Below are 70784 nucleotides of genomic sequence, written 5' to 3' on the forward strand. Positions count from 1 at the left end.
GGGTGTGTTTTAGCGAATTTCCCATATAGGGAAAGAGCTATTACCGTAGTACTCATGGTAAGACCTGGACGCGGGACCGATTTTTTTTTCGTTTTGAGGTCCCTAGAGGCCAAAAACACCATCCGTTCAAATTCATATATATATATATATATATATATATATATATATATATGTGTCCGTCAGCACGATAACTCGAGCAAAAATGATCCGATTTGGATGAAATTTGGTACAAACGTGTAAACGTACGTTTATTCGAACGAGTTCGCGATCCAGCATGATCGGACCATGGGAACGGGGGTTTACGGGGGGTTTTATGGGGTAAAAATAGGTTTTTCCTATTTTTGACCCAAAAAACATAAAATTTAGCAATTTCTTTCCAAACCATTTTGTAGAGCTTAAAAAAACAAATAATTTAGCCCTTCCAGGTAAATAATGATGCAGCAAAAAATTAAAAACTAAAGTGGTTGTGTTTTGTATTTATTTCACTTGAAATAATTCATGGATCATAAAAAGATTTTCCTTAGGGCTGAACTAATTTTTGTACAAAAGTTATGAAGAAAATAAAATTTGATTTGACGGATATATCCGTCTTTGGCCCACAAAAAACATAAGGTGGACGGATATATCCGTCTGCCGCCCTCAGTGATAATCACAAAATATAAACACTGCCAATAATCTTGAGTATTCTTGTGGGCGGTAGACGGATATATCCGTCAACCTTAGGCTATTCCTTCCCTTGTTTTATTTTTTATCCATAAAAATGTATCTATCATTCTAAAGTAAATCTAAACCACTCAGTTTTGCTCCCATGTCCTCAATCCCATTCCCCGCCAATACTTCCACTACGTAAAGACTGTTCTTCAGGTTCATCATATCCATCACATTCCACACTATTATTTTCCCTGCCAAGTATAAAACCCCTCTCAAAAAAACCTTTATTAAGCATCTCAATAACATCTTCAATTTTCAGATCGTTTGCATTAGTAAATTCAGCTCAATAACATAAAAATAAAGTACAAAATACAAAATGTAAACATCACTCACTTACAACCATGTGTGAAGTGACAGCAATATTTACTTAGGCACACTCTATGGTGCAAAATAGCCGAAACAGCTGCAGCAATTATTATTGCCAACCACAAAAACAAAATCACCCATTTGTAATGCAGTGTAATGTTAATTACCGTATTATAAACATTGTGTATCAATTCGCTTTTTGGACGGATATATCCGTCTTTATCCCAGAAAAGAAATTTCTCGGGACGGATATATCCGTTTTCAGCCCGGAAAGTAAACAGAGATTGACGGATATATCCGTCCATAGCCCTGGAAGGGTTAGTATATTGAAGCGTTATTATGCGCCTAATAGTTACGGAGAAAATTCCAAAAAATTGTAAATTTAAAATTCCCATGTTATTCTTATGGAGAATAAGTAAACTGTTGTAGTTTGCTTGTTTGTGAACATATTTTGATCAAATTTGGAAAATGTTTTTATTTCTCACTACCTATTCACATTTTACAAAAAAAAAAGTTTTACCCTCCCTGATGCAGCAAACCTAAGTATTTGTTAAATTAATTCTATTTAAATCAAGAATAAATGTTATATTTTTAAGTAGACATTTCAGTGTAAATCCAATCAGTCAAATGGAAATTCGCTTAGTCTGCAGGTTTGCTGCGGCGGGGGTATTTTTTATATGTTGCAGTACAATGCTCATTCAATTGTGTATACATAGTATGTTTCCTTAATAACATTGATATTGTGTGAACAGTCCTTTTAAACGGAATATTGAGTAATAAGTTCGATAAAATCTATGTTTTAAGTAGCCTATCATGTATCGTTACCAATTAAACAATTTAATAAACCATTGTAACGCTTTAATGATTGTGTATTATTTGATTTATAAGTACCTATTACATTCTAATTGGTAGGATAATTGCCTTGTACATTCGGTCATATATAAATGAAGGTGAACAAAATTTCCTAAAAGTATGTATATTTTTACGTTAAAAAAAACTTTGCACAAAAAACCACAAAGGATTTCCGAATTTCAAACTACATCTTCTGGATTAAGTTATTAATGTATTTTCACGGGTACATAGATCATACTTTTTGGCAATATATTATTTCTTGATTAGGTATGCATTTTCTGTATGAAGTTTTCATTCAACCCCAATCCACAGTCACAGTGGCACATTAGGTGGGTATTGTTTTGTAGCGTAAGAACTCCTTATACAAATGTTTACGTCGACGTCATATTAAATACCAATCCATACCAGTAATAATAGTAATAATCAATACTATTCTATATGAAATGGTTAAAAAATATATTAAACGTTCCGGAATCTTGCTACCACCCTGTATGAACTTATTTATTTAAAAACGTAATATTTATTTAGTAGAATTAGGTTACACTTAAAAATGACATTATGAACAAAAACGTGTTCTGATTTTATTAAATAAAATTATGAAAAAGAGAGCTTGTATTTATATACATATTAATTAGTATAAAAACAAATTAAAAATTAAATTTTTCCCGGGTCGAAGTCATACACGAGACTTACGGTAATACCTTCATGGAAGATTCGCTTAAAAAACTTAATTTATACAATTATCTAAATTAATCGATTCTATAACGGTACATTTTATTGACTCAACAGCAACACGTTACCTGGAAGTCGTCATCAACAGGAACTAGAAACGAGAAGTTCTCATTATACAGATACTTCCCTCTTCCAACCTTGGTTATTTTGGTTCCAACAATAATTTTACGGGACCCTTGGTCTTTACAGTCTGCGAATTTTTCAATCTCGATGTTATAAGGCCCCTGAAAGTAGTAATAGAGATTAGTTAAACCTAAAACTTTAGTAGAACTGAGAGTGTCTTTGTTAAAATAATAATTATTAAAATTCGAAAAAAAGGTTTGGATCATACCCACGAACACTAAGAAGTAATGTAAAGGGTCGTAAGCTTAAGTGCATTTAATACATTTGTGATTTTATTCTTGATAGTTGTTTCGCACTGATGAACCAACATGCCAAATGTTCGTAGACACCAGCCTTATTTAAAAGCATTAGTTAAATACAATGAATGCTTCTTTGGTTAATATAATTTTAATTTAATCTAGAAAATATTTATAATGCGTACCGCATGTTGAATGTGTTATCGGTTAGCCCTGGCGTTGCATTAAAGATAATGTTTAAATGACATGCTAACAGAATTTCTGCGATAAATGTAGGTTGAAGATAAATAGCCCCACTGTAAAAAATTAAGAATACCAATAGTTTCATTGTATTATTTTGAAAACGAGTTCTTGAAAATAACTGCAGAGTTTTACCGTAACACCACGTTTTCGTACAGTTCACTTGGACTATGTACGAGAATTTAGAACAAGACTATGTTAAAATTTAGAACGAGTTAACAGTAGAATGCTAAATATCAATCGCAGAATGATGCCTTTACACGAACTCTTTATTTTAACCCACTCACCACCTTAGGTCCAAATAAGTCGACCACACATACAACCGACAACAGGCCTACCACCACCAGTGACAGTGTGTAGACCGCCATAGTGCGATAGATAGAGGTGCGATAATTTGTGGACAATAACCGCACGACCATGTTAGTTGTGTAATAACAACTAGTTGACAAATTTTATCTGATTACGTGAAGCCCAATCAGATAAACCAGGTGTCCATAGTAAATGTTAAGTTATAAATGTTATGTTTTATAATAGCAGTTGCTGTCCAGAGTTCAATGTGTGCGGACCTGTTATCAGTTGGCTCGCCGCATATCTAGTCAACGTCTATTCCTGTCTGCATAACCTATAAACTGTGCCGGTTTATTCCCCAGTTATTACTTTTTTGTTAATTTAATTGCGTGTGACAGACTAAAAATGCCTGCAAAGTGTGTGAAGTGTAGTGTAGACTTCAAACAGAGTGATTTAATCGCTAAATGTTCTGACTGTGGTTCGGAATTCCACCCCACGTGCACTGCGTTAGGCTCTCAAAATCATACTAAAACTAAGCTTAAGTCATATAAGTGTGAAAACTGTGTGATGGAGAGCGAATCTTCTAATTCTCAGCGAAGTAACGACTCATCTGCCGCCGTCGACAAGAGAACCTTGGTTGAGGCCCTGAGCAGTTTCAAGATGGATTTGAACAACCACACGGACGCCGCAGTTGGTAATGTAATATCACGTCTAGATTCCTTAAAAGAAGATATGGAAAAACTTAATATCAAATTTAACACCTTAGATCAAAGCCAGCAGTCTTTGAACGTGCGCTGTGATGAGTTAGAAAAAGTCAATGATGCACTAGATAATGAGGTACGGACGCTACAGGTTCGGCTCAACGACGCCGAGCAACACTCTCGCTGTGCGAATATTGAGATTGTAGGCATACCTGAGACAACCGGTGAGAACATCTATGATGTCCTGCGGAGACTTGCCGCTGTTTTGGATCTAACCTATAGAAGAGAGGACGTGTCGATCGCTCACCGCCTACGACTATACTCCAAGAAACAAGCGCACCCTCCTATCATAGCGCAATTTATCTCAAGAACTGTCAAGGATCAATGGTTAACAGCTGCGAGGAAGAAGAGGAATCTGAAGTCGACCGACTTGTCACCCATCCTACACCCGAGCGATGTTTACGTCAATGACCATCTAACAGCCTCCAACAAACAACTCCTAGGACGTGCGAGAGGGATGCAGCGCGACGGCCTCATCCACTTCGCTGGGTACTTCAATGGCAAGATCCTGATTAAGCCGAGAGAGAAGGATGCTGCGATTAGGATCTGTCATCAGGAGGAGTTAGACAAATATCAAGTTGGCAAGGTCCTGGTCAAGCCAAGAGAGAAGAATGCTGCGATCTGTCATCAGGAGGAGTTGGACACACATCAAGTTCAATCTAAATAGGAACGCATTTCATGTATGTAGGCCTTCTATATAATTTTAGTAAAGTATTTCTAATAAGTTTATCTTTAATTTAAACAACAATCATAAGAAATTCAATTTTAATTTTTTTCAATCGATGAAAATATGTATTATTATTCTTTGTTCTGTTTTAATTGTTGTCTAACTCATCTTGGTACATAAATGAATAAATTCTTAATTATAAACGATTTAATCAACCTTTTTATTAAGTACAGATGTTTTACAAAGCAGTTATTTGATATTGTGTTATAGTTTAGATAAGATATTCGTAATTGAGATGCTAGCTGCCTTATACCTTACAAATTCATTATCCAACCATTAATTTTAAAACATACGTTAACCAATTTTATGCAATTAAAATCAAATATTTTTCACCATCTTATTGTTAAATAATAAAAAGCAAAATGCTAATTTTTTTGGTTTTTTAAGGGGAGGATATAGCTTAATTGTCATTCATAATCTTATAGTATAATTTGATTTATAATCTTAGTAAATCATTATCGGATTTTCCAATCATTTTACCCAGTTAAAAAATGTTCTCCCGCTGAAAGCTTCAATCTCTTTTGGTTATTACAATCCTAAAAATAAGGTTCATTAGCTTATAACATTATGATATTGATATTATCAAATCAAGGACACCATATATCATTCATTATCATTCATTATAATTCATTCCAATCTCTTTATCTTAATACTGTAGTTTAGTTTTTAAGTGATTTAATTGTTTACATTTGATAAAAGTTTTGAATTGTTTACATTATTTGACATTATTTTTCTTACTGTTATGGCACAATAGTTAATAGTTTAATAATACACATTTGCAGACAGGAGACAAGGCAATGACCTATGCTGTGTGACACTGCTGATGATAATTTAGATAAACCATTTCACTGCTTAGAGTTAAGTTCCATTTCACAATATTCTGTTTTTTATGATCACGGTGCTGGTGGGGATGGTTTGTGTATTTTTCAAACCAATATTAGAAGTTTCAATAAAAACTCAGATGAGTTGCTAGTTTATTTAAATGATTTTATTTCTTCTCTAGATGTCATAGTGTTAACAGAGTGTTGGTTGGGGGAGGGAGGGGAGGGAACCGGTTTGGACGGATTTGACATGCACCAGACTGATACACACAAAAACAAAAATGACGGAGTCATTGTTTACACTAACAAAAGACTTTCTGCTACTGCAACACAGGTCACTTTGGGAGATGTTTACGGGTTGAGTATAGCCTTCTTGTTTGATAAAAAACAAATGTTAATACTTGCTGTTTATCGTACCTTTGATAGTAACCCAGACAGTTTTGTGAATGAAATTGAAAATTATTTTAATAGAATCAATAAAAATGTAAACTGCGTTTTCATGGGAGACATTAATTTTGACCTTATTAGACCCTACAATCCACTCATCACTCTCTTCACTACCACCATTACACACGAAACTCACTCACACACATACACACACACACACTCTCTCTCTCTCTCTCTCTCTCTCTCTCTCTCTCTCCTGGCCACCACGGAAATCTATAAAGCGCTATCTTACCAGCACTGTGTTCATGGAAATACATTCACTTATTTAACTAATAATAATAACGACCTATTGTCTTTTTTTAATTGCTATTCCAAAATTCAACAATTTTCTTTTTTCTATTTGACAGCAACTTAGCAGACGCACAGGTAGCACTGCCTATGTCTGCTAGTTCCTTTATTTTATTGTTATAATTTTTGGCTTTTTAAAACTCGTATAAAATATTTTAGTGACAAAAGTCTCTGTCTATTATACTTTATTTAGTTATAATCACAGCTTGTATGTAGCCTATGTTTTTTTGGAATAAACTATATTCATTCATTCATTCATTCATTTAAGGACCAGTAATTAAAAAAATGTTATAATTGTATCCCTTTTCTTTCACAAAATAATTGTTGCGGGCTTAACGGGTTCTTTACAATAAAAACTTGACGATTTTATAATAGCTATTTATTTACACTAATTATTCTCTAATTACAAATAATTAAAATTAACTAACACCTAACTAACCCTATCTAAACCTAGCTAAAGCCTATTCTAATTTACAATGTTTCTACTTACAGCTAGCCTCTACAGGATTTATCACTACTTCTGACAGCACTGTCACTACACTGTCACTAGAGTCACTACACTGTCTCTACACCGTCACTACACTGTCACTGCCACTAGCACTAGCACTGGTCACTAACACCGACGGGCGCTTGCCGCGACAATTCTCGGAAGGCTCAACTCAACTCAACTGCCGTGTCGGAAGACAAGTTTGCCGTGGAACATTCTGGATACCCCTAGTAGCCTAGACAAAGGTGTTTACAAATCGCCGTGGAAGCTTCTGGTGGATGTCAAAGACCCTATTTACGTAGTCCGTTGACATGGGTCTATTGTCTATCACTGGTGCGTTCCGAGAATCCCGTGTTTGACAAACAAACCTTTTGAGACGGTGCCTGGCTATTGTTGCGCGGGACTCCTGACTTGTAACATAATGTACGGGAGGAGATATTTTCGATACCTTTTGTTGCTAAATAGAGCGTGTTTGTCCTTCGCGTTACTCCTGTAATGAATATTTTAAGATGACTCATGTTATAATTTATGCGGTAAAGACTGATGCACTAGTTATAAGGGTTTTGCTAGATGTTGTTAAAAAAATAATTCCAAGTTCCTTTAGTTAGATATACATTAAAACCAATGAGATGACTGGATTATTTTGTTATTGTTATATATTTTTTATACATTGTTATATTTTTCTTAAATATTGTTTTCTACTTCTCTGTTAATTATTAAATTTTTATAATATTTTTTGTAACTACTTAATGTAAAAAGGTGTTTGCCGTTGGTGTTTAGTAAATAAATAAATAAATAAATTATAACTGGAGTCACTACCCTCTGGTTGAACTTAAGAGAAACGCGTGCCAATGTTTTTGCTGGTTTTCTTCGATGTTTCGTGTTGTTGGTTGGCCGTATGATCAGTTGGTTGCTGTCAAATTCCATTCATTCCAACCATGCTATTTATCAGGGTTATCTTTTATTTTGATGGACTTATATCAACAACTTATTTAATTATTGCATGTTAAAACCTGTGTATTTTAAGTTATTTTGATACATTATCAATTGTTTTTATGCTAAATAAATACAGACTTATTTTCCACTTTTCAAGCTATGATTAATCGTGAAAAAAGTCAAGTTTCCTGGTTTGAAGATATTGGTTTAGGCTTGGGTTTATCCCATAGAGATGAATAATTTAGCCCTATGGCATTTGATTGAAGAACGAACATCGGTTTATGACATTGCTCGTAAAGTAAATAAATAAACTTATATTGCAATCATAATGTTGAAATATTTTTGATTACTATGATCAAAACAACAGGATGACGCCATCGTGCCTCTAATTTGACAAGTCCCTCCAACCGATCACACGGCCAACCTAACAACACGAAACTCATAAAAACTTAATTGTTTTACGTTGTTAAGATAGGAGGGGAATGTTAATTTCACTGTAGTGCATTGGTATAGTTAAGGCTTATTCAACTGTAGAAAGAGTTTATGTGGTTAAACAACGTGAAATAGATGTTACATACATAGCAGAAGACTTCCTTAGAGTTTGTACAGTCGCATGCAATATTCCAGCATGACATATGTAATACATGTCATATCTACATGTGTCTACATGTGTCGATGTCTATCTCCTTTGATCAATCATTGGTTGTAATGGATACACCAACCATTTCAGGAGTTATAATGGTTGATCCCTTTGTTTGGTAATATCCAACTACTACTTGTGATGATAATAAATCTTGATTAAAAATAGGTATTTACCTTCGTCTACAGCTCAATCTGTTGTAACTTGAGTTACGGCCGTTTCGGCATTATAATGCCATCGTCAGACGTTGAACATTCAGCTGAAGTAGCGTCGTCATAGTTGAAACACAAAACATGAACACGAATAACATTTTACTTTTACAATTAATAACGAAAACACAACGAACAGGCCTGTCGCACACACGGTACCGGTTGACATTGCCACGATCTGAACTGGATGCCGACTAGAGGTTAATCCTGCATCGTTCTTTGCGTTGTTTCAAGTCTTTACATGAATCGTAAAGAAATAAAAGATATATTTATATATTTTTTTTATTATTATCAAAGCTGTTACCTAATGTTATTTTATTACTCGATACTCCAAATAAGTGTCATATAGCCAGTAAATTTGGAGTTTCTTCTTCTTTCGTATTATAGCCTAAATCACATTATTCGTCCTAATAAAGTTAAAAATAAATACAAAAAATGTTGAATGTGTTATCCTAATTTTAACAAAAGGAATAAAATTTAATGGAACATAACTCTACAATTTTTATAAAAATAATTATACAAATCACAATAATAGTAAAATAATAAGAAATAATTACTTGACCTTACTAGACCTTAAAACTTCATAACGCTTTGGATACGGTAGTTTGCCAACCCCACCACATGTTGTTATATTAAACACTTGCTTTCCTTGTATATAATCTCTACTGTAGTGTTAGTGTAACAGTTTTACAAAACGTGTTGTATTTCGAACCAAGATAATTAACGTTTTATGTAAGCAAATTTGTATATTACATTCTGACATTGTAGTATTAATTGTAGTAGTAGTTAAACAAATATTAAATAACATTTCTCATTTAGTATAACATTATTGTTTCCCTAAAAAGGGCAAAACAGTTTTAATTTTTTACTATCAGTAATTTACTAGGTAGGTACTGTATTTGTTTTTAGCATCGATCTCTATACTAATAGAGATCGATGGTTTTTAGTAATGCTTGAAATTAAAAGGTAGTGTTAAAATATTAAGCACATTTTTTTAACATTTATTCATTACTGATATAATATCTACATATGCTAATGCTATGTAACCAAACATATGACATATAACTTACAGATATTACATTCTTTGAATATCTTTTTTACATCATCTTAAATGTAACATAAAAGATGGAAATCTTTGATCTAACAATACAAAACACGTATTTATTCATTTCTTTACAAATAGATATGCATATTTTGTTAAAAGATGACGCTATTTAAGTTTAAGGATAAGGAAAAAGGGAAAAAAATATCTGGGAACACTTGAGTTCACGTATAGGAAATCAAATGCTTAGCTATGGTTTGATTTAAAGTTGAGGAACGATGAACCTAAATAGTTTTATAATAGTTTTAATTGTACTTATTATATTTCCTTCTTTTTACAACCATAGAATATGTTATTTATTAATGGTTTGTTTCAAGCGGATTTCCTATATAGGGAACAAGCTACTACCGTAGTATCATGGTAAGACCAGGACCCGAGACAGATTTACTTTCTCGTTTTGACATCCCCAGAGGCCAAAAACACCCTCCGTTCAAATTCATATTTAGATATAAAATGGCCAGAAAATAAATACAGTACACAAAACAAGGATACTTTTTTAACAGCTGAATCTGGTGACATATTGATCACGTGGTTAGCCACAACAATCCGTGGCTTGTGGTCAACCCTAGTAAAGCTGCGCTGTTTCGTTATTTATTGTTATGCATTTTGTAATAACCTAATATTTTCTTTCCACTAGAAGTGCAGAGCACCACCGATATTTACAAACACCATATGCATATCGCTGAAACTATTTTACTCTAATAGTAACGATAAATGCCTGGGTCGTCAGTTTTTAAACTTGCTGACGATCAAAATGTGTATAGTTACTCTTGATATTTTGGAATATTATTTATGGTTAAGAACTATCTGCCTACATCAATGCGATTTTCCTAAATTACACTACAACTAAAATCACCATAATCTTTTTCTCTAAAGAATATTTATAATCTGATAACTGTTCTTTCGATTAATTTAGTAAACCAATCGGTTTGGCAATTTAATTTTAAAATATCAATAATATTTTTAATTAATTAAAAAGTCAAAATTTGTAAAATAGTCAAAGAAAGTGTATAATAATATAGGGAAATCTCCTGAAACCTAAATTAGGATAATTTAGTTAAACACTACTGAGCCACCTTAGAAAATTATCCAAAAAGAGCAAAAACAATGTCCATAAAAGGTACGTTTATATGATCAGTAAAACTGCATATAGTAACAATCATGTTGTGCAAATAATGAGCAACGGTTGCAAGTTGAAAAATCAAGACTATGAGTTAATAATTTCTAGGAATTAATTATTTACGAGTTCATTCTCTTACGTTAGAATCTGCTAGTCTCCAACTTTCAAAATTAATCTTCCATCCTAAATCACAAAATTTTCATTGCATAATTTTTCGTTCATCATAGTATATTTTCTTTTAATCAACATCTCTTTGGAGTTATTTTATTTACATTATGTAGTCATAAACTAGTTGCTTATTTTAAGAAATGCCAAATTTATTATTTGTATAATATTGTTTGATATGAGGCTAAAGTACATGATTTGAGTGAAAACCCGTTATCAGATGGTACCAGTGGGGCTGGTTTGAAACGTGAAACGTATTATAAAATATTAGATATATGTATAGTTTTAATATACGTAAAGTTTTAATATATATATATATATAGTTTTAAAATATATATATATGATATATATTTATATATATTAATAAAGGCGTGAGTAATTTTTAAAAGGAAATACAAATACAAATGTTATGCAATGCCAAAAGTGTGTGTATGTGTTTTAAAAATCATACCTTTTTTTGCACGGTGTTTTGTTACGGAGTGATGAAAATATGTTTTCATCACTCCTCACCGAAAGTAACTATTTTCGATAACAGCTGACATCAATGAAAGTAGCCGTTTCCCAAGCTCTAATTTAGGGCGAGGGAAAATCCATCAGCTGATTTTCCCTCGCTCTAAATTTACTTTCCCTCGCTCTCAATTAGTTTTCCATTTATTCACTACGCGCGTTAGTGTTTTGTTACGGTTTAATTTAATGATTCAAATCAGCTGTATGTATTGTTCAAAGTAGTAATCTTTTATTTTGATGTTTGAAGTATTGAGAAATATACGAAGGTTTCCTTTAGAATATTTTATTTTATTTTATGTTTTAAAAATCAAACAAAAATTAACATAGGTTTATTTTTAGAAGATTTTATTTTATTTTTATGTTCAAACAAATTGTTTGATAGATAATTATTGTAATATTACTGATGAGGTCCGCTATTCTGTGTTTGTGTATTTTTGCGTCGTGATGAAAAGTATCGTTCATAACTCGTACCGAAAGTTATTATCCGGCACTTGCTCCATTATTCCCGTCCTCGGCTTCGCCTCGTACGTGAAAATAGCTCTCACGTACTCGGCTTCGCCTCGCACGTGAAATTAGTGTTCCCTGTGTTCGGCTTCGCCTCACACAAAAACTTGAGCGCGCGCCGGAAAATGCCACTTTCGGTCCTAGTAATGAAATATACTATATTACAAATGCTATTAGACGTATATATTTTTGCTTTTTTCAGGAACCCTATTGGGAGTTTTGATTCAAGACTTAGTAGCATTGCATTTTATGATTAGATGATGTTGTAGTATTAATAGTCAAAGATGATATTAAATACGTATATTTCTGCTAATGTAACTTGGCTTTACGAAAGAGTTTAATATATAATTATTCTATTATTGGGAAATTCCATGAGTTTATTACTATTTTTTCGCCACACTATGATGTTTTTGGCTGCATTACATACGTTAATTGGTGGATGAAAGTTACGTTTTGCTGGCCATGCCAGCTGTCATCGTAATTTGGGGACCGAGCAGGTTTTTACAGGCCGGGGCCGCAAAATCAGCTGTCCGCTTACTTACTTAAAACATGAATGCATTTTAAATACACAATCAAAATCCATAGCATTGCAATAGAATTGTGTTATTATCACCGTTGCCTAGCAACTATTTATTTTTATTTTTGCTGATTCCTCAAATTATTTATTCACATAATTTTAAAGTTGAAGTTGTGTTGACTATATTATAGTCGTGAATAGTGGTAATAGGGTATAGTGTGGTGAAAAATAGCGTTCGCACCACGCTCAAGTTCTCAAATACTCAAATTCTCATTTTTTAAGATTATTTGACAGATTCTCAAAAATTTTAATTGCAATTGCTTCAAAATCTAACACGCCATTTATGGTAATAATAAATTTAGCAATTTTTAAATAGCTAAATTTATTATTGACATATGTGTTCATATCTTTGAATGAGTAGTTTAATACATTCGGTTCCTACACTATTTAACAGATACGTATTGACCACCATAATATGTATACATGGAAAATCGTTAAAGTGCCTGTATTAATTATTTACAGGGTGTACAGTAATTCCCATTCATTCGTCTCACACATTGTGTGATATATTTGACAGACTCATGTCCTTTGTATTTGGTCAGCCTTATGAAATATTCTGCCACACCTGTCATGTCATCATCGGAGTACAGCATGTATTTTGACAGGGCTTTTGTTGTAACTGCCTGTCGTCTTTGGAACAATATTTTCTCTTTTTCTCTCCAAAAAGATGCTTGATAACTGTCCCGGATCCATTTAGGCACCAAAACATTTTTAGAGTGTAAATCTTTGGATAGTTCGTAATAGGATTATTTTTACCCTCGATTATTGCTTTGTTTAAGAATTCAAATTTATGAGTGACATGATAAAAAATATAAAAACATATTTTACTGTAAATATACAGTTTTTTTACGTAAGTATACAAGGTGAATGTGAGAAAGGGTCAAACGACACGGTTCGGTCTGTTAAGATGAGGGATTTTTAATTTCATGCTATTGCTGCAATTAAGTTGCAAACCATGTTATGAATATTCTTGCCAATAAAGTTCTTATAAAAATATACAGGAAAAATATATCATAGATTTTTAAGTATGAATTGTTCGTCAATTTCCTTTGTTTACAATTTCCTTCTGCGTTACTTAACGGATAACGATGAATATTCCGTGAATTTACTATTCTTAGTTAGTAAACTATAAAAATATCATAAAAACTCTGAATTGTACTGTTTATCCAAATTGAACTTCAACACTAAACACATCATTGATACAATTATATCTTTACGAATAACATTTTGCTAAACAATTAATATTAAACACAGACAATTAGAAACATGACTATACAATTTATGGTCAACAAATAAGGTATTACAATATTTAATATTGCAATCTCTATTACAATTTACCTCAGGTTTATAACAGTTTCAATCATAGAGTATTTAAATCCAATTGCTTCATACACTAACTTTAGTCTGTGCTGTGATTCGGTCAAAGTCAGCTAACTGAGTAGGTTACAAAGTTTCATTTAGGGTTTCGTCAGTTAACTTTGACTGTTTTATTAGTAAATTGTATATTCTCGGCATATTCCACAGATAATGAGCTGGCATATCCGTTTATATTCCAATTTAACATACTATTTTATCTTATATGTTTACAATGACAGTTTAGCATTTCAAAGGAATTGCACCTTACTCGTGTTATTTTTTGTTCTTGTGACATTAGGCTCTAGTAATCATGTTTCACATTACTTCAATCTAGACTTAGGGGTTTTAGCAATATCACTTAGATAAAATCCATTGTCAGTTTGGTGGATTTGAAGCCGGCAACTCAGGGACCGAAGTCCCGCGCTCTACCAATGGACCAGCTCGCTCCCCTGCGTTAAATTTATCAGAACTTGTTTATCAAAATATAATAATATTACTCAATTCACTTACGCTTGTCAATGCAATAAAGTGACAGAGTTCGTAAACATTTCCAGTTCTTTGTTTCCCAAAGGAGACGTCATCTCCTGTGTATCTCTGAAGCCTTTCATCTTCAGCCTGTCTTCAAACATCTTCTACTAATGGATTTACTTTGCTGAAAGCTGCCTCCAACGCTTCGACGTATTTACATATCTTATGAAATAAATTGTACTCAAAGTACTAAGTGTGGAATCAAATCACGTTCACTTTTATATCCTCAGTTTTTTAAATTTTGTTTTCAGACATTTGCACGTTAATAAAATGTCCAATTCGCTATAAGAAAATCATACGTATTTGTGTAGTTTAGAATAATTAGAAATTCTTGTAAAGCTTAAGGGATTATGGTAGATTTGTGTCAAATTTTACAAATATTCTTCAATTGCTATTTTAAAGGAAACCTTTATCGATACATTATGATTATGATGTGTTAACATTGATGACACCGTTATTGAAGCATATTATTCTCTATCATGATTGACAAAGACATATAAAAAATAATGACTTGTGTTTAAATTGTACAAATATGTTTTTTCTTATTCACAATTAATAATTTAATAATAGCCTTGTAACTGATAACACTGACCTTTATTATTAAAATATAATTTGCATGTAATTCATCTTACTTATACTATTGTACAACACTTTTCAATAAGGCATTGATTTGATCTAAATGCGTAGTAAATTCATGCAATTATTATAATCTCAAGCTATATAATAGCTTAACTATGCTACTTTTAGCTAACCTCCTGCCATCATCTTTCTAAATATTAATGATGAATGAACTACTTAATAATTCATGATTATTCATTCATTATCTGGTATCTATAAAATAGGTTATATTATGATGACAGATATTATTAAGAATTTTTTTTAAAGCAACGCAAATTGATAATTTATGAATTTGCTAGAAAAAAACCTTTTCGTAACTATTTTTTTATACCACTCATTAAATCAATTGCTTTACTACACAATGTTTCTTGATTAACAGGGACGTATGTAATTAGGCTTAAACATTCTACCTCCGTATGGTCACCATTTCAAATTATTTCGTATATTTATTTATTAATTAATGATTACATGTCCCTACATCTTACTGTTTAACATAACATAGAAAAGTTTAATGATCTATACAGCTGTTTATGAATACTCAATTAATCTTTTTGCACTCATGAATGAATTCTAGTACAATCTGACCTAAAAAAAATAGGGGGCAGGGCACATAAAAATATATCTAGATTTTAGTGAACACTTGTTTGTAGTACTGTGGCACAAAAACAGTTCAATTTAAAAGATTATTTTACAAAGTTAGATGTTTTATTTCTAAACTAAAGTTAGATGTTTGTGTGGTGACCATAGAATAGAGGAAATAAGGTATTGGTTAAACATAAAGATATTTGAGATTTCCATTTCGGAAATACGAGTTATAATATAAATTCATTACATTAAATGGCAAATGCTGCTTTTGGGGACGATACAAACGTTTTACCTCTAATATCATAAAACGAAACATTTCAAATTTTCTGTGTATTTTTCTAACCATTTTTCATTGTCCCTTCAATATAGCGCGAACAGTCTATCCTTTTTAAACACATATACCGTTTCCCAATCAAAACAGTTCAATGTCAATTGAAATATGACAGTACTGTGCGAGCGTTAAAAAAAACCTACACTCAACTAAATTGTATTTAATTCAATGTAAAAAGAACGAGAGCGTACCTGGAGAGTCACGAAACCCCGTCATCTTTGATAAAACTGGCTTTGGCGGGTTGTCGGGGTGGCACCTTGACGGCAGCCTAGCATTGCAGCGCACGGTCCAGTTATATTAGACTAATAAGAGATATAAACGAAAAACTAACTGTTCCTTTAAAATAGAGATTTTCCTCTGGTTGCATAGTATATACTATAGTTCAGTTCCGTAAAAAAAATATATATAAGAATCGCAAAAAAAATTTAACCCGCTCGATTACGTTTTATATTTGGTCTTTATAAACTATGTTAAGATGGCAATGACATTGAAACATAAAAAGGCAATTTATTAGTTATTTAATGATGGAAAGTGTGGAATTTATATATAAATTACATTTACTCATCCGTTGTATTCTACTAACCAAAATGATCTTGAACAAGCCATTTCGCTAAGAAGTGTTCAATAAGAAGGACGAACAAAACAATTGGAGATAACAAGAGCTTTAGCTGGATATCAGGGAATCGCTCTTTGATTTTCTGTAGTTGATTAGTTCTCATTTTGATAGAAACTGTTAACTACTAATCTTTCCATTTATTGTCTTTATAGATAATTTTTATCAACACGAACTCACAGGAATCCGGTTTATGTATAAAATATGAGCTATGACAATGTTGTTCTAATGATATAATGCTAGGTATATTAATTTGGTTAGTAAGCTTTCAACGTAAGCATCATCATTGTACAATATTTTTTTCGCCTCGTTGGAGTTTTGTGCCAGAAACATAAGTTGTAATATAACAAAGCCTAATGGTACGTCAAAGATTTACACTGAGAATTGCCTTATTGTACTATTTTCAACATATGATATTTAGTTTAGTTCTGGTTAACGATAATGGCAATAGTTAATTCCCTTGGTTATGTTCAATGTGTTGGAATGGAAGTAGTTGGCAGAAGTTACAGTACCTCTGGGGACACATTTTGGATGTAGTATCAAGGTTATCTGGTAAGTTTCTGTTTAAATTAGGACACTATTCAATGTTAAATTGGTTTGATAACTACTTAGGGTTCAAACTTATGGTAAAAAATGTATAAACTTGTAACAATAAACTACTTTAAATAAATAACATATCATATATATGTATAATATAAATTATAATTTTTATTTGTAAGCAAATAAACTCTTAATCCATGCCAGTGTTGTTAAAAAATAGCATATTAATCTTACTAAACTCATCCGTGTTTTATTCTTCTTATAGTATATCTCACTACTCCAACCTTAATATCATTACATTGGCTAGGTTACTACTCTTTAGGTTGATAATGGGTATAAGCATATCGTTTCAGGTTGATAGGTTCTTAGAGCAAACAACTTATATCTAATTATATTAGTATACAGGGTGTCTAGTAAGTAAGTGCCAAGAATCTAGGTATATGTTTTACGGTTCAAATTCGGAGGAAAATATAGCATAACATTTTCTCAATTAATGACGCGTTAGTGATATATGAGCCACTAGATTTTTTTATTTATACAGTACGTCCCAAAAGATTAAAGATAAATTTATGAAATATGTTAATGGATAAGAGCTAGCATTAAGCCGATTGCAAAAAGTCAGTAGAATACTTTTTTTTCAAAATGGTGGTCATTTAAAAGTTTTACTTAAAAAAATAAATAACTGAGTTAATGAAAAAATAAAAAATTCAAGAACACAATTTTTTACTGTACAGGTAGTAAAATAAGGCCAATCTGTCATTGTGTCAAGGGATATGTATTTATCATGTTGTGCCCAAAATGATTCTTCACCAATCATCATTTGATCTTGTTGTTCTTTGGAAAGTTTTAAATGCTAAAAGGTTATCCTTGAACAGTTTTATGAAATCAGCCACTTTTGTAATTTTAGTTATAAAATAAGCACATAATGTTAAGGTTTCCTTGAAAAATATAATTGTTAATCTCATTTATATTCAAAAGTAAAATAACTCGTGGTAGAACAAAAATAATAACAAAGTAAATATAATAAAGAAATGGTTACATTGTTCCAAGTACAATTGTCAACGTTTAGTCCCTAAAAGGTTAATAATATGAATCCTAATAATATCATTTAGTTCGATTAAATAGTTAGTTTAATGCACTATCCAAATCGTCACTCATATTTTTATTGTGGAAAAGTTTTTATTGCTACGAATACGTATTACAAAATTAGTGAAAGAACTAATAACTAACCTAAAATAGAATTTACAATGTATCCCTTAAAAAAAAGAAAGCTATACCATTTTGCACATACTTCCATTCAGAAATAAATGTTATAGTACTACAATGGGTGTGGTTGATACATATTGAAGTTCAATTATATGTCAGTAAAGCATGATGTGTAAACATCCAGACAACAGTTTGCCAACTGTAAACTGCGATAGACAGAAAGTCAGATAACAGTTGGACAGTTATAACAGCGATGATCAGTACAAACTGATACAAATAATCCAGCTGGTTTTATTTGAAATATCACTAAATCAGCTTCACGATGATGCACCATGTTTCACATTAGTTTTCAGTTTTATTTCGTTACTGTTTTACTCACAACACATGTGGAATGACGTCACTCAAGATTGGTTTAATGATCAATATAAATTTAGTTTGAATAAACACTTCTGGAACCAGTTTAAGCGTGTAGTATAGTCTATAATATTATACACAAGTAGATGAAATGTAAACTTAATTTAAATGGGTCGAGTCGAGTTTAGGAAGAATAAAAATCAACAAAATTGAAAATGTGGTCGAATTCTTGTACAAAAGAATACTGTAAATTATTGTATAGAACATTGTTTTTATTGTGTTTTTACCAATATCATGGACACTCTAAGATCTTGTTAACACCACCTTCTTTTGCAAAATAGTCTACATTTTCACAATTTTCCTGTATATTTCTGAAAATTATTTTAACACTTTTTAAGGCCAACTATCTAGTAATATTTTTCAAACTTTTGTTTGAATGTTGTATATTCTGTATTGGGATGAACACTATTATTTTTTCATCTACCTCCTAGACAGTTATTTATTGCAATATTAGTTAATACGTCACACTTCAAATTTTAAGTGTAAGTATACAATGGCATAAACGTGGGAATGCAAACCTATATTGACCAGCTGTTCAGTGTACGGCACAACACATTGTAGTTCATTATAGGATAAAGGTCGTGTAAACAGTGCACCAAACACTACAGGATTGAACTCTGAACGCTTTGTTCAATTAACTCAGGCTGATTGGTAAGTTGCTTATTGTTAGCTCATGTTAGCAGCGGAACCCATCCAAAGACTTTGTTTGGATAATTCATGATGACAATACATTAATTTCCTCTAGCAGCAGTAAACAACATTAGTTTTGGCTGGATGTTAAACATGAATAGTCCAAACTTATTGAACTGTTAAACTGTAAAACCATTTAGTTATATTAACGGGAACTTAACTTTTCACACCGCGTGAGCACAAATTAGGAGTGTATAGTGCTAATAGCTATATAGAAGTTTTCATCAAACATTTCCAAATTTAGATTTTCTAGCTTGAAAGTTTAAGATATGACCAAGCAGTATGAGTACGTTAATAAACATAAGGTTACTTTAAAAACTAACATATACGATAACATGTTCATACTTATTTGGTTATGAAACAGTAAGATTTCTTGTTGAACTGGCCTACTTCAAATAACCAGAGCCATATATTGTGTAATAGTTCAATAAAGAGTCATCAAGTTGCCTATTTTTATGATATTTTATAATACAGTGAACAAGAAAACGCTTGCTTATAGAATGATGCAAAAATACATGTGAAAACTGTATAACAACTATGAATGTAAAATATTTACTGAACCGTATTTTTTTAATACAAAACTATTTTCTCCGTTTCAGACATGAACACTCATGTTCAAAGGATTGAATACAACTCAACAATGATTCCATCGTTCACGATATGATAGCAACGTTAAATGTAAAAGCCCGGCAATTATATTAATAGAAAATAGAACTACGTTGTCAATGGAGAAAATATCCATAATTTGTTTAGCTCGTAATATTTTCACAACAGATGTGTTAGGCTAAGTAGGACTCATCAGGATAAACATCCATACAATGCTTATATGAAGACAAAACCATGTTCACTGATCCGTAAACTGACAACACACAATACACGTATTGCAATACAGGGACTCAGGGATGAACACTTGAGTTCACAGATTGAATACGTCTCAACAATGATGTTGCTGTCTTGGAAGACTGAATCTCAATATTGGGTCAGGTCTCATCCTAGGTTGCTTATAAGTCTATAACAGGAGCACTACTACTATTCAAGGAGGTGTAGAAAATATCCGTTGTATACTTTTGTAGTGTCATTTTAAATAATGCAAGTACAATAAACATAAACATATACTCTTCATTTAAATTATTTATCTTGTGCAAATCGCATAATGTTTGACCAAGGAAGGCTTTCTGTTATTTGAAACCCTTCACAAATTGCTTACAGATTTTTAGACTCAAAATTCAAGCATCATTGGTACCTACATATTTTTAAATAAATTTTACCTTCTCACTAGCGCTTATGTTTACAAGTTATCAAATTATATTGTATTAGAGGCCGTCCAGTGGTCGAAAATTCAACCAAAAATATCTAATGTACAGACTTCTCTATTTTCACCCCACGTTGTAAATAAATCATGTGATTGAAATTTCTTCCATTTGTTTTTATTTTCTCTTTATATTTCGTTGTTATTTCGTCACCAGCATGGCAACCCATAAGGCAAGTGTTAATTTTGTTTTAATTTTAAATCCAATTTTGTGTGTTTTTTTTTAGCCTATTTTAATTTAAAAAGGGATTCTACACATCTACAGGAAAATATCTTTCCAGCAGTATGCGTAGATTTGCATAGATTTAGGTACTCATTAAAATTTAATATAATTTAAATAGGGGAAAATCCGACCATTTTCAGGGAATATTTTTGTAGAAATCCAGCCAGGTAAATGGAAATTCTCTTAGTCTGCAGGTCTGCTGCGGTGGGGGTATTTATGATTGTGTTTATTGTGCTTATTGTTTTAACGTGTCATTCACCCCTTATTTGAAAAGTGACTGTACAAATCAAATTTGTTAGTAACTAGTACTAGTCCAACACATCTAAAATGGGTTACGATTAAAGTTATTGAACCAACACCTAATCATTATTACAGTACATCGTACAGCAATTCATAAAGTAATCGTTCTTTACACAACATACTACTATTACCAACCTCGCTTTTGTCAAAAAAGTAATTTATTTTCATTCTTAGCACGATCCTGTTGGACTGATGTCTATTGTATTTGGACAATTTTCATGAAATATTATGTTACACCTGTCTTTTCTGCATTTGTTTTATACTCCATTGCACTTGTTTGTGATATTTGTGATGCACTTGTAATAGCAAAAGACAATATACCTGTCAACAAACAAATAATTAAAATTATGCTAAATTGTTGGGGAAATGGTATATAGTTTCTAAGAATACTAATAAAATGGAAACGGGAATACAGGGCTAATACAGCTAATAAATTGCCAAAAGGTGAGGAGGTGTTTATACGTAATGATGCCGAAATTCTCTAGGACTAGCAAAAACATTAAAGAAGGGAGAACTGTCCATTAAACAAAAGTCTAGGATGACTGTGGATATCTAATTAAGTTAATTTTAACCACACAACTCCAATTTTTGAACGTGTATTTTTATTTACGATTTGATAATAGCATTCAATGCAAGAGTCCGACAATATACGAATACAATACAGAACAGCATGCATGTCAATGGTGGAAATATCCATTCGATTAGCTCGTAATATTTTTAAAAAGAATCTGTTTAATTAAGTATAACTCATCAGGATAAATAACCCCATTGAACGCTTACATTAAGACAATCCGTTCACTGCACCGTAAACTTGCAATACACAATACACGTATTGTAAAACAGATACTCAGAGAATTATTTTACGTAATTATAAAAGTACTACATAGACAATTTAACAACAAAATTCCAAAAAGACACGTACTATTTGTGTACTGTAAATTTAAAATAAATTATTCTTTTTATTATCTTCCATTGACTGTCGACCCTGATGATCTATTGATGGGTCCGCGGAATTGGCTAACTCTGGAACTCGCTAACCCCATGTTAAATGCCCTATCTTCAAATTTGGTCGATGAGAGGAACTCGCTAACTTGTTCGGTTTCGGAATTGGCTAACTCCGGAACCCGCTAACCCGCTCTAGAGCCGGGTTAGCGAATTCCGTCCTCGTACGGAAGTCGCTAACTCGGTCCCTCGGCGGAACTCGCTAACTCCCAATCAGAAGCCTCGCGGGCCGTCCAATGGGAGCCAAGCACGAATATTTTTGGCCAGTGTTGCCGAAAGTGTAGTACCTATATCGTATCGGCACCATAATGTCGTATCCTACGATTAATTAGGAGTAAGAGCAACGTAGTCGATAAAATAAATATATTTAGAAGTATGTTTAACCACAGAGAAGTTCTTATGATTATTAGGGTGGAAAATGCATTATAGTCTTACCATAGACTAACCAACACAAGTAAACTTTACATCCCATTGTAAACTGAAGCTCGTTTTTCGTTTCTAGTTCATGTCCGGTGACACTGATCGCTAGTGTCGACAAAATTGTGTTTCTATTATCTTATAGTTAACTTCATGATTTGTTCCTTACTGTTTGGTTATATAACTAGGGGACGTGTTATTAGTTGTGATTAGAACGTTTTATTTGGTTAAACGAGGTTTTAAATTACTGAAAACAAGAAACAATTGTAAACAAAACACGACCTCTAAAGACAGTACACCGGACAGAACTAACAATACAACTGTCTTCAGATCATCCATAAGGATGAGAAATGTACTAATATAAGGGAGTATGTTTTTTCTTACTTAAATAGTAGCTTATTGGTATGAAAAAGATAAAAATGCACATTTAATTTGGATCTATTACATGTTATGAAATATCTATTTTCGTAGTCCGCCATTTGTTTATTTTATTCGAATAAATACCATTTTGTGAACTTCTGCAAATAAAATTTTTGAGTTCGTATTTTATATACTGGCCTTGTTGTAACCTTAAATCATAAATCATAATAAAATTTACACGTTAAACGTCATTACAGAATTACATTGTAGTGGTTATGTATTTTTAAATAGAGCTATTGAATTTAAATAAATATTTATCAATACATTATAAAGTGGTAATGTATTCATGGATTGCATTAAAAGTTAGTCTATGCATAAATACAACTTGTAAATTTCTTTTATCGTAGGCTATTAGTGTAGAACCCGGGTCATCCTCTTAATTTTGTTGAATTAATATTAATTTTACGTCTTTCAGTAGGCTTACTTTTTAAAAGTCTGGAGTTTTTTTTCCAGGCTGATTCTATCTTATCCAAAAACAAAGCTATTGTCTATTGTGTAGCTCAGCTCAGTACTGGGGAACGGTGAACCGAGCAATGGCTTGGTATAGTTTATATCGTTTGTGAAAGCAATATAAAGGAAACCCAACACTCAAATCAGGAAAATCCGTCAATTAGTTTATTAAAAATCGTGAATTAAAATAACCCTGTCACGTTTTAATATGAATATTATATCTTCTCCTATTTTTTACTAGTGGTGCTTAGGTGTACAATCTAAAAACTGTTTTGAAACATGTAACATTATTGCTAAGAAATTCAACACATTTTAGAATTAGGCAACTATTTACTAGTAGGCCTACAATGCTTTGGTTCAAACTATTAGGCCTAGATAAAAACTTAGTCTATGTCATCATATTTGTACACGTAAGTTGGACGGTTCAACGACGAACATTTAATTTAAAATCTATGAATTAATTATGAAAGTTACGATGGTTGATGACTGTATTAATTAATGGTGTTTGTTTATTACGACATTACAATTAAATCTGTTTTCCGTGTTTAAGAACTTGCGTGTATTTTAGCTTATTTTCGTAGAGGTTTAATTATTTATTACCAATTAAACTAAATTTTGAATATTTTTCATATTCTATTATTTTCTTTTATACTGATGGCATTTATATTTAAGATCGAAATCATAAACATTTAACTGGCCATTGTACAGTTTAATAAAAAACACTTTTTCATGATTTTTTAATTGTCTTTTAATTACTTTGGGCTAGTTATCTGTTAAAAGTGGAATTGATAAAAAAATAACATTTACTGTATGATAGACACTGACATTTTGAAATACGGCAGTGTACCATTATTTTGTCGTACAAGGTTGGCAACGCTCCGAGCAGTGGGCGCGGCCGGGTTAGCGACTTCCAGAGTTAGCGAATTCCGCCGCGAGACAAAATCGAGTTAGCGGGTTCCGGAGTTAGCCAATTCCTGACTGAGACAGTTAGCCAGTTCCAGAGTTAGCCAGTTCCGCCACACGACCGAGTTAGTGAGTTCCTGAGTTAGCCAATTCCTACGTCTCCTATTGATCACGTGGTTAGCCACAACAATCCATGGTTTGTGGTCAACCCTGCACAAACTTACTGATGCAAGGCTTGGAGCTGTGCCGTTTACTAACTCTTCCATGAGTAAATTAGACTATTAGTATTTAAAAAATACTATAAGTATCTAATTGTTAAGACTGCCAAGACGCACGTGTTTTATAGTTTGGTTACGACTATATCTACAATAATGTCAAAAAGTATATGGTTGTGTTGCTATCCTAGTGGTTAGCGTCTCGGACTTCGGTGCGGGAGGGACGGGTTCAATCCCCGGCACATCCACTAAACATTTATTCTCTCGTGACTCTCTCGTGAAATGCCACTGGCGTTGAAAAAAAGAGAAAAAAATTATTTTTAAAATATATTTACCTCAGAAGGTAATCTGAAGTTATTGTTTGCCGTTACGTTTAACAACATCAAACACCTCTCATTCAGTTAGATTCGTTTCTAAATTCAATCATCGCAATGAGACAAAGTACCTACATTAATTGATTAACGATTGCCAATACCTCTTAGAACGTCGCAGCTTTTGTAAACATTTCCAGTTCTTTGTTTCCCAAAGGAGATGTCATCTCCTATGTAGCTCTGAAACCTTTCATCTTCAGCCTGTCTTCAAACATCTTCTACTAATGGATTTACTTTGCTGAAAGCTGCCTTTAACGTTACGTAAGATTTACATATTTAATCTGAGAAAAGGGCGTTAAGGAATAAAAGGATAAAGTAAAACAATTTCGCCTTTACACTTCCTGTTCTCTCCATGAAAGGCATTTATATTTTAGAAATGTTTTAATATTTAATGGTTATTGTGTGTAGGCCTAAGCAGTTAACATGAAATAAAATCTTTGGTATAGATAATTTGTATTCTTTTGTATTAAAAACTATGGAGATTGTTTTTCATTATAAAGTATATTTAACGCGGTTTCTAAGCAGTTTTGGCCTTGAACGATCGAATCAAACAATATAATGAACATCAAACAAATAATATAATGTGTTTCTGGCATTTTACAATTTCTAATTTATAATTGCCTGTAGAAACTATTGTAGCCTAGGTCATCAAGAAAATTGTGTGACGATGTATTTTTTCGCATATTGTTCTTTGTTACATTTAAAAGCCATTGAGTGTTCAATACTAAAACCACTTACGTTTTAGTGGCAACAAGAAATCTTCAAACTAATTAGTTTACATTTGTTTCTAAATACGTTTAAGAAATATTTGTATGCATCGAAAGCAGTATATGTATGTCTTCAGGAAAAGCAAAATATCAGAAAGAACTACAGTAGAACCCCGAAACAAGACTCTCATGGGGAAAAAAAGACTTTTATTAAGTTTTACTTCTTATCGAGGTTTATAATAACATGTGATTAGGGGTCTCCAAGAGGATTTGAAAGTGACACTTGTTATCAAGGGTGTCTTTTTATCGATGGTCTTGTTATCGAGGTTCCACATTTAACAAAAGTTAACAAAAAACTGGTGTTTAAAGAATAACACGCTTGGTGTTGGTCAACTTAAACTATTTGAACCTGCAGTGTTTGTAAGCGAATTAATTTAGTAATTAAGAGTTAAGGTAGGCTAAGATTCGGAATAACAACACAGTAAAAAAAGCCTTCAAAGTTTTTAATAGTTTTTCAGTCCTAACGCTTATCTTCATTATTTCATCTTAGTATGTTTGTTTAGTTATTTTTTGTCCAATTGGTGTTTAGAATCGGAACCATAAACCACATAGTAAAAGAATTATAAACTCAGTATCTGTAATATTTATTTGATATTGAAAACTTGTTAATACTATGTATTTGGTTACTGAGTTATTATTAAGACAATACAGTAGTTAACTTGCATGGATATGTTCAATGAGATAAATATTGGCAATGCAGTAGTTGGTAGAAGTTACAGCACCTCTGGGATCAAAGTTTCCCAAACAGGACCATTTGGACTATTAGTAGCAAGATTATCAAGTAATCTTCATTTTGTTTCTGTGCAATGTTTACAAGAACATCATCACTTTGATATACAATATAGGTTTTTGAACTCAATATGTCAAAGCTTACATGGTTTTACTGATTCATATAATTATTGTGGTGTATCTGATAACAATTTCAATCTATGTCTATGTTTATAACCCAAAGTTAATCATACTTTAAAGCGTAATTCACAAACTTAGCTTCATAATTTGTTTCTATCCACAATATTGAAACTTAAATATCATGATTTAAACACACATTAAATACTTGTGAAATTAATTAAATATACATTATCTATTATATTATTAAAGTGATACAATCAAATTTTATGTAAACGTTTAAGGCCATTTACCAAATAAAAATATAGGCATATGTCACATCAAAATGAAGCTTAGAGTGTGTAGATTTGCCGAAAAGTATTGATATGGACGAATTTCCTAAGGGCTCTGCCCCACAGGCCGATTTCCAAAGGGCTACGCCTGGCATGCTTTCAAAGTTTGCATGATTTAATTTAATTTAGTTAATGAAACAGCTGGTCAGTACAATGAACTGGTGTTTGTTTATTTACTCGAAAAAGATGTTTGTGATGCTTTATGGAGATTTAGGAGGGTAATGTTTGGTTTTAAAGAAAGGTTGTATACGTTTTGTAAAGTATTGCTCAAAGTTTCATTTTGTAATTTATATAGTAAGCTACATGTAAAGAGGCTTGACTAAAGTTCAAGAATTATGGTAAAACATGTCATTCGTGAAGCATCAATATGAAGCAATTGATGCTGTTGCTACACTAAGGTATGTTGTAATATACTTTTGGATCTATTAACATAAAAAGTAGGAGTTAGAAAATAAGTAGGTTTACACTTTTAAATCAGTTTATATTTTCATACTAAATCATAGAGTTGCAGTATTTTAAAACACACATCAGAATTAATTTAATAGCTCCCTAGGTCACATTTTCTTCCCGTTGCAAAGCACGGGTATAGCAGCTTGTAATCTATTAATATGAAATCCCCCTGCCATGAAGGCAAAGACAGATGTGTAAACTATCCAGACAACTGTTACACAACTGTAAACTGTGATAGGCAGGAAGGTAGATAACAGTTGGACAGTTTGTGATAGCTTGCAGTTTGTGTAATTCATCTGATATTGTTTGTACAACTGTTAGTCAACTGTAAACTGTGATAGTCAGGAAGGTAGATAACAGTTAGACAGTTTGTGATAGCTTGCAGTTTGTGTAATTCATCTGATATTGTTTGTACAACTGTTAGTCAACTGTAAACTGTGATAGGCAGGAAGGTAGATAACAGTTGGACAGTTTGTGATAGCTTGCAGTTTGTGTAATTCATCTGATATTGTTTGTACAACTGTTAGTCAACTGTAAACTGTGATAGGCAGGAAGGTAGATAACAGTTGGACAGTTTGTGATAGCTTGCAGTTTGTGTAATTCATCTGATATTGTTTGTACAACTGTTAGTCAACTGTAAACTGTGATAGGCAGGAAGGTAGATAACAGTTGGACAGTTTGTGATAGCTTGCAGTTTGTGTAATTCATCTGATATTGTTTGTACAACTGTTAGTCAACTGTAAACTGTGATAGGCAGGAAGGTAGATAACAGTTAGACAGTTTGTGATAGCTTGCAGTTTGTGTAATTCATCTGATATTGTTTGTACAACTGTTAGTCAACTGTAAACTGTGATAGTCAGGAAGGTAGATAACAGTTGGACAGTTTGTGATAGCTTGCAGTTTGTGTAATTCATCTGATATTGTTTGTACAACTGTTAGTCAACTGTAAACTGTGATAGTCAGGAAGGTAGATAACATTTGGACAGTTTGTGATAGCTTGCAGTTTGTGTAATTCATCTGATATTGTTTGTACAACTGTTAGTCAACTGTAAACTGTGATAGTCAGGAAGGTAGAAAACAGTTGGACAGTTTGTGATAGCTTGCAGTTTGTGTAATTCATCTGATATTGTTTGTACAACTGTTAGTCAACTGTAAACTGTGATAGTCAGGAAGGTAGAAAACAGTTGGACAGATTGTGATAGCTTGCAGTTTGTGTAATTCATCTGATATTGTTTGTACAACTGTTAGTCAACTGTAAACTGTGATAGTCAGGAAGGTAGAAAACAGTTCGACAGTTTGTGATAGCTTGCAGTTTGTGTAATTCATCTGATATTGTTTGTACAACTGTTAGTCAACTGTAAACTGTGATAGTCAGGAAGGTAGAAAACAGTTGGACAGTTTGTGATAGCTTGCAGTTTGTGTAATTCATCCGATATTGTTTGTACAACTGTTAGTCAACTGTAAACTGTGATAGTCAGGAAGGTAGATAACAGTTGGACAGTTTGTGATAGCTTGCAGTTTGTGTAATTCATCTGATATTGTTTGTACAACTGTTAGTCAATTGTAAACTGTGATAGACAGGAAGGTAGATAACAGTTAGACAGTTTGTGATAGCTTGCAGTTTGTGTAATTCATCTGATATTGTTTGTACAACTGTTAGTCAACTGTAAACTGTGATAGTCAGGAAGGTAGATAACAGTTGGACAGTTTGTGATAGCTTGCAGTTTGTGTAATTCATCTGATATTGTTTGTACAACTGTTAGTCAATTGTAAACTGTTATAGTCAGGAAGGTAGATAACAGTTGGACAGTTTGTGATAGCTTGCAGTTTGTGTAATTCATCTGATATTGTTTGTACAACTGTTTTACGTAAGTTTGATGATTGAGTAAACAACAATACTTTCCTTGACCAATCTTAATTGAGGTGCTTAATGTGTTTCATTCATCTTTTATTTATATTTAGTTTTCACTTTGCTCAAACTCATGCATAACTGTTGAGCTGAGCCCACACGATCCATAAACATTTAAAACGGTAAATGTCTGGAACATGACGTCAATGGTATTTTATTTTATTATTTATAGAAGTAGGTTGGAATTAGAAAATGTCTTAACCCATAACAAGAAATTAATGAAAAAAACCTATATTAATTTGCTACCATAATAAGAAATTAGACGTTCTCTTCTAAGCAACAATGAACATAAAACCCAGGTGGAAGTTTTAAGTTTAAAACAATCAACTACAACAAAAATATATTTAAGTTGTTTAAATATTAAAGTTCTTTTAAAGGAGTAATTTTAAGTATTTTATTTCATTACTCGTTTCAAGAACGAAATATTTTAATGCATTTTTGGTTTCCACTATTTACAGTGAGTGGAATGGCTTGACACGTTGGTTTTGATTTAATGTAGTGTGAAATTTCTTAAACACATAATTACTCAGTCCACACTATACAGTATACATCTGTCATATACATGTTTTGGGTTATCGTACTTAAACCTACATTGTTCAATTAATTGTAATATTGTTTGGGAAGGAATTATACATGATTTTAAATTCAACTGTATTTTGAATAAACAAAATAATTTTCTAACCTATACAAACACATTCTTTTAGTCATATTACCAGTAACTTTGTCTGTACCAATTTTTTCCACCATAGTCTCAGTGATTTAAAACTATATAAAAATGCAGAAGATTTTTTGTAAAGAACGTTAGGGTTTCGACAAATATTCTTAGATAACACGTTTTTGGATGTACATTGATTGACTATTTGTAAAAGATACTCTTGATAGATTTTTTTTAAATATTTTTTATATAATTATACTATGTTAAAAACTTGTAAAACTACACAAATAAATCACTAAACATTTTATGTAAACTCTACTTCATTGTCAAGTTGTGTTTCAGTTTACCTAAAATCCCAGGAATAATTAAACTCAAAGCATCAATGCATAGTTTATAACATTAATTATGAATGCCCGAGCTATATTGGTTCTGTGTACAGTTTAGTTGCCGTGTTTATGGCAAATAAATGACATTTTGTCGTTTTAATAAATGTAATATCTAATTAAAATAACAAATATTTGTGAAACAGTAATACAATAAATATGTTTGGCTAGAAAGAAACTAGTTCAAAGAATTAACATAGAATTGTTTATGACAATAGTCCTCTTGCAATCTATTTAATACTGGATTTTGTAATTGAGTAAATGATCGAGTGAAATTCCTCATGTCTGATTAAAACACTTCATTACTCCTAAGTCCTACAAGCAATTGATACGAGTAACTGTTCCAATTTAAGTTCCAGTAATGATGGTTTTGTATTCCAAATAGTTCTATATATATTCGAATCAAACGTTAGGAACATTGCTTTGTAAATTAATTAATTGGACTATATTCTTCCCTGTATCTATTATTGTATCTTGAATCCCCGTATTCTCATTGCATTCCTCATTAGATATCTTAAATTTTGCAGTAGCTTCGCTACTGTAACATGCTATACTCTGCTTTATTCTAGCTTTTATAGTAAAGCTAACAAAGGGGTCCATGCCAAACTTCTGATGTTTGTTTTTGAACTTGCCACAGAAAAAAAAACTGATTTATAAAACTGACCGGACCAGCTGTTCATTGTACGGCACAACACATTGTAGTTCATTATAGGACAAAGGTCGTGTAAACAGTGCACCAAACACTACAGGATTGAACTCTGAACGCTTTGTCTGATTCGGACTGATTGGTAAGTTTATTGTTAGTTCATGTTTGCAGAGCGAATTCTGTTGAAACACTACGTTAATTTGCCCTGTAAGTGAAGTGTCGGGCAATCTACGACTAACTAGGAGTAAATAATGTACGGTGATTCATTGAAAAGACTTCAATTCCCTGGTTTTGTGTGTAGAATTTGTAATACAAGAATAAAATCACATTTTAAATTGTGCAAATATGAAATAACTTTATGTTGTTCTTGAGCGAAATTGAAGGCTAAAACGAATGCCACTTCTATATTAAATCCATCAACAGTAATTGTATAAAATATTTTGGTATTTATTACCTTTTAGTTTCATTAGGTGAGCATTTTTCCTATTTATCTACATATTTAAGGTGAAATTATGATTGTTGAATTATTGCACACCACAAAAAGAAATAGTCAGTGTAATGATTCATGTAAAATGGCTATGCCTAGTAAATTTAATATAATTAGATTAGCGTTTAAAACAAATTTTTACATGGAGCCATTCACCGCCAACGAAATGACACAATGCTTATATCCAGCCATAAAACTGGCGATTTTGAAACAGCGACATTTGTCATGTGAAAACTGAAAGTGGACTATAATTTTATGTGTGATTTTATGCACTAAATATTGCATGGTCTTACTAACGTTGTGTAGTGAAACCATGTGCAATCAATTGCAAATCAATTTTAACATGAACTTCCCCAAAATGTCATGTGGGTTAGATACCCTATGCTCCCTTCCATGAGTTAGCCTATTTGAAATTCTGTGAAGTGAGTCATATGAAATTACAAAGAGGTCAAATCAACACATACTTCTATCAGAAAAATGATTTTGTTCCCTTAAAACACCATAATCTAACGGGACTTTTAAAATTATCAAAGCAATGACATACTTTTTTGAAATAATGCTGTCTGTATAATAGATGTTTTTGTCAGAGGAAATATGATTTTAAGAGCTCAATACTGAGGTTTATAAATCACTCTCAATCAAATAAAAGTTTAATAAATTATTATTGTACATAGTATTTACAAATAAATCAACCATATATTTTTTATATATATTTTAACATTAAACACCCATTTTTCTATTTACATAGCTTTGCAAATGACAAACAATAAAATATAAATATACATTTCATTTTATACATTTTAATTGGAATATAGTATACATCTGTTAATACAGTTTTGGTATTACCTGTCACTATAAAATCTTACATTACACAAAAAAAAACCTGGCAGAAAACTTCGTATAATTACATTTGTGGGTTTAATGTTGTTTAGTGGTTGAAATATGCACTTATTATGAATTCATGATTTGTTGTTTTTTCCCTTTTATTCCATACAAAATTGTTTTGTTAAAAAGTGTTAATATTTTAAAATTATTTCAAGATTTTTCCAACATTGTAAACCAACAACATTGGCAACATTGGTAGGGTGTAGCTTACAGGGTGGAATAAATTGTACCTCACAGTTTTTTTTTTTATCTTAGACCTCTACACGTCACTCATTATATTTAAAAATATTTTACATAATTGCATCTCATCAATGGTTTCCATTCTAATTGAATTGACATATTGTTTTACTGCAGTTTATATATTTCATTTAATACAAATATTTTAAATCATTATTCCTTTTTACTTTCTGGCACAATCAATTATTTAACAATAAAGCCTTTTTTACTGTAATTTTAGTGTTTGTATTTCTAAATTATTAAGTTTAATTTTTTAACTCAAAAAAAGTTACATATTTTAATATTATACATGATTATTTACATAACACAGCTTTTAAATAGATCAACAGTTATCTTATACATGAAAACTTAGGCAATGTTACAAAGTTAAAATACGTGTTATATAAATTGTAAAAAGAGGTGAAAAATCGCCAGACTCAGCGTAAAGCCTCTTCGATGTACGGAAGCTGATGGGGATGACAGGTGTTCTACGTTGTTTTCTGCAACAAGAGGTTTTATATTTACATACGTTCTCTGTCCGATAGAAATGTAAAGAATTTGAACATCATATAAACTGTTTTTACTTGCTGGCCCTGTACGAATGTTTTTTATTATATAAGTACTATATAGCCTACATAACATTGTATCATTGTTTTACTATGGTTTGAACTGTTTCAGCTCAAAATAATATAAATTATTCTAATTTTTGTACAGCTAAAATCTAAGTTAATTCAGTATTTGTTATCTTGGCTAAATTGCAATGTCATATATTTTTATCGCACTTATTTTGTATAAGTTTTTTTTTTTTTTTTTTTTTTTTTGAAGAAACTTAGGAAATATTGTAATAACATCACTACGACCATTCAGGTACATTGGAGGTATTGTCGCGTTTTACTTCCAGTTTGATAGTTTTGAATGGGCAATTTAAATATATCATACTTTTGACCATCAATTATTAAATATGTATGAGAAGAAAATACCTATTACAAAAACAAATCAACGAAAACGATGCTTTTAGAAGATTTGTAACTCTCTAATACAAACTCTTGTTTCCAGGACCTTAAATTAAAAGCCAAACCATAAAGAAGGATGTGTCCTCCTTCGAAGCATAACAAATTACTAACTTTCACCATCAATGTCTGACCAGGAAAGTGCCATTATGATTCAGATATGTACCACCCATCGTAGGTTCTTCTTTTTCCATTTTGATAAAGATCCTTATAGCCTTGGACGCTAAGTTGTAGCCCAAAACCGTTTTACGCTTCACCTCAGGATTTTCTCTAATGGTCGTGGCATTTTTCATGGACAAACGTCATTGGTGATTCGAGAGAAAAAATCAAGACCCTAGGGACCAATGCCCGCACTCTACAGCTAAACCAGCCCGCTCTCACCCACCAAAGGTACGAGATATAAGTAAGCTTGTCAAATTACCAAAGAGGTCGTGAGTGTCCCCCCTTGTATAGAACTGGAATGGCTCGGACATATCACTCCAACCGTAGCGATTGCGAACCTGGGTCTGACCCTGGTAGACCGAGGACGGCTGTAGGTCGCCGAGCAGGAGACTGAGGGTGGAGGACGACGGAGGACGAAACCTAGTCTCCAGCCAGGGTCCAACCTGCTGATGGGAGTCGTTGATCTGTGGGAGTTAACAATAGGTATTAGTAATATGCTGCTGAGGAGAGATGTTATGTAGGAGATTAGCAGATGATTAGTAACAAAATTATAAATTGGAGATTAACATGGAGAGTTACAAGGGATATGTTTATTGTAGTTTCTAAAAGAAATACTATAAATTCGTGCCAAGGTTGAGTTGAAAACAGGTAAAAAAAGATACATCAGTAACAGATGAAAAACCAATTAGTATTTTGATTATTTAAGTGATAATTGAAGAAATTAGCAGATTTACATAGAAAAAATTTAAAATTTTTTTAACTGTGTTTGTGGACATTTTGATATCCATCTAGATAGCTATTTTAATTATTTGATTATCAAATTTGATAGGTTGATTAAGTTTTAAATGACATTGCTTTTCAAACCATCTATTTATCATTGAGCATAAGTTCGATGAATGTATTTAAAGAATATATTTGTCTTTATTAAAATTTATGTTTCATAATGTTTGTCTTAAATTTGTAAACCATACTTTTATCTTTTTATTAATGTAGAATTTAGGAATAGTGACTGGATCCCTAAGGTAATTATGGGTTGGTTTAAAAGGAGTATGAACAAATTTAAATGGATTTACAGTGGTGATAAAATCGGTACACACATTCATTCAAATAAAGGAATTGATACATTCTTGTTTACAGTAACCACATCAAACATGGTGGTGAGAGTAGAAACATGACTGTGTCTGTTATCGCAGGTCATTGTCAAAACCTCTTGATCAATCCGTGATCAATGAATGGAATCAGCCTAATGGAAATGCACCATAATCCGGCTACTAACAGCAACTGGACGTTCGAGGATTATTTATCCATTACCCACTCACTTCATCAGCTTTGGAGGTTTTGTTTCTACTCTGTCCAATCTCCTTGGATAAATCCTTGTAGGTAAAGCTATGTTAATGTAACGAGTATTGAACGAACTTATAACAAATAATGTGCGAAATCGTGTAAAACGGCGTAGGTTAACATTATCTTCACGATACTGCTTAAGAAAAAGTAATAAGCGATTGTAAAAATGTCTTTTTTGGACGATTACGACTCGACAAAGCATAATCTAAAGGATTTACTGAATACAAAGAATACATTAAATTAAAGTATGCTTCACATCATGATTTGAAGGTTTAATAAAATCTTAATACCAAAAGTGTCTCTTACTAAAATCTATTACAGCTCCAATCTTAATTTAGTACCATTATTTTCCTGTAAAGAACTCTGCACTCCTCGAGCGGTGAGGCACTGTCCACTCTCCAAACAAAGTTGTAACTGTGAGATGAAGAGCTGTATGGTGAGCTGACGACCCTCAGTTTGCCCGGCTTACCTGCAAGTAAAACGATCACTCAGGAGGCAGCACTACTTCCAGCTGTTGTGGTATGACATGCTATTTCATGAGTATGCATGGATCAAGGTTAAAAAATATCAAGGTTAAGAAATTCAAAACTATTTCGTGGCTATTACACGATAAAGTGTTCACACATAGGTTCTTGTCTAAGTTGCCGATATTACAGTCTTCTTAAAAGGCGGATCTGCAAATGAGAATTTGAGAAATTTATCGAGTCGTGGCTCTATTGCATAGCGTAAGCTCTCTCTACAACCAATATACTGGCATTGCTTCAATAATTAATGGCCGAGTGCATGATTGCTTGTAAATATTAAACAAGATAGTGCAACTCTTACACCATAGAAGACTTACCGGAAAGCTGGATAGTGTGTTTTGAGCGACCAAGTGGGTTCTCTGCAACACAGCTGAAGTTTCCAAAGTCTTGTCTCAGCACTGGCGCTAGTGATAGAGAGTGTCTGTTGTTTACTGTATCTGTAGAGTACCTCTTCGTGGCCACGACTAGAGCACCCTCGTGGTACCACAGTAACTGACAAACATTTACGTCTTACATTTACACCATAGCAAGCTAATATTTATTCCAGAACAGTTTTACACATTACTTTTGGCTGGACCTAAAATATCACGGAATTTTTAAAATACATCGGTGATTTGCTGGATTTGGACCCCTTGTCTCACTTGTAGAACACCCAATAGTGGTGGCTGTGAATAGTTTTTATAGCGTTCTTTTTTTAACTTAGGAAACAAACTCTATATCTGGACTCCTGCAAAAAAATTGTATATGGGTGGAATAATATACTCTCCTATATTCTAGCACCGGTCAATGGGTGGGAGGATTAATTTTCCAAGACATCGGGTTCAAATCCCAGCAATCACCACTAGCATTTAGCAATGCAATACCGCTATCCTATTGGCATAGCCTGGATTTAATGTGTTGAATGGTTCTGAGCTAGAGAGTAGTATCCATAAATAAGATGTAAACAATTCTTTAATAATCAACAAACGTCTTTGATTTTTTAAAGTTAATAAATTGTTTCTGCTATATTCTCTCCTAAAAACACAACAACAAAGTTTATCATTTTTATAGACAATTTCCTGTTAAGTGAGTCTAAGTGTTGTTTGGGAGGATTACTGAAAACTTCTATCTTTATCGGAAAAGTTCTCGGAGTCGTGCCTCATAGAACGAGGATTCTTTAGTTTTAGGAATTTTTAGTTTAAAACAAATTCTTTGAGAGATTCTTCTAGAAAAAAAGTATAATTCTTGTTCAATAAGTATTTTTATGTACCATTATCATATGATGTTTTGTTGTGAGTTTATTAAAAATACCTGGAAACCATTTCACTGAAAAAGAACAAGACATTTTGTTTGTGGTAGTATAATTTTTTCGTTTATTCAATTTACTTATACTGCATAGTTTCAATAATAAACTGGGCATATTGCAAACATTTTTTTCAAAGGAAAATTTAAATTATTACTATCATTATAAAATCATAAGAAAGTATTTAAACGAACTATCTTACATTGCACAAATTTAAAATATTGTATCGTAGCCTATGAATTAATATTTATTTACAAAATAGTCTCTTTGTTCGCACAAAGGTAAATCCATTGTATTGACTGGATTCACCCAGTCGACCTATGATTTCCACATCGGCTATACTCATAAATCAAATTGAACTGTATTGATATTTCAGGAGGGGCGTTTTTATGTTCTGCTTTAAATTTCAAAAGACGTTATCATGTTTATCATGGACGTTTGTTTATCATGACAAATCTCTTATTCTTAAAATCTTTGTTCAAATAATTTTAATAATGAGTTCAGCTACATTGGTTGTACATAGTACAGCTTATTTTTAGTAGCAAACTTTTAATCTAGCAAAGCTTTTACTTAAATGGAAAATACAAAAATAATTTCTTAAATATCAGCATGAACTTGTAAAAATAATTGTTGTATTACACTGTTACGCGTATTGTATTATAAAAACATTATTTAATACATGTATTTTAAGCTATGTAATAGAAAAATGTTAACAAATAACCCTGAGATTTAGTAGAAGAATCCTCAATTCCACTAAAAGAACGCTTTCTATCTAGCACATGTTTTATACCGTAACCTTCCATCGGACATTATCGAGGCGGAGGGTAGCAGTGTTGCTGTGTACAAACGCATGATTGGCGAGTGGCTCGCGCGTATCGGGTGGGCGGCTGCAGAGGCGCTGATACAGTCAGCTTACACAGCATAATTATTTTCCATTAACTGAAAAAGATGTTTTCGCCACGGCTGATGCAAAATTCAACCATGTTTTTGTTACCGTTTTCAGTAACTTCTAGTTTAGTAGGATCCATTTTATTATTTTTTTGAATGTATTACTATAGACTTTCGTATTTGTTTAAATCAAATTAGGGGTTTCCTTTTAATATTCAATTTATAAAGGTCTTTGTCTTTTTTAATTTCTAGTAGATGTAGGTAATAGCATCGAAAAAATGTTAAATACTTTGTATATTGCCTAACAATGGTTTACAAGAACTCTTCCCCCGATCACAGTCTATCCGGGCGAATAATTCCATGTAATATATTGTTCTATTATTGTACTGTTTAATTTTTGGAATAAAAGTATTTTGATTTGATTTGATTTGAATCAATAATGGCTATCAATTAAACGAGCTTTTGTCAAATGACCCATGGTAGAAATATACGCCTGATTGTCCCTCGGATTCTTAATTGGTTGATTCTCCGAGGTCAACAGACAATATACTTTCAATTTGTTGCTCTCAAACATAAATTTATGAGTAATATTAAAGCTTTAATTATAAACCTAATACCGCTTAACAATAGTGAAACTGAACGTCAACAATAATATTCACCCATATACATATAGAAATAAATAGACGAATGGTTTGATTGATTGAATGAACATATAGGTTTCCTAGGTGATTTGCCATTGTAAACAGTTTACATAAGATTTTGTTGCTAATCTAGGATTGAAACAAAACATCGTTACTCACATTGGGAGTTGGGTTTCCGTAAACCGTGCAGACAAGCTTTACTTGGCTTCCCTCCGCCGTGTTCACCCACCCTTGCTCCACTTCTATTTCAGGGGGATCTAAATATAAAAAGATTACTTAAAGCTAGTGAATTAATGGATTGCTAAGTTAAAGTTCTTAAGTTAGAATTCATGAAAGGTACGTACTACCTTTGACTCTACGAATGGCAACGAAAGCAATCTTGTGATTGCATTACATCTAAGATACTATCATAGGCCACTATGTAATATATTGTAAAACGTAAATGTGATCGGATGTAAAATCAACCGTTACTTATGCCACAAAAATGTATTAGGTTCTTCCTAACATCGGCTATTTTTGAAAGCTATTACATAACAGAAGCAATTTTTATTTCCATGGGCGTATGTTTGTAACCCAAAAGTACAGTAAAAAAAGCGAAAAATTCCGGACACCTAAAAAATAGCTCAAGCAGGGAATTTGGGACAGATGTTGGGCGTACCTTTCTTTTGAACAAACTAAAAGTCCCCTAAAATTTAAGCTGTGCTATGGCCGACATATTGGAAAATGGTGGCATACTTCTGTATTTTTGGCAATAGTGACTTTATTATTAGAGATACAGGAAAAAGCTAAACATACAAACTATAGTCTTTCTACAAATACAAATTTTTTTATTTATCATTTTTCTTTAAACCCAACGTTACTTGAGTTATTTGTGACTAAGTATATTTAGTTTTTTTATTTATCAAAAATAGGCGAAACCCATGAAAATCGACGGTTACTTTCAAGGTTTACGACAATTCATCCCATTTAGTTAAATAGTGCGATACTATAAAATCTTAAAATTTAACTTTATTTAATTAGTAAAACACCTCCGCCACAGCTAACCTGGATTTCCATTTGACTGATTGGATGTTTTATAAAATGTATATAAATTAAATTAGGTGTAACAAGTGCCTAGGTTTGCTGTTACGGGGAGGGTTTTATAGTGTGCTTTTTTTTAGTAAAATATCAATAGCTTGGAATAAAATTTGAGCAAAATAAATCTGTAAACAAGCAATCTTCAACAGTTTACTTATTCAGAAGAATAGCGTGGGAGTTTTGAATTTACAATTTACAGATTTAAATTTACGAATTGTGGTTGTGGTTGCTAAAAAGATAGCGATTCTTCGTCACGATTCGAATACTAACAGAAGGGGTTTTCAAAAGGAGATGGAGCAAGTTGTTATTGAAGTAATATTAACTCGTACAAAGTACCGGAAATATTGTATGCAGTGAGGTAATCAACCGTATTTTGTATATTTCATCTCATTTTGTACCCATTTAATAAAGTAACATTTTAATACTTTGTTGGCAACACCACACTAACAGAAGTAGACTTGACATCCCATTTTAAATTTGCAAGGTTGTTTTTCGTGTCTAGTTCATGTTGGTGACACTGAACACAAGTGAAGGAGACATTTTGTTTATATTATTTTGGGATAATTTTGGGATTTGTACTTTACTTACTGATTGGTTATAGAACTAGAGTAAGAGTTATTAGATTGTTTTATTTGGTCGAACGAGGTTTACAATGACTGCAAAATCTAGAAACAATTTGTAACCAAAACACGAACTCTACAGTCCACCGTACGGAACTAACAACAAAATACTTTGGTTGATCCATAAGGATAAAAAATCTATGGGAAAATGTTTTATCAATGATATCACTATGTTTAGCTGAGTGGGATGAATAATTGTCGTAAATCTTGAAAGTAACCGTCGATTTCGATGGGTTTCATCGATTTTTGATCAATAAACAAACTAACTATACTCAAACTCAAAAACTATTGGGTGTTGGGTTAAGAGAAAATTATAAATACAAAGATATGTGTATTTCTAGATGGACTATATTTTTTATATTTAGCCTTTTTCCTGTATTATTAATAATAAAGTCGCTATAGCCAAAAATACTGAAATATGCCGCCATTTTCCAATATGGTGGCCATAGCACGGCTTCAATATTAAGGGACCTTTAGTATGTTCAAAAGGAAGGTTGACCCAACATCTGTTTTAGGGTAAAAGCATATTTTTATTGTACTTGTTATCGAAGTTTTAGAATCTAGAGAATACATACGTAACACATCTAGCCGTACGTCCAGAACTGCAGGTGGTCCCACACCATTGGTCGCTGTACACTGATACACTCCTGCGTGGTGACGATCTACCCTGTCTAGTGTTACCGTAGACCCAGGTTTGTAGAGATGGCCACTGTCCTAGCAAAGCATCATACGGTTATGTTGTATGGTTGTGTTATCATTCATACGTAAATACAATTTTGTTTTATTTTTACGTTGAAAATAAAGGTTTCACAAGTCATTAAAGGAAACTGACGAGACCCGAATATGAAAAGTATTAACCTGAACAACGTTTGGTCCCTTTGTGATTAGAGCGTTAATAATTCGTTTCAATTGTTATATGTATGCATAAAACATCAAATATATAAACGTTCGTAAACTCGATAACTTAAGTAATTTTGTCAGATTTCGATGTAGTTTGCCTTAAAGACGGGTGGGATAAACTTGAATGAATTTGCGTACCAGCATGATCGGGCTATGTGAATTGGGTTTTACGGGACGGTTATATGGGGCAAAAATTATAGTTCATTCATATCGTTCATTGACATCTGAGAGAGATGGTTTTCATCGTACTTGACCGGGCGTACACAATGTACAAAGGTTAATGGACAGCTCTCGTTTGTCGGTGTTCCTCTAGGCAGTTGCTTGGGGCCGATTTTATTCCTTATATACAATGCAGATTTGAAAGATAATTTGAGTTACTGTTCTTTACACTCTTGTACGTATGATTCCCAACTGCTAATTTCTTATAAGCCCTCAGAAACAGGTAAGACTATTCGTTATATCAACAATGATTTAGAGAGTGTAAATAGATGGTCGGATGACCATGGTTTGCTATTGAACTCCAGTAAGTGTTCTGTCTTGATTGGAGATAGGTGATATTCGAGTACCCACTCAGAATAATAGTTGTGTTGAACAGTGTATCTTTGTTGATGGCAAACCACTGATTTCCAGTAATATTCTTAACATTCTCGGTGTCACTCTCGATTCCCAACTTGATTTTTCTCACCATGTCAAAGCTATTATGTAAAACAGTAACAATACGTTTGAAAACTCTTCGCAAACTAAGCTCAATTTTGCCAGAACTTTCTAAGCTGGAAATCGTCCGTTCAACCATTATCCTGTTAATACTATGCTATTTCTGCTTTTTCCTGTTGCCTTGCTCGGGAAATTTTGATGATCCTTACCCGGCTGCAAAACAGAGTGCTTATAGTCCAGGCGCTAAACGGGTTGAGTATGCACTGAAAGTCTGACAAAATTTGACTTTTGATTATTGTTGGGGACATCTAGTAGATGAAAAAAATCGATGATGTCGCATTTCTAGGGTGGTCACAACTCGGGGGGGAGGGGGGGAAGTTGCGCGGGTCATCGGTTTACGTTTCCGCGTCTAACTCACAAACGGTTAATGATAGAAAGGTGAATTAAGCGTCTATCTACGCCTAAATATATTGTCTTTTAAAAAGGTTATTACGACCTTTCTTCTATCTCTTATACTTTAGGCGCTAATCAACATGTATTGCAAAAAATAAAATTTAAAAATACTTAAAAATGAAATATCGGAAATATTGCGCTTGTTTAGGGCATGTTACAAACTATTTATGGTTAGAAAAACTAACAAGTAGTACAACAACACCAAGTTTAAAGAAATCCATGCAAAAACAACAGAGCTACGTTGATTTCAGTAAGAGTAAACGTGGAAAATTCGTAGTAGTACCGAAGCGCGCATGGACGGTACGTAGCCCACAGTCGATAGGTTTGATGTAAGTAACTATGGGAAAGCTGAATTTTTCTATGCTGTTAGACCATGTTGAGATGAGCATTTTCCCAAAAGTCCCCACTCCTACCCCTTTGTGCTTTCTTTTACCCCCCCCCTTTTAGATAAATTTACAGTCTCTTAAACATTAAGCTATAACTTTAAAACGGGTAAGGATAATAACGCAATCTTTTATAAATCATTTTGCGTTACGATATTCTACAAAAAATGTTTACCATGGTATCCTAAATATTCATAGTTAAAAAATATCATAAACATAAAAAAAAATATTTTTTACAGATTAATTTATGAAACTTTTCTTTGTAGATTTTTTATACGAGGTCGCACAACAAAATGTTTGATACAAAATTTGGGGTGCATAGTTTACATTTTAAAATGATACATAGTTATTAACAGTTTGTTTGCATATAGTAGTTATAGATAGTACAGTATATTGATTTTACAGGACTCAGGCTTTTTTGTGCACCGCAACAATGAAAAAAATTACGTATATTATGGTTTTTGTATTTGAATCTGCCGCTTTATATAGATTATATTAACGTTATGTAGCTCATTCAGTACATATACAGACTGTAGTGGATACATATGAATGAATATCGTGCATTTGCTGCTGTACGCTAGAGCCTCATTTTATTATACAGGGTGTCTCACCTAAAGTGAACCAATAGATAACTTTTTTATTATGGGATATAGAGTTAACTTCTTATGGGACACTACCCTTTATTTTAAGATGTTTTTTTTGTGGTTTCGAATTTTAAAAATATGTTCGCCATTTTCCAATATGGATGACAACTTTGTTAGTCCTATGGAATACCCTTTATTTTATGATTGTTTTAGAATGTAAACGCACAGCTTTTAAACCTTTTTATTCTTGACATTTTTCTCTAAAGCTACTTGTTTAGGAGTTACATCGAAACAGAAATGGTTTGTGAGTACATCCTGCATCCTCACAGCTCATTAACGTAAGTTTAAGAGCGGAAATACAAAGAATAAACAAGTTTTCAAATCACATCTACATAAAAAAAAAAACATAAAATAAATTGTTCCAATATCAAAGTAAGCTAGCATTTTTGAAAATGGTGGCCATTTTTAAAACAACAAAATCAGTATTTTTTAACGTATTTTATATATTTTTTTGAACGAGGACTTATATGTGACTTATTTATTCTTTGCACTTTCTCTCTCAACTTACTCGTTTATGAGCTACAGATGCCGAATGTACACCACAAGCCTTTCTTTGAGATATAACACGCTGTAACTCCTAAATGGGGCAGGTTTAGAGAAAAAATGTCACAAATAAGAAAATAGCTTTTAAATTGTAAAAGAATACTAAAATACAGCGTATTCCATAAGAAATAACAAAGTTGTTGGCCATATTGGAAAATTGTGTATATATATTTTTTATTCGTAACCATCCCTAAAAACATTTTTTACAATTAAAAGGGGTCGTCTAATAAAAAGTTAACTCTATATGGAAAATAAAATTTGTATATGTTCACTATGTAATCTCAACCGGGATGAAACGTGTACCCTTTTATAGCAGAATCTCCAATTTAAAAAAAGATACGTCAATTTTGGTCTAACAAGTTATATTTAAATGAATATGAGTTTTTTTGAATTTTTAAATGGCAAAGATTGGCGTGCACTTGGAAATTATCTTAAAGAGGCGTGGAGTAAAGGGTGGGAATTGATAATGGAGTATAATTATTAAATTTAAGAATTGAGATATCGATACAAAAATTGGAAAAATCTATGTAATTTAAAAAATTTTTAAAATATTGTTTGTGAAGTATCCATCAAAGTAAATTATAAAAGTAACAGGTTTGTTTTATGAATTATTAACTGTTTGTAGGAAAAATTCAGATTCTCAGTAGGCTACATTTAAATTGTATTATTCATTCAATTGATATCTGATCTATTAGTATGTAGTGCTATTTGTGTATGTTCTGTAGTGGAAATCAGTTTATTTTATGAATAATTGTATGTGATTTATGGAATTTTTTAAAACTGTTTTAAAATATTTTAAAATCAGTGTGTCTAACACAAAACAGACGGTCTTTGACCATTGTTATTTGCATTTAAATAAAAAACACTGTATTTATATTTTATTACAATTAACACATTTTCTTCTTCTTCATCATCTATCTTCTTCATCATTTATTCATCTAATAATTCTTTTCGTAGATTATCGTAACGCAAAATGATTAATAAAATGTTGCATTATTATCCTTACCCGTTTTAAAGTTATAGCTTAATTGCTAAGAGGCTGTAAATTTATCTAAAAAGGGGGTTAGAGGAAAGCACAAGGGGGGAGGAGTGTTGACTTTCGGGAAAATGATAATCGCAACATGGTCTAACAGCATAGAAAAATTCAGCTTTCCCATAGTTACTTACAACATCAAACCTATATTGACTGTGGGCTACGTGTACCATCCATGCGCGCCTCGATACTACTACGAATTTTCCACGTTTACTTTTACTGAAATCAACGTAGCTCTGTTGTTTTTGCATGGATTTCTTTAAACTTGGTGTTGTTGTACTACTTGTTAGTTTTTCTAACCATAAATAGTTTGTAACATGCCCTAAACAAGCGCAATATTTCCGATATTTCATTTTTAAGCATTTTTAAATTTTATTTTTTGCAATAAATGTTGATTAGCGCCTAAAGTATAAGAGATAGAAGAAAGGTTGTAATAACCTTTTTAAAAGACAATATATTTAGGCGTAGATAGACACTTAATTCACCTTTCTATCATTAACCGTTTGTGAGTTAGACGCGGAAACGTAAACCGATGACCCGCGCAACTTCCCCCCCTCCCCCCCGAGTTGTGACCACCCTAGAAATGCGACATCATCGATTTTTTTCATCTACTAGATGTCCCCAACAATAATCAAAAGTCAAATTTTGTCAGACTTTCAGTGCATACTCAACCCGTTTAGCGCCTGGACTATTAGACTTGTCTACAATCTGAAAAAATTTGATCACACTAGCGAGTACAAATTGAGTGCCAAGGTGTTGTCAATCATGGGGTACTCCGACATACAAACTGTAAATCTGGTCCAACAAGTTCTTCAGACGGGAAAATCTGAGTACCTTAGGTTGGTGTTTATGCATGAAGTCAATGAGTACAGTACTCGACAGAACTGCCTGTTGCACTTGCCAAAGACAAAACTGGAAACGGGGAAGAAGGGGTTTAGTTACTTTGGCCCAAAAAAGTATAATGCTTTGCCACCCACTTTAAAAGAGTACAGTTATACTAGGTTTAAGAAATATTTACCTAAACTGTATAGATACTTTTACTTTTGATTTTATGTACAGATTATTGTATGGTTTTATTTACTTAGTTTGACAAAAGTTGTCATGAAAAACAGAGTTTGTACTTTGATGAACGCTTGCAAATAAAGACCTTATTTATTTATTTGTATTACAAAATACAAATCCCTTAACATTAACTTATAGAAATATGGTCATGGTATGTAGTATGTTTTATAGTTATGAATTTAAGATTCATTAAGTCGAGTTAAAGTTTAACTCTGCAGGTAAATTGCATAATGAAATTAGTTCTCACCTCGCGTTTAAGCAAACATTAAATATGTATGACATAAGAGCTTACTCAGCTCTGAGAAAAGCGCGGCTTAAATCCTCCTTCACCAGAGATACCAACTTTCCTGAGGTGCGAACTAGGAGACCATTTCCATCTTTTAATTTACAAAAGTCGAATTAATGTAGAAAAAAAGCATAACAAATAGTTTCTGTTGAATTTGTATGAGTATATGGAATGTCTATTTGTATTAATAGTCAAAGGTATAACCTAACACAAAATCAAGACAGCGAGTGGTTAAACCATTCTATACTAAATGAATTTTTGAAAATTTACGAGTCTTTTAATAATTTATTTAGTTTATGTTACCAATTTATAATTCTAAAACATCCTAACCTGAGGGATCAATAACATGCCCCACTTGAATTTACATGATTTACTCCAACCAACCAAAATTGATCCGAAATCAGTTTGACAAATACTACTTCCATCCAAGTAGTTGCACGCCAAGTGTATTTCAAGTGTTCATTTGGGGGGATTTAGGTTAATACAGATGAAATAGTATCGCATGGACACATTGAGCGATAGATTTTCTTTCTGTCAGTTAGTGGACAATTTGCCAAACCTATGACTTAAGATATACATCTTTCAGGTAGGATATTCTGCGGAATAGACGAGTAAGGGCAGAAGCAGGGTTTCTGTTTTCTTACCAAAGCCTACTAACGGAGGATCTTAGAAGGGATAGTACGACACGGAACTGGAAGCCATGAAAGTTGGCAATAACATGCCACTTATTGTTTTCATTACCCTGTTAGGCTGTTCAATTAGACCAATAATCAGTCACGTAAATATCGAACACTTAATTGAATGATACTGTTGTCTTTTGCCTTTTGTTTTGATTGCTTTAACCGCCAAAATAACAGACATGATTCATAAAATTAGAAAGGATTTAAATAAATATGATTTAGATATAGTTTTAAATTTAAAGCATTCTATGTAAGCAGGTAGAGTATTTTGTCTTACTTGGAACCAGTATGAGATTTGAATCTTATCTTATTCTCTTGTCTACTTTATTCTAAATGTGTTTGTGTTTTTCTTTTTTTTAAGAAGTCAATTACAATGCGTTACCCTGAAAAAATATTTATCCCAATAATTTTCTATTTGAGCTGTTATTACAAAATATAGCACGTTCTAAGGTGTGGAGTGAATTTACTTTTCATTATCGATATCCAAATTAAATCATGTATTTTGGAAGGTTTCAGGATTGGTTTTCCAGTCTTTTGTAAAGAATAATGGAAGAAGTGAGGCATAATACAGGTTGAATGGGTCGATGTCAGGAAGTTTATAATGGGGACCTACAATCCGAGATAAAAACTCAGATCCTTGAACTCCTTTTCAGAAAGAAGTTAAAGAGAAAAGTTTATCTTTCCATAACAACAAAGTTGTCTTTGATATCGGTAATGGTATTGGGAATAATTTCCTTAAAATTCATAACGCACTTCCAGATGCATTTTACGTCATATGCTATACATACGGTCTTTTGTAGACAAGTAAACTGTAGTGATCACTATTCCAACTGTGGGAAAATAATCAAACTCTTATATCATGTTTTGTGCAATTCAATCGCATATGTTCTCATTTCTTCTGTCTTGTCTCTTTTCGACAATCACACATATGTTGATTACTTTGTCCCGAAGTTATATTGTTATTAAATATGTATGATTTGCGTGGAAATAACACTAGCTGTTACCCACGGGCTCCACCCCGTTATACTATAGAAGTATTAATAAAACTATTGATTGGTTAAGTTTTAAGCTGAAATAAACATAACAGAATACAGTAATGTTAATACAAACAAATAATAACAGCTGAGGTATTTTTAACATTAGGTAAATGGAAAGTTCCCTTAGGAAAGCAATTACGACCTTATAGGGCAATTTATGAAATAATGGATAATTTTGCGCAAGGTTTCTCATCATGACGAACATTTTAAGTATATGGTTTATGGGGGTGTGACTTGTAGTTTTCTCAAAAGTTCATGGGTACTTTTGGCTTTATATATAGATATCTTGTAAATTTTGTTTCAATATGTTATAAGGTTTGGAAAAAGCTAGATAAGATTAACGTTTCAAAATGCCATAGAAAACTTCCAAACGCACCAATTTTTATATTCCCAAAACAAATACATTTATATTCTGTATCTTTCTTTGAAAACTCATAATAACCAATCGGTTGAATTAAAATATGCTTTAATAATGAAACATTGAATAAACAGCTACTGTACTCTATTTCTTTCTTAATACTTTCTTATTAAATGGCGACCATACAAAGTAGGTATTTTAAGCCAAGCATGAATGGAGATGAGTGCTTCAATGCGAGGATTATTGTTTTGACCCGAAATGTCAGACAAAGATTCAATCCATCATTAGGCTGTTATTTAACGATGATTCATAACATAATGTCAAAATTGTAGGCCTATAAGACGATGGTTTAAACTCTTGCAAAAATGTAAAAGGTGTTGAAAAGAATAAAACAGTCTTTAAACACGTATAACAAATATAATGCAGCTGCTAATCAATACCCACAAAACAAAATGAAACCTTATAATATATAACACCCCGTGATTAGAATAACCAATTTTATGATTTTTAAGGAATTTTGCTAAGAAGTGGCTAAAAAACTTATCCGGTCCTGGGCCAAGCTGCAGAAAATACCGCACGCTTATAATCAATTAATATTTTGAACATAATACACCATAATTACATCTGTACCTTCTTAGACCAGAGCACGGTGGGCTGAGGGTTCCCTGTGGCAGAGCAGGTCAGAGTGACGGAACTGCCCTTTCTGGCTGTCAGTTGACTGTTGGCAGCAGTGGACACAATCCTGGGCGGAGCTGGAACATTCACGGAATTAGTAAGGCCTAAAGCAGTAGTTTTTTTTTCAAAGCAGTAGGATTTTCTCATGGTTAAAATTTAAATTTCTGTCTCAAGAGGAAAACCAAATGGCATTAACAATTGAGATGAACTAGGGGATTTTTTACGGTTATTTTGTCATCAAACTTCGATTTTTGATTATAGTAAGTAGTTATAAGAAACTTTTAAAATTATCTGTAGCCTTAAGTTACTCCATTCATTTATTAGCTATTCAAATCTGAAGGTAGATTTAATTATCAGTTTGTAAACAGCAAAGCTGTAGGATATATTTTAACAAAAACTCTTAATGGATTATTCTAATGCTGTAACATTACTTTTATTACTACCATTTTGCATACAAACCTTTGCGCTTACGTAAAAGCTATTAAACGTTAAATTTTTTAATCCTTCACAGCTAGTGTTGTCCTGGAGAAGAGTTGCTAAATTGACAAAGAGCTATTTGTTTTGATTGTAATCTACATCTACTATTTAATTGTTATCTACATTACCTAGCACGGAGACCTTGTGGACCTGGTCCTGTGACGAGATGTCTGCTATTTGGCATATGTACTGCCCCGCGTCCTTGGCTGTGATGTTGGCAATCCTGAGGTCGTAGTCCCGGTCCTGTAGGAGCGACAGGCGGGAGTCCCGGGCGACCATCAGCTTGGCGGCGGTCAGGATCAGGTTACCTTTGCGCCACAGCAGGACGTGCGATCCTGGGGAAAAACCACGACTATTAAATAGATAGCTCTATTACACTTTGAAGATTTTATTACAAAACCTCATTTAAGGACATTAAATTTTTATGTCGTATTACTAGGATAGTAATACAGTGATAATTTACTTGTTTAGTTCAACTGTTGCCTGTGTTCGTCTGTTGACCGGGTGGTTTGTCATTTGTTGATTATCATTTGAATATCATTTTGCTGACCTAAAATTCATTATTTGATCATTACACCCCAATGTAATGAATTTGGATTTATAATGCAAATACGTTGCAGCGTGTCTGTCTTAGCCTGTCTCAGTGTTAGTTGTAAAGCACATAGAACGGTATACAGTAGAAGGAATTGTTTAAAGTGAGAGAAGGGGAACTTTCAGTATATTTTTGTGCATGCGTATTTTTTTTAATTTTTTGAAACTTGGTAGCTGTGAATAATGGTATATAATGCTTAAACCTCGATATTGTTTTTTATGAATGAAGCAAGTGTGACGTGCACTTTAAGCTTGAAACTAAAACTGCATTGAATAGCCTCTTTTTTACAAACATAGATCAGACAAAAACCAAGCTTACAACACTTGGAGCAGCACATGGCATGATGTGGAGCATAATTTGTGCTCTGAAGCAGCATTTTTTTTAATTGTTTCTTAAATACATGCTGTAAAGTGAGATATAATTTATTAGTATTGCTTTTGTAAGTTAAGAGCGGCAATGATTGTGCTCGTAATAAGACTTTTCCTACGACCATCATTAACTTATCACAACACACAGATTAACTTTTTGTTGTATATAAAACATCACTTGGGATATTTTTTATCTCTAAAAAGGTGATCGAGTTTTGTGTAGTTTAATAACTAGAATGAATCAATCACTTTCATAGATGCATTACCGGATGTGTTTTATAGAAACGCTCACAGTGAATTCAGCTGATTTAGCGAGGAGGAAGGAAAAAAGGTGGAAAAGAACTATTTTTCGCGCTGTTTACAGGTGTGGCAATGTGATCATTTCCGTGCAGTGGTGAGAAAGATATTTAGTAAAACTTTAAACCTTAACAATCTTAACAGTAATTTGTTAGAGACATAATACTTTCAATCAACACATTTAAAAATCATTAGGTAGTTTGTTTGCATACAATATTTAACTGTATAGATGTTCTGTGTGACACTTAAACCATACTGCCATTACTCAAACGAATAGTTAATCTAAGTCTCATGTAAGTAAGCCGTATATAACGATATAACCAGTAAGACGGAAGATTTTAAGCAAGTAAGCCGTTAAAGTATCGCATAAACTTAGTTAACTGCGACGATGCGACGAAGTGTTTACTGATGCTCCAGTAAAGTTGAGTGTAGAGAGCTCGGATCGTGTTTATTCTGTTGCTGTTATATGATACTCCCGCTCCATGTTAGGCTTTATTATTGGCGTGTAAAATATAGCAGCATTTGCTACATAATGCTTATCATGTGTTGTAGAGCTTAATACGAGATACTTCATCATCAAGTATGTTTAACTAACCAACCCGGCAACAGTTCACTCTGGCTTAGTTGTGCAATTAACTCTTGAAAGTATTTCTCGTGCTCTGGTTCAGCTGTAAAACCAATAATTGTTACGGAAAATAGCCAAATCATTATGACTTTATCATTGATATAATATATAACTTTGTGAAAAGTTACATTTTGAATTGTTATTGAGATTAGCTATAACTAACATATTTTTCATTTGGAAATATAGACTGTATAATTTAGTACAGACGTGTTTTCATAGCTTAACATTTTTATTTCGTTTTTACACCTTTATATAATTAATTATTCAACTGCTATTCATCAATAGGATTACGTGTTTTAAGCTTAATTTACAATGTTTTATAGGACACCAAATAATATAAATTGTTCCGAGGTCAAACAAGTTATTATTATCATTATTATTTAATAATAATTAATGTAACGTAAACGTAATAATTTACGTATTATGCCTGTCTCACAGTCATCTGCTATCATGAGTACTGGATTGTCATATTGTGCCTTAAAAGAATTTTAGATCAATCCTTTTCCTTTCAGAAGGGTCAGCTTCAACCAAAAACAAACTAATCAACTTATGATTCCACTCCAGTCGCTAAACATGTACTATTATATGTTCAGTCGTTTCATCTACTTGCAAATACAAACATCAAAATGGTTTAACTGTATGAATAAAATTTTATTTTTTAATAATCCTGTCGAGATTTAGTTTGTAACTCACCGAGATTTTCCACCGAGCAGGGTAGAAGCAACGTGTCGCCCTCTAATGCCTCATATTCTTGTCCTTTAGAGGCAAACCTTGGAGGCTCTGTTCCCACACTCTGCAGCCCTGCAATGGTAGTGTGAATTAGTGAAAAGATCGTTGGAATCTATTTAAGGGTACTTGTAAACTGATTTAGTAGATAAAAACAATAAATCAAACTCAATTCATTGTTCTAATAATAATTGTGTGTCACAATATGAACCCTCGAGGTTGGGTTTCAATTTTTAAATGTCCATTTTACTTTACCCCATTTCATTACTGAGATGATCGTTTACTTACTACTCATTTTATTACTGAGATAATAATTTTACTTTGCCGCATTTCATTACTGAGCTGTTCTTTTAAAACAGCTGGTAGGAAATAGACCCAACTTTTTTGGTATATTTTCCTTAGTATGTACTATTTTAAATTTATGTTTTTGTTGAATAAAAGACATTTTTTATATAATAAAAATGGTAAAAAATGTCAATAAGAAAACATGTAAAAAGGGCAAAGGTTTATTCCTAAAGCCTTACAGGGGTCGAGGGTTATTGAATACTCTTATAAATAACCTTCCATTCCCAATTCACATACCATCATATCAGTACTGTGGACCTGGAACGAATATACGTGGGAATCTAGCCAAAAATGTACCTCCAAAAAATAAACTAGACTCTTATTGTAAAGAGCATGACATATTCTACATGAATAATCCCGATACCGCTGCTCGGAACAAAGCAGACATGAGATTAGCAGACTTAGCTTGGACTAGAGTTACGGCCAAGGACGCAAGTCTTGCTGAAAAAGCTGCTGCTTATGCCGTGACAAATTTGATGAAGGCAAAAGCAAAAATGGGAATGGGATTAAAATGTAATAAAAAAGATGGACAACTACCAGCAGTTAGAGGCCGCAAAAGACGTGCCTCACTTCAGGGGAGTGTACCTAAAAAGCGAGCTAAAAAATCTAACACCAAGAGTAAAAGAGTGCGGAATAGTTAATTTAGATAGCTCATCTGGCACACATTGGACAGCATATCGTAAAAATAAAGATATTGTAATTTATTTTGACCCATTTGGAATCCAACCTCCAAAAGAAGTAATTAAATATTTTGAGGGATATAAAATCTACTATACAACTGATCAAATACAAGATTTAAATAGTTCAATTTGTGGAATTTTATGTTTATCATTCATAAAAAATATTTCTTTATAAAAATGGATTCATTTACTATAACATTTTCGGGTATAGAGCCAGAGCTAAAGTCAGTGTTCTTTCCTCCCATAGAATTAAATGATGATTATGTAATTGGATTAGTAGGTTTTCAAAGTTATAATTCTATATTTAATGTAAAAAAACCTCTAAATACTTTAACATATTACAAAGTAGAGAAAAAAACATTACCAAAGGGAGAGATCTTAGTTGAGGATTTAAACCAGTTATTAGATGGTAAACTTAAAGTTATAATACATAAAAATGGAGAAGCATTAATTAATACTAAATCTAAACTTTTATTCAAAGGGCTTATTCCAAAATTAAATCAACTTAAAGGCAACAAATTAACAATTGGAGAAGGTGATGATGTTTTCTATTATGACCACAAAGTTCCAGTTACAATAGAAATTTCTGAAGGAACATATGAGGTGGTTGAGCTTGCAAAGGAAATTCAAAAGCAAATCCCAGACTTTTTCCTTACAGCTAATAATAAAACTATGAAAGCGACATTACTTTCTAGCCACGTGTTTGATTTTACAAAACCATGTTTAGGGTCTGTTTTTTTGGGATTTAAAGGTATTTCTACTCCTGGTGTTCAGTTTGAATCTACAAATAAAATAAACATTAATAATGTAAATGTGATTAGAGTAAAATGTAATATTGCAAACGGGTCCTATTTAAACGGCAACAAATCACACACCATACATAGCTTTTATCCAGAAGCTCCTCCTGGCTACAAAATTATTGAAGTTCCAAGAAATATTATATATTTTCCTGTAAATAAGAGAAGTTTAGATGTTGTCAGTATTACATTTGCCGATCAACACGACAAGGCAATTGACTTTAACGGAGAAGAAACTACAATTACTTGTCATATAAAAAAGATATGAGAATTTATAACAATTTATCTATAAGTGTACAAAATGCTAGGTTCCTAAAATCAATAGGACTAAAGTTAAAATTTTATATTAATAAAAATGGAAGATTTTCTAGACGTTACAGGGAAATCCCAATTCGACGATAGTGTGGTTAAAATTACAAATCACTCCTATGTTCCCCACAACACTTTAGCAATAAATAATTCTGATGAAATTCGAATATGTATTAATAATCAAGATTTGCTAACTCTCCCATGTAGGAGTTATCTGTATATTAAGGGAGAAATTGAAAATCATGATAAAGCTCATTTTATAAATAATGCATTTGCATTCTTATTTGATGAAATTAGATACGAAGTCGCAGGTAAAGAAATAGACATTGTAAGAAACCCAGGAATTTCTAGTCTTATGAAAATATTGAGCTCTTACAATAAAACAACTAAATTGTCAAATGTAGCATTTGATTCTGACACAAATTTAAAAGAGTTCCATAAAGGTGGCAAGTTTAGTACATGTTTGCCATTAGAGCTGTTAATGGGTGTATTCGAGGATTTTAATAAGGTATTAGTAAATGTCAAACAAGAATTGGTATTGAAAAGATCCAAAAATGATTTAAATTGTATATTAACAACCACTAGTGCTCCAGCCAGTGGCACTGCTGATATGATTCCCAAAATTACACTTAACTCAATTCAATGGGTAATGCCACACGTGATACCATCAGATGGAGAGAAGTTACAATTACAAAAGATGTTATTGCAAAATAAAAATTTGCAAATTGCATTTAGAAGTTTAGAGCTGCATGAACTTCCATCATATCCCAATACCACAAGACATACATGGTCAGTAAAGACATCTTCAAGTTTAGAGAAGCCTAGGTATATTATATTTGGTTTCCAAACAGCTAGGGATAATAGTGCACGAAAAAGAACTGATGAATTTGATCACTGTAAATTAAAAAATCTCAAAGTATTTCTAAACTCTGAATATTATCCTTATAGTGATTTAAATCTCGACTTTGAAAATGGAGATGTCTCTAAAGCTTATGAGATGTTTATGAGGTTTAGAGAGACTTACTATAATACTATCCCAGATCCTATGATTAGTAGGGCTGAGTTTATGAAGAAATATCCACTAATTATAATAGACTGTTCTAGACAGAACGAAACTGTGAAGGAAGGAATTGTTGATATTAAATTAGAGATTGAAACTGCAGACAATGTGCCAGCAAATACATCTGCATATTGTTTGATAATACATGATAAAGTGTTTGAGTACAATCCTTTGTCAAATGAGATAAATAAAATGTAAATAAAAGATGAAAAACATTCAACAAGAATTGGTTGACTCTGCAAATCAAATACGAGAGAAATATAGAGCTTTAAAACGTGGCAAGTTTCTAGAGGCTGAAGAGAGGTTCCAAACATTCCAACCTTTAATAGAGCCATTACAAGAATTAAAGAAAATCACATCAGAGAGTCCTCGAATTAGTGTGGTGGCTTAGCAAAATGTACGTGACCTGATGGATTAAAGCTGCAGCTTTTGCACATTTCTTCCATACCCTAAATACAAACAATTTATGGGGGGGTGCCCGATTTTTAGGTCCGCCATCTTGAAATACGACGCCATCTTTGTTTTCTTTAGAGGAATTGAACTATTCTTTGAAAATGGCCTAAAATCACCCAAAAGGACACATTTACGCCATTTTGTATATAACATGTTTTGTTCACAATTAAATTTTCTATAAAATGAGATAAAAACCACTTCGATAACTTAAATAGTCTTGAAGATATAAACTGTTAAAGTTGAAAATTTGATATATTCCTCTACGATGCATGTAGTTTTTGCTATATATCACCCAAACGGTCAACGGTACGTATCTGTTATTATTATATATTTTATTTGTAATTAAATTTGCTACAAAATGAGATAAAAATCTCTAAATTAACTTAAATAGTTCGGAAGATATAAACCGTTAAAGTTATAAGCTTCTTTAATTTCTGTATGCAATAGGTCCGTGTTTCTTAAAAGTCCCCGCGCTTTGTTTTTTCTGCACGTATTGCGTCAGAAGACTGAAGATTCACACATCAATACTGGAACTAAAATAGTACTTTTTAAAGTACTTTTTGACTTTTTTCGCCCAAGGGGGGTCGGCCCACAAGGAGTAAGTTGAAAATCTTAAATAAAAGCATAGGCCATGATGCATATCAAATTAAAGAGATTTACCTGTAGAACGCGTTACCACAAACTGCACTTTAAAAGGACAAGTGGGTCAAAAGTTATACAATTTTATAGTTTTGCTTATTTATTTATTAATTAACACCATATATCATCTCATTGCATAACATATAAGATACGTAATGGAACTTAACAACAAGGATCATACATAACAAACAATAGTATTAACAAGCAAAACAATGATCAACAAGAATAAATGTATAACAAACTTATCAAGAATTGAATCAAAAAGATGTCAATATATCTGGAATTCCATAAATTGATCGGTTTAAAGTGATAATATTTAAAAATTCTATCAACATGCATCAACATTTTAATAAATATGAAAGCAAACAAGAAATGCAATAACAAACTGGATCATAGTACCACTCTACTGTATTATGGACCACCAAGGATTATGAGAAACAAGCAAGCAGCTATTTCCTAAAAGTAATAAAACTTGAGGAGAAAAATTCGAGATTTTTAGGAATACTGTTTCCCAAACGATGTAGTCTTGGTAGCGTGCTGTTGTAGGCATATGCTGTAGAATGATATCCCCTTTCAAATAGGTCCTGAGATCAAGATGGTCTGGAGCAGCGAAAATTTACCCTGCTCAGCAGCTCAGGAGAGTCAAGTTCTGCAATGAGATTCTTCCTCAGGAAAACCAGGTCAGTAATACGCCTTCGAGAACTCAAGTGGTTTAGCCGAAGATGCTGTCGAAGATCCTCAAATGGGTACAACCTTGAATGGGTATCCCAGACGAAGTCCTACGATTCTAAAACAAGAGCTGCACTCTTTCGATGTCCTGTGAACGACCAACTGTATAAATTGGGACCATACAGGAGAACAATATTCCAACAAGGAGAGCACAGCCCACACAGAGAACCCATTTCTGGATAATCTCAGAGTGAAGCCAAGGGCTGAGTTTGCTTTCCATGTTAACCTGTTATCTTGACCATCAGGGTTGAGATATGATGTAAATGATACTCCAAGGTCGTTGACCGAGGTGGATCTAACAAGTGCATTCCCAATTAATTATTGAATAGTTAAAAAGAGAGGTTGTTGAGGTCCTGTTGAATGAAACTATCATCCACTTGAATTCATTCAAAAGCATTCCATTTTGCATAAACCACATTGAAATTCCATTGATGTCCTGCTGGAGGCATTTCGATTCTGAGAAAACTTTTTACATGATTTGCGTTTGGGCAGAGATAAAATTGTTCGCACAGCCCATTTTTGGAATTTAAATAGAAATTTATTTTTTTTTATTTCATAGTCCCATATAGGTATAGCATACGCTATAGGAATAGGCTATATCATACGCTAAATGAGGATATATTAGTCCGTAATATACGGATATTAGAACTTCGAAGGTAGATGTGTTCTTTAAACTACGAAGAACAAAAATTCCAGAACTGACTTTTGTTGAAACCTGCTTAATGTGATCTGAGAAATCAAAATGTTTATATAGTGTCAGTCCCATAAACGTAACACTGTTAGTTGGATGAACTGTTGTGTCATCCAGAAGTAGGCTGAATCCATTGGAGAGTCTCTTTGAAATAGAAAAGTGCAAAAGTTGGGTTTTTTCGGCCTTGACGGAGAGAAAGTTGGAATCAAACCACTCGATTAAGCTACTTGCTTCCCGATAGGTAGTGAGCTCCAAGCGTTGGTTTGGCGGTTGATATGCAAGATGGAAGGGTGTTAATGAAGAGCAGGAATAGGGTAGGTCCTAAAACAGAGCCCTGAGGCACCTCTCTCAAAATGGAGGTCTTATCAGAGGAATAGGGGCGAATGAACCCGGTTATCAAGAATCTTTGACAACGTTAGCCATATATTGATGAATATTGAATATAAAATTGGTCCCAGTAGAGATAGATCCTTGAGGTACACCAGAAGAAGCTTCAATCTTACAAGACTTCGCTCCAGCAAATTTCATTGTTAAAAAGTGATTCCACAAATAGTCCTCTAATCATACGAGTATGATTCAGTGATCCCCAACCCACCAAGGTTTGCCACGAGATAAGTGTGACTTACACGGTCGAAAGCCTTGGATAGGTCCAAATAGACAGAATCCTCCTTATGGTTACGAAAAAAGGCTTGCATTATGTCATCCTGGTACGGAACCAAATTGGTCAAGGTAGATCGCCCTTTATTGAAGCCATGTTGATAGGACACGATGACATTGTTAAAAAAAAGAGAGTCCATGAAGTAGAATTGCTGGAAATATATTAGCCAATGTAGGTTGTACCACCACTAGACGATAACTTTTGACGGATGGGTCACCTTCCTTGAAAATTGGTAGCACATTACCATTTTTAAGACCCCGAGGGAACTTTCCAAGCTTCATCAAGATGAGATGAAATGGTGTTGACCATTAATAAATAAATAAGCAAAACTATAAAATTGTATAACTTTTGACCCACTTGTCCTTTTAAAGTGCAGTTTGTGGTAACGCGTTCTACAGGTAAATCTCTTTAATTTGATATGCATCATGGCCTATGCTTTTATTTAAGATTTTCAACTTACTCCTTGTGGGCCGACCCCCCTTGGGCGAAAAAAGTCAAGAAGTACTTTAAAAAGTACTATTTTAGGTCCAGTATTGATGTGTGAATCTTCAGTCTTCTGACGCAATACGTGCAGAAAAAACAAAGCGCGGGGACTTTTAAGAAACACGGACCTATTGCATACAGAAATTAAAGAAGCTTATAACTTTAACGGTTTATATCTTCCGAACTATTTAAGTTAATTTAGAGATTTTTATCTCATTTTGTAGCAAATTTAATTACAAATAAAATATATAATAATAACAGATACGTACCGTTGACCGTTTGGGTGATATATAGCAAAAACTACATGTATCGTAGAGGAATATATCAAATTTTCAACTTTAACAGTTTATATCTTCAAGACTATTTAAGTTATCGAAGTGGTTTTTATCTCATTTTATAGAAAATTTAATTGTGAACAAAACATGTTATATACAAAATGGCGTAAATGTGTCCTTTTGGGTGATTTTAGGCCATTTTCAAAGAATAGTTCAATTCCTCTAAAGAAAACAAAGATGGCGTCGTATTTCAAGATGGCGGACCTAAAAATCGGGCACCCCCCCATAAATTGTTTGTATTTAGGGTATGGAAGAAATGTGCAAAAGCTGCAGCTTTAATCCATCAGGTCACGATCCTTGCCGATATTGTCTCTAAGCCACCACACAAAATGGAGATACTCCCAATGACTCCATCTAGAATATCAATGATACCAAGATTACAACCAATACAGCAATCCACTCCACAGAAATTAGATTTTGGTCTTTTAGCATCAGACTATTTAGGAAATTACCTCAGTAAAAGTAGTATGACAGACACTACATATGGTATTAGACGAGAAGCAAATAAATTTTTTATTGGAAATAAGGAAGTTGATATTGCCAATGATGATGTTACAGTAGCAAATAAAACCTACAAGGGGACAAAAGGCTTGTGGCAGTTGTTAACTTTAAAAGAACCTGAGGATTATACTCAGGCTGATTTACAAAATTATAAAGAGATTTTGGAAGCTACAAATGGACATTTAAAGAGTTACAAAGATGGTGCACCAATTTCAAGTAATAGACATACTAAATATCTTAATATAATAAAACCTCTATTTAAATCTGTTGGTGAAGGTTTGAGACAAGTGACTGGTAATAAAATAGACTATATTTATTGGGATGATCCTGATGAGCTTGTAGATAGGTTAAGACTTCTTTGGCTAAGTCGCCAAGCCGGTAACTCAGGAGTGGATAATGAAATAGATTCCATTATTGAAGAATTGAGAGAAAGTGGAATTATTTATTAAATAAAAATATGTTTATAGATAAATTTTATCGTTTATATAATCCATATAATAAGCCTGCAGAACCCAGGGCTAGTAGTGAACCTACTTTAAATTTACAAGACGATAGTTGGAATTGTTTAAACCGTAAAATTGGTAATGTTAAAGATGGAGAGTTTGTAGATGATGTATCAACTTTGGGACAGACATTAACTAGAAAAGTGTGGTGTATTAATTTAATTATAAAATGAATTATATATTTCTAATTCAGATTCAAATATTACAAGTATTAAATTTGCTAGCTCGATCCATGTACCGTTAGATATCGTACGATGTGACGTCATATGGCCTGATCGAATAAACTAACCCCATTGGTTGTTTCCATCACACCACCTTCCGTTCCCACTGCTACCTCGATCACCCGACACTCTCTGTACAACAGTCATTGTCCTACCTTACCGGCTCCCGCACACCAATGCGGTTTTTCTTAACATAAAATGTGTTAATTATTTCGAGTACCTGATCCTCCTTCGCTCGCATCCAGGTTCGGATGCGACAATGGCGACGAGTGCGACAACCTACTGCGTGGATAAAGGAAGCGCGTTTTACAGTGCAGTGCCATTGTTTCGGTACGTTACATGCCACTAGACGGCAATTTTTACACCGCGTTCGGTAAATTAACGTTGACAGAAGAAGAAGTTACTACAATGAGTGTCATCGGAAATTTCGGGCCGTTCGACAGTTCGGAGGAGACGTGGTCTACATACGTGGAACGTTTTGAACTTTACATAAAGTGTAATGGAATTTCGGACGACAAGAAAGTAAGTGCGTTTCTAACAGTAATCGGAGTTAAATCGTACAATCTGCTGAAAGACTTAATTACGCCTGAAAAACCATCGGAGAAGTCGTTTAAGGACATTGTGAAAGTGCTACAGGATCATCTTCATCCTAAACCCTCGTTTATCACGGAGAGGTATAAATTCAGCAAGCGCGACCAACTGGAACACGAGACTATTTCGGAATACATCGTTCATTTAAAGCAATTATCAAAGCATTGCCAGTTCGAGGACAAGTTACCGGACTATCTCAGGGACCGATTAGTGAGCGGTATTCGGAATAATTCGATTAAGAAGAGACTACTGGCGGAGGACAACCTGACGTTTACCAAGGCGGAGCAGCTGGCGACATCGCTAGAGACAGCAGAGAAGGACGCAGCATCCCTGACGTACCACGGCGGCAGCGGCAGCACGGGGACAGCTATGAGGCTTCAAGAGATTCTCCTCAGCGCAACGACCTCAACGCAGCAAACAATCAAGTGCATCAAGTGCCGTTCCAAGTGTTGTGCAATCTACAGAGTGCTATTGTTGTGGAAAAAAGGGTCATTTAACGCACCAGTGCTATTTTCGCGAATACGTGTGCAATTTTTGTAGAAAAAAGGGTCATTTGGAGAAGGCATGTAAATCAAAAAAGAGGGGTAAGTCCTATCATTCTACCTCTAAAAATAGTTCAAATGCCAAGGTTAATTACTCCAAAAATATTCAGGGTAACAGATACCAACATAAACAATATTATGTGGAAGTAGATGAATCTAAAAATAACGATAAAGTTGTAAATGATGAGGTATATGACATTTCTAATATTTTTCAAGCTGACAGTGAACTGAATGTTAATGTAAATCAGGTTATGGTCAATAAAATTGAACCTATTAAAATAGATTTGCAAGTACAAGGTAAACAAATGAGATTTGAAGTAGATTCAGGTGCTTGTGTTTCTGTTGTTTCGGAACAATTTTACAATAAGCACTTAAGTGATGTAAAACTAAACCCCACAGATCTAGTTCTGAGCTCCTACACTCATGAAAAAATCAAACCTGTAGGTAAAATCAATGTTAATGTTAAGTACAAATCAGTAGAAAAATGCCTATCATTGTATGTAATAAGCAATGGTGCTAATCCTCTAATTGGTCGGGATTGGATTAAAGATCTCCAAATTGTTGTTAGTATTCCCAACAATGTAAATAGTGTAATGTCGACTTCAGATGAAGTAAAAGTAGAATCAGGTAATGAGTCTAAAGTTGTGCGAGATTTATTAAACGAATTTCCAGAGGTATTTACCACTAAGCTAGGCTGTTACAATGGAGATCCTGTTAAGTTAAAGCTCAAATCAAATGTAGTACCTAAGTATTACAAACCAAGACCTATACCTTATTCTTTAAAAGACAAAGTAGAACAGGAATTACAATGTTTAGTTGACGATGGTATCATTTCCACTGTTTCAACTAGTGATTGGGGTACACCTATTGTTCCCGTACTAAAACGTAATGGCAAAATACGCATTTGCGGTGACTTCAAAGTTACCTTAAATCCATATCTAGAAGTAGATAGACATCCTATACCTCGCATTGAAGATCTTTTTGCAATCTTACAAAAAGGAAAACAATTTTCTAAAATAGATTTATCATCAGCCTATATGCAACTTAGGTTAGACGATGAAAGTAAGAAACTTTGTACCATAAGTACACACAAGGGGTTATTTGCATATAACCGACTTTGTTACGGAATATCTTCTGCCCCAGGTATTTTTCAAAGGGTAATTGAGCAAACACTACAAGGTATCCCGGGTGTAGCTTCATTTCTTGATGATATTATTGTTACCGGAGCTGACACAGCAGAACACCTGTCGCGACTAAGAGAAGTGTGTAGTAGGCTAAAGACAACAGGGTTAACTGTTAGTAAAGATAAATGTCAATTTTTCAGTGATAGCTTAGAGTACTTAGGGTACGTAATTAGCCAAGAGGGTCTTGCCACATCCAAAGATAAAGTCAAAGCCATTGTAGAGGCACCAGTTCAAAAAGATGTTACACAGCTCAAGGGTTTTCTAGGTCTAGTTAATTACTATGCAAAGTTTGTACCAAATGTTGCTACCATTCTAACACCCTTGTATCAATTATTAAGGAAAGACGTAGTTTTTAAATGGTCTTTGTCATGTCAAAAGGCGTTTGAAGCTATAAAAGAAAGATTAGTTTCAGCTAATGTGCTAGCGCACTACAACCCAGACTTGCCAATTAAATTGTCATGTGATGCGTCACCCTACGGCATCGCAGGAGTGTTAAGCATTGTTGACAAAAATGGAATAGAGAGACCAATTTCATTCACAAGTAGAGTACTAAACTCAGCAGAAAGGAACTATTCTCAAATAGACAAAGAGGCACTAAGCATTGTTTTCTGTGTAAATAAATTCAATCAGTATTTATGGGGCAGGAAGTTCACTCTTTGTACAGACCATAAACCACTCTTAGCTATATTTGGTTCGAAAAAAGGGTTACCAGCATTTGCAGCTGGCAGACTACAACGCTACGCGTTATTTTTGTCAGGTTACGATTACGACATCAATTATGTTAAGTCACAAAATCATGGTAACGCGGACGGATTGTCTAGACTTCCGCTAAATTGTAATGTCACGGAAGAAAGTAATGTAAATATTGATTATTTAGGAACATATCTCCAATGTATATCAGAGTGCGATGTACCAATAGATTTTAATGATGTACGTAAGGAAACTCAAAAAGACAGTGAGTTAAACAGAATCCTTGGATATGTTTTGTACGGCTGGCCAATCAATTCGGACGTGAATCTAAGTGACTATGTCAAAAGGCAAGCTGAGCTAACAGTTGAACACGGAATCCTAATGTGGGGCTATAGAGTAGTCATTCCAAAATCCTTAAGAGGGGCTTTATTAAAAGAATTACATAATGGACATCTAGGAGTTGTAAAAATGAAGTCGTTAGCCAGGTCGTATTTATGGTGGCCTTCTATTGATAAGGATATTGAGGCCGTGACTAACAGTTGCTCAGCGTGTCTTGCACAGCGGGAATCTCCTGTTAAAAGTAAACTTCATGTATGGGAATTTCCTCCCAATGTTTGGCAAAGAATCCATGTCGATTTCCTTGGACCATTAAAAGGACAAATATATTTAATTGTACTAGACGCCCATAGTAAATGGATTGAGGTAGAACTTGTTAGTTCCACTTCAGCCAAACAGACCATTGACAAACTCAGGCCTATGTTTTGTAGATTTGGCTTACCAGAAATAATAGTTAGTGATAATGGTCCACCTTTTTGTTCTGAGGAATTTTCAAAATTTTTTAAACAGAATGGAATAAGACAAATCTTGACTCCACCTTACCATCCAGCTTCTAATGGCCAAGCTGAGAACGCGGTAAAATCAGTAAAGAAAAGATTAAAATGTGCAATCTTTGAAAATGAGGATGTAAATATAGCTTTAAGTAGATTTCTTATCTCTTATCGTAACACAGTCCATAGTACCACTTGTGAATCTCCCGCCAAACTTATGTTTAATCGACCATTAAGAACTAGGTTAGATTTAATCAGACCAAACATTCAGTCAACTGTTGCTCGAAAACAAGAGAAACAGATCACAAATGCAAGGGGTACTCATACTAGACAATTAGCTATAGGACAATGTGTACTAGCAAGAGACTATAGAGGGAAGGATAAGTGGGTTGAATGTACAGTTGTTAGACGACTAGGGCCAGTAACATACATTGTACAACTAGAGACAGGCTCAACTTGGAAGCGACACATAGATCAGCTGGTAGGCTTGCAATCAGGCAGCAACATCAACACGGAACATAGCAGATACTACGATCCCGTGACGTCAACATCAGCTGTTACTACTTCCTGTGTATCGTCAGCACCGGTGTCGTCACCAGCCAGACCGCCCCACCAGCACACCCAGCCTCCACAGCTGAGTTCTCCCACTACTACGCGTCACTCACCAACTACACGCCAGTCCGAGCGGCATAGTCCTATTGTTGCGAAACGCCATTCTTTACAACCCGATCAGCTGACTGCTACGTCACCTGTTACAACTAATACTAGGCGATATCCACAACGGGATAGGAATCCTCCCAAGAGAATGGATTTGTAATTGTTTGTTATGGTTTTATATTTACGCTTGTTTGCAATTCTATTGTGTTTATTTTCAGCACTGATGTTTCCATATTTTTGTGTTTATTTTCAGCACTTATGTTTCAATAGTTTTGTGTTTATTTTCAGCACCGATGTTTACAATCTTAAATGTTGTTTTTAACTCTGATGTTTTCAAATTGTGTTTTTATTTTCATTACTGATGTTTTCAATTTGTGTGTATACATTTTTCCATAAACATTTTATACAAGCTATGTTCAAAAGTAAGGGCGGAGGAAATGTGGTGTATTAATTTAATTATAAAATGAATTATATATTTCTAATTCAGATTCAAATATTACAAGTATTAAATTTGCTAGCTCGATCCATGTACCGTTAGATATCGTACGATGTGACGTCATATGGCCTGATCGAATAAACTAACCCCATTGGTTGTTTCCATCACACCACCTTCCGTTCCCACTGCTACCTCGATCACCCGACACTCTCTGTACAACAGTCATCGTCCTACCTTACCGGCTCCCGCACACCAATGCGGTTTTTCTTAACATAAAATGTGTTAATTATTTCGAGTACCTGATCCTCCTTCGCTCGCATCCAGGTTCGGATGCGACAAAAAGGTGATGTCTTTTTACAAGGTAAAACTAAATATGAGTTTTTAGAATCTAAGAATAAAAATTGGAATGCTAAAAAACAGAAAATTACTAATGTGGAAAAGGGTGAAAGTTTAGATGATGTGCCCACTTTACAACAGACTTTAATACGAAAAGATGGTGGTACATTTGTACAAGACAATAAAAATTATAAATTTTTAGAATCAGAAAATGGTGTTTCGAATGCTAAGAAACAGAAAATTACTAATGTGGAAAAGGGTGAAAGTTTAAATGATGTGCCCACTTTACAACAGACTTTAATACGAAAAGAAGATGGTAAATTTGTACAAGACGATAATAATTATGAATTTTTAGAATCAGAGAATGGTGTTTGGAATGCTAAGAAACAGAAACTTAGCGATTTGATGGAAGGTACAGATAGTAAAGATGCTGTGAATGTTTCACAAGTTCCAAAAATGGAAGCAGGCTATTGGGATTTTAATAATAAAAGGTTAGTATGTGTTAAACCTGCCATTGATGACACTGACTGTGTTACAAAAGAACAGACTATAACTTTTGATAAAAAAGAAAAATGTTGGGATGCCAAAAAACAATATATAAGAAATCTACCAATGGGGGAATATTTAGATGATATTTGTTTAATGTCACAAGCTATGTATTATGATGGATCAAAATTTGTATATGCAGGAAGAAAATTTAATTTGATGGAATACAATCCTGATTTATTAGTTGCCGACCCTACATCTTTGAGCGGATTTAAGTATATAGATAATAGACCATATATACCAGAAAACTATGTATTTAAAAGAATGGAAGATAATCTATTGATTGGGGCTAATGGTAATATATTTACAGTACAAGGAAAGAGTGATGTTATAAAAAATGAATGAAATTGCATACGAACTTCATAAGCCTGCAAGAAAGAATTTCATTAGAAGGTCTTTTAAAGTATTAGGTATAAACGAAACTGTACAAATAGATTTAATTGATATGCAAAACTATGCTAGAGAGAATTCTGGCAATAAATATATTTTAACTTTAATAGATACATTTTCTAAAAAAGCTTATGCTGCTCCACTAAAGAATAAGACGGGTTTGGTGGCTACAGAAGCCATTAAAACCATTCTACCAAAGGGGGTTAAAAACATTCAATCTGACAATGGAAAAGAATTTTTTAATCAATATTTTAGCAAACTAATGAAAAACTTAAATATTAATCACTATCACACTTTTTCTACAACTAAGGCGGCAATTGTGGAGAGGTTTCAGAGAACTTTAAAGAATTGGTTATATAGGGAATTTAGTGCTCAGGGGAGTTATAAATGGTTGGATTTACTTCCAAAGTTAATTCGAAAATATAATAATAAGGTGCATAGATCTATAGGAATGAAGCCTAACCAAGTGAGTATTAAGAATAGTAAATATGTGCATGAGAGGTTGACTTCTAAAGTAGTGCAAGTTAAAAAGCCAAGATATAAGGTAGGTGATAGTGTGAGGATTTCCAAGTATAAACATGTTTTTAGTAAAGGTTATACTCCGAATTGGACAGGGGAACTATTTACAATAGCAAAAGTAAAGAATACAAAGCCTGTGACTTATATCTTAAAAGATGAAAATGGTAATATAATCAGAGGAGGATTCTATACAGAGGAGTTGTTAAAGACCAAGTATAAAGACATGTATTTAGTAGAAAAGGTAATTAGGAGAAAGGGTGATTTATTGTATGTCAAATGGCTTGGGTTCCCAAGTAGCCAGAACTCATGGATTTCCACTAAGGATGTCCAAGGGAGCGCGCCATGAGCCGGGAGCACGTACAAAGCTCGCACTGTCAAGTTGATGATTTTGAGAATATACATGTGAATGGATGTGGATTTGAAATAGTAATAGTGTTATACAATGGTATTGAACATTTATATAGGCTTGTATAGGCCGAGAGCTGGATTTTTAAAAAAGTGGTCAAAAAAAGCTCACCATGTTATTCTTATGGGGAAAACGTGCCTAAAGTGACTTTAAACCGGCATATTGCCTCTACTCTACATTTACACTTGTAAGGGTCAATAAATGTAAGAAATAGCTTTTTTAGCTTAATATCGAATATATTTATGGGGAATAAGTAAGAAATAAGGTTTGACAATTATATAGGGATATTTAGGCAAAGATCAGGATTTTTGGTTTTAGTGGCCAAAAAATGATCCCATGTTATTTCTTATGGGAAAACGTGCCCCAAGTGATGTCATACCGCTAGTTCGCCACTACTCTTTTTCTTTACCGAATTTCATTATTAATTGAGATCATCATTTTACTTTAATATATTCCATTACTGAGATCATCACTTCGGATTTCAATTTACAGATCTTCTTATATTCACCAAAATCTGCCGTTTTTAATGCATGCATTGCGAGTCTAAATTAGCATTTTTAATCTCTAGGGAGTGAACGTAGTTTTTAGCCCTTATGGTGTAAAGATCAACTGTTGTCAACTCAGTTGTAAATTTCAATTGTAAACCTAGATTGTTTAATCAATTTAAGTTAATTGTTGCCTTATCTATATATATAAGACCAAATTTTTACCAGAAAATTGTGGACGTCTGGTAAGTCGCAGAAAGGTGGGAGGGGTCTTAAATTAAAGGTCTTGACCCCAGGGACTCGGGAAAAATAGTAGAATTCCCATAAAGTAACCATAAAACGAGATATAACGTAAAATGTTCTCCATAAGAAAAGCATTAGAAGCCATTTACTGCTGATTTTTGTTTACTTCAATTACTTCAATACAGCTGATCGTGATTTATCATCAAGCCAGTATAAGCAACGACAGCATTAATTTGGATTACTTTTTTGCCAGTCAATTCTGTAACGTACTATATTAAACCAGGGATAACGTTACCTGTAAAAATTAAGACTTTTTAGTTACGTTATGGAATGGGGAAATAAATAATTTTACTGTGAAACTTTTCAAATTTGTGTATTTTTAACATTAAATAACCACATTGACTAAATAATTAACGATTCAAGATTAAATAGAACACTTCTGCTTTGTTTTTATTCCAAAACATATGTTCTAGATTTATTCTACACTTTTCTTTAATTTAAATTTGAGATTTATTGTAGTGTTTAATCAATACTTTGTATGAAGTGGAATAACCTCAATGGCTTTAGAAAATAACCTGGAAATAAAGATGGAATAGGTTCGTACAGGAAATATATATTTGTTAATTAAGTAACAAATGGGAGGGAAAACAATATGCTTGGAGATTTTAAACAGGTAGGCCTACTGTCCGTTCTCGCAAAAGAATTAAGAATCAGCCAATGATTAGGCCTAATTTGATAGAATAGGCTATGTAACGTCAATCGCACCTTTAAGAGGAATACCACCACTTAAACTTTCACTAATTGTAGTTTTTTATGTTGATCAGAAGAAATCTAGGGTTAAGTTTGGTCAATGGGATGCCTTTACTTTACACTAATAAACCCCAACAAAAGAAGTATAAACTTAGAATTATTTACTGGGTAGGGATGCTAATTTAGCGGGTTTGGCAAAGAACTAAGCTTACCTCAAAACACCTTTATTTGCCTTTTCTTATTTGATGAAGACAATTTCCAAAGTCCCAATCAGGGAGGTCTTTTTTATCACAATCAACCACAAGACCAAAGCTACCTTAATAAACCATCATTTATTCAAAAACAATTATATGTTTGCTGTCTCTATCAGAGTTATGTATTTATGTACTTATGTATTTATGTATTTATGTAGTTTTTGATTTGATGTACATATTGACCTATGCTTCCATTTAAGATTTTCTTCCGACTCCTTGTGAGCCGTCCCCCTGAAGAGTTATTGGATCACTGAATATGTGTTAAAATAGAGTTTTATGCCCTGTAACTTTGTACCAAGTATTGTAGCTCAATCTGCATTATATTTTAAAATATTAAGCCGTACCCAGACTTTTCAATCACCCTGTATAAACTAACACAATTGTAATTGGCTAGACGAAACGATTGAATCACCTACTAAAAAGCTGATTTTTACCATTAGCAAATTAAATTGAAAACAAGCTAGAAGTAGTTTTAAAAGGTTATCTTGAAATGAAAACTATTTTAGTGTTGTAACATAGTTTGTTTTAAATAATGGTGCATTATGACGAAAAATATCATTCATCACACTGGCTAAAAGTGTCTTTTTAACTCTAACTCATTTTCCGACCTTAGAATCTATTTTAAAACTTGACCTCGAGTCAAAAAGAGTCACTCTAAGCCCTAGTGATATACTATTTTATACATGACTCTATAAACAATATGAAAACAATGATACAATATAAGACCAGCAATTTGCATGAATTAGTACTAACATGTTTATTACTGCGTCAGTCTATATGTTTTTTTGAATTTTAATAACCGACGCAGAAGGTAAACTACTGTAAATCCTATCTCATCTGACACAGCATTAAATGCCGTATAAATTATTACTGCTGTTTTACATATTGATCTGCAATATGGCAATGTGCAGCAAGTATGTTAATGCATTGTTTTCATTACCGTAAATTTACAATGTGTCGTTGATTTGTTTAGCATATTAGCAAAAACAGCAGTGTTTCAATTTAGTACTTTGCCACAATTATTAGCGATAAAAATAAAACTTAGGGAACATTATTTATTTATAACTACTGTACTTTACACTCGTTTATTTTTAACGATCTCAAAACGGAAGGTAAACAGGATGCTACAAGTGTTACGAGTACTAAACTCAACTCGATTATCACTTGAGAATTCTCCGTTACTTGGTGAGCTTAACGAGTTATGAACATTAATATATGGGTTTAAAAATGTAAGAAATATTAGGCAATTTATGTTTTTTTTCTTTTAAAATTTTTTATATTGTTCAAAGGTTTATTGCGGACATTTCCCATCACGGTGGTAAAAAAACAATACCCAA

At 33.1% G+C, this 70784-nt stretch overlaps 1 protein-coding gene across 1 annotated transcript; it reads right to left on the reverse strand.

Annotated features, from left to right (window-relative positions):
* Nucleotides 1–33163: 33163 nt before the first annotated feature.
* Nucleotides 33164–60738, reverse strand: LOC129000529 (MAM domain-containing glycosylphosphatidylinositol anchor protein 1-like). Its single transcript, XM_054427491.1, has 10 exons — nt 60660–60738; nt 52155–52262; nt 49708–49914; nt 49058–49179; nt 40970–41108; nt 38857–38954; nt 36204–36378; nt 35704–35831; nt 34278–34482; nt 33164–33346 (listed from the first exon to the last, which is right to left on the reverse strand). Exons 1-10 carry the CDS (start codon nt 60736–60738, stop codon nt 33246–33248), a joined length of 1362 nt encoding a protein of 453 aa, XP_054283466.1. The 3' UTR covers nt 33164–33245.
* Nucleotides 60739–70784: the final 10046 nt, after the last annotated feature.

The sequence above is a fragment of the Macrosteles quadrilineatus genome, unplaced genomic scaffold (assembly GCF_028750875.1).
Source record: "Macrosteles quadrilineatus isolate MER2022 unplaced genomic scaffold, UCM_ALF_1.0 Scaffold_8__2_contigs__length_117827958, whole genome shotgun sequence".
In the NCBI taxonomy this organism is placed as follows: Eukaryota; Metazoa; Arthropoda; class Insecta; order Hemiptera; family Cicadellidae; genus Macrosteles; species Macrosteles quadrilineatus.

Coding starts and splice junctions, on each gene's coding strand:
- LOC129000529 (XM_054427491.1), bottom strand. CDS start 60,738: ATGACTGTTGTACAGAGAGTGTCGGGTGATCGAGGTAGCAGTGGGAAC. Junction 38,955..40,969: donor CGTACGGCTAGATGTGTTAC/GTATGTATTCTC, acceptor TTTTATATTTAG/ATCCCCCTGAAATAGAAGTG. Junction 33,347..34,277: donor GGACACTCACGACCTCTTTG/GTAATTTGACAA, acceptor CTCTTGTTGCAG/AAAACAACGTAGAACACCTG.